The sequence below is a fragment of the Anolis sagrei genome, chromosome 3 (assembly GCF_037176765.1).
Source record: "Anolis sagrei isolate rAnoSag1 chromosome 3, rAnoSag1.mat, whole genome shotgun sequence".
NCBI lineage: Eukaryota > Metazoa > Chordata > Lepidosauria > Squamata > Dactyloidae > Anolis > Anolis sagrei.
Window position 1 is genome coordinate 54,194,327 of NC_090023.1, and position 72,089 is coordinate 54,266,415.

A 72,089-nucleotide genomic window follows, 5' to 3' on the forward strand; every position below is an offset into this window, starting at 1 on the left:
AGGAAATGGCCCTGTCTGGTCTTCTTCTACAGTGGTGGAGCAAACATCAAAACAGACCTCTCTCACACCTCCATCCAATGTACTCGTGTCATCTTAGACTTTTATGTCTCTCAAAACATGGAGCAGTTCCATTGACCTCTTCTGTCTCCACATCTATAACTGTTCTGCTTTGGTTTTTTTTCTTGTTTTGCTATGTAAAAAAGAAGACAATAAAAGCATGAAATGTCCACTTGTTCAATAAAGTGTTTTCTTCACTCTCAGTACTCACCCACTACAAGCTCTTGTTTGGAGAGTTGGATGTAATAGTCCTCTTCATTCCTAATGCATCTTCCTTGTGTTAGCTCTGTATGTCGGTAAGGTGTATGGCTACTAATGTTTTCATGTATTCTTGTATTATCACCTTTTAACCAGCATTTCGGCCTTTTGTTTTGCTTGTGTTTTATTTTTCTAGCGGATAGAGGAACCAAAGCACTATAGCAGATGCCATTTTAGATACCTTATAGACAGATGGAGGAGAAAAAGAAGTCTATGGCAATAATGCTTTATTATGTTGACCAACCTGACATAGTTGGCATAGCTTTTGTATGGGAGGCAAAAAAATCCTGTTTCCATAGCAGTCAGATTATTGTATACTTCTCATTATTTCATTGTTCCTTTTTCGGTGGCTCTATAAAATTAGCCTTAATGCCCACAATATGTTTTTATCTGGCCAGTTTTTGACATTTAGCACATTTGGTTGATTCTATATACATGTATCCATCTTTGCTCTTCTAATCCATTTAGCATTGCCAGAAGAGGATGATCCCAGGCAGTTCTCAAATCTTGGGGTCTATGATGTCTATGATTTAGGGGAAACTTCCTGTATAGTCACAGGTTAACAGGCTTTGGTGATGTCACAGGGATCACCTGTGGCAACCCTTTGTGATAACATAAAGCACAATACATTAACCATCAATCACATTTCCACAAAAAGTTGTTGTTTTTAAAATCAATAATGTTGGAGGAAAACAAAGGTTCATTTTTCAAGGATATCTCCATGAAATCCCATCCCCATACCCTGGAGTGATTTTTTTAAAGATCCTCATAACCAGAATATTTTCCACAACAACATTATAGAGAGCTGCCCTGGGATAAGCAACTCTGATGTAGCTGGGAGTTGCACTAAATATTGCACAGTCCCTTGTCATTTGCAATTTAAGAAAATGGTTTTGGTGTGGTGTGTTCTTTGTGGGCTTATCAAATTGGGCATTGGGTTTTCATTCCATTAATTGACCCCATTTAGAAGACCTATAAAGGGTGAATTCCTCCACCACCCCATATTCCCCTCATACAGTGTTCTGAAGGCTATTATTATTATTATTATTATTATTATTATTATTAAACTTTATTTGTACCCCACTAGCATCTCCCGAAGGACTTGATGCGGCTTACATAGGCCAAGGCCTCAAAACACAACACAACAATACAACACCTAAAGCAAATTAAAAACAGTTAAGCAATATTAAATAACAAGCAATAAACAATACATCAAGACACTATAAAACTGGGCCGGGCCAGAGTGATGGGTACAAGATTAAAAGTGCTGATGTGGCAGGAGGTATGTAGGATTATAAGGTAAGTGCAGTGTGCAGCGATCTTAGTTCTACTAAAGTGCTACTGGGACTTGGTATTGGAGATTCCTAATCTGGGAAGGCACATCGGAACAGCCAGGTCTTCAAGTTCTTTCTAAAGACTGCCAATGTAGGGGCCTGTCTAAGATCTTTTGGGAGGGTGTTCCAGAGTCGGGGGGGGGGGCACCACGGAAAAGGCCCTGCCTCGAGTCCCCACCAAGCGCGCCTGCGACGCAGGCGGAATCACGAGCAGGGCCTCTCCGGATGATCGGAGTGAACATGTGGGTTCATAGACGGAGATGCGGTCACGCAGGTAGGATGGTCCCAAACCGTTTAGGGCTTTAGGTGACTCAGAGAGAGATGACTATGAGACTATATCCTTCCCACGGTTTGCCTGCACCTTTTCCAACCCTCCATTTAATATAACAAGACAGGTATGTCAGGTGACTGGTGCTCAAAGAAAATGGAAAACTGTGGCAGACACCTTTCCTCTTAGAACTTGCTGCATAGTTTTTCTTCCTGATCCCAGTGCAACATGAATACAATCAGCTTCCCAAGTAACTCTACATGTTGTTTCGTAGCAGGTATTAGATAACAACTTCCTCAACCTGGTACTCTGCAGATATTTTGGTCAGCAGTTCCTGTCATTACCAGTTAGCATAGGCTGATGAAGATGATAATGAGAGTTTGAATACAAAATAACTTTAATTTGACAGACGTTTGGGAAAATTATTAATTTTTTATCTCCAGTCATGACTCAGTTCTTTGGGTTTGAAGAGGGTATTATCATAGAAGAAGAGAAAGCAAATGACATAATGGTTGAATGTTTAATTGTGTGAATGGTTATTGGTATTAATTTACTGAAATATAGTCTCTGTGTTTTCATACCATTATGAAAGACATTTCCTTCCAAAGCCTGAGCTTGTACAGGTCTGCAATCATTTTCAATGCAAACATTTTTGCTTGGGTTGGACTACATTTATTGCAGAGTAAGTGGCCATTTGTTATTTATTCCAAATTGATGATGGCCACACTCTGAGGCAGCATATTCCACTATTGTGCAATTCTTACCATCAGGATGTTCTTCCTAATACTGGTATTCAGATGGAATATCCTTTCTTCCCATTGGAAGCCATTGCATCATGAGCCACAGTAGCATCTCTAGAACGGAAGCTTAGTTTTTAACTGCAAATGCCAAAGAAGAAAATGGATAAAATAGAATTGAGAGGAAATGACATGGGATATTTATACAGATACGTTCATACCCTTTGCATTTCTTGCAGAGGGACTTTGTATTGCCTTTCTCTTAGGGTGAGAAAGCATGATTTGGCCAAGGTGGGTCTCCATGGCTGAGCAAGATTGCAGACCTAGGTGACTTGGAATGCTATACCAACTCTCAACCCACTACTAAATTGGTCCTCTCAATCACTGGTTAAACTCTCTGAAGCTAGTATTTGCATTTCTAAGGACGCTTTTCTTGAATTGCAAATAGATCCAGACAGATGACTTTTGATCCTAATCAGATGTAAACTTGTTATGTATTTCTTCCCCTTTTTAATCTATTCCCTTCCTTCCTTGGTATTTGGAGTAAAAAATGTAATACTTTATGAAGAAATCTGTAAGTTTGATTAAAACCTCCTACTTGGTGACTTAGAGGATTGTGCAACAATTGGTTTGCCGCATTCATATCCTTTCAGAGACCAAAGCACCTCTTTTAATAGTGTCTACAGAAAATAGTCTTCTGATGCAGTCTCTCTGCATTGGTTCCACTTACCAGGAACTCAAGGACTGTTCTCATTTCTCCATTAATGTACTCCCTTGGTTACACTTCAAACTAATGGAAATAAGAAAACAGAGATTGTTTTAAGCATAGTTTTGGAAAACAAATATAAAGGTCCCAGTCATTTCTCACAAAATGTGTTTGGATTCACACCACTGGAAAGACAAAGGTGTCTAAAAGTGAACTTTGCAGACCTGTTTATCTTAGACTGTCAATAAAATTAATTTTATTTCTCAGAGTTCTTTCCATGTCTGAAATGTATTTCATTTGTTGTAGAAAAGTTGCAGGCAAACTTCTGCAGGCAGAAGGCAGGCCAACCATACAGAAAGGTCACTTCTTCTGGTCACTGTCCATTTCACCTAGTACCAGCTTCTTATTATGGGACTGTCTAGGTCAATGGTTCTCAAACTGTGTGTCCCCGGATGTTTTGACCTTCAATCCCTAGAAATCCTAACAGCTAGTAAACTGGCTGGGATTTCTGGGTGTTGTAGGTCAATACAACACATGGGGACCCACAGGTTGAGAACCACTGGTCTAGGTGATAACTTCAGCAGGTATCTTTGTGAGGGACATATCCTTCATAGAGCAGTTTTCACTCCTCTCTATTACAACCCATTTGCTGGAACTTTTCTTTCTGGGGCCAGTCTCCATGGCAGATAGAACAATGATATCTCCTAGTTTAGAGGTGTCCTGTTCAAGTTCAGTGGGAAGATAAAGAACCATAAGAAAAGATAACATGGGCCTGAGATTGCCCCAGACTCAAGCATAGAGAAGGGCATGGATGGGAAATTAGTTCCTCTTGTAGCCAACCTCCTCTACTCTTTAGACCAGAACTTTCCAAACTGTGTGTTACAACACATTCATGTGTCAGCTGTAGTGTGCAGGTTTGTCATATGAACTAGTGAGAAACCTCTGAGTATGTGAAATAAACAATAAATCATATATTTAAAAATATAAAGAAAAAGGTATGGGATATGTTGCATCCCCATACATTTTGTTACTACAATTTATAAATATGTCAACATATAAGGGTTTGGTTTAACCTCTGCTTTGCTTGTAATACTGAATTACTGTGTTGCAAAATGATGAATGCCTAAAAAGTATGTAGTCAACATAAACTGTTTGGAAAACTCTGTTTTAGATCTCCCAGGCACAGGATCCTTCCTGAAACAACAGATTCTCCAGTGAGAATGAGAAAACCTGCCAGCCAGCTTTCTCATAGTGCTCTCTCCAAGGTACTGATTGCTTCACCTGCTTAGCATGGGCAAAGGAAAGATGCCGCTCTGCTATTAATTTGACTTTTTGCTCAGTGAAATGAGGTGGACCCTGGGAGAAGCATGGAGCTTGGAAGGAAGATGACAAGCTAGTTCAGAACCCCTTCTGACTGGTATTCATACTAAGTTCTAATATTAGGTTTTAATATTCTACTAAGTTTTAATATTCATAAAACATAATTTTTGAAAGTATGTATTTGCTTTGCCATTTTAGAAGCAATAAGTACACCTGTGGGAAAAGGTTTAAAGATGTATTGCCAATTTACACAGAAAACAAATATGTCAAGATACAGAAAAAAAACTGCTCAGAAAGTCCTACATTTTCTGTTCAGCTACTGGTAGCCCCAGTATGGAAGCAGACAGACCTTCTTATTATCCCACAAAAACATACCATCTCTGTATCCAAAGTCTATGTTAAACCTCACTGAGCATAGCCCAAGGAGATTATTTATGCATGCAAAGCCCATTATTCTATGTGTGATTTTACATTTCTGATCTAATTAGTGCACGAGGTGTACAGAAAAGTCATCAATCAAAGTTGTGTTTAAGAGCGTGTTCTCAATTATTATCAGCTGTCCCTGGACATCTCCCCAGGTGCAGATATTTATACCAACTGAAGCCTTCCCATACAGCATTCCCTTTTGTTTTTTGGGAAGATGACGTGGCCACTTTGCAATAAAAAACAATAGATGACAGTAGCATAGAGTATGTGCCAGTGCAGCAAAGTTATGCCCCACTGCAGTTACATATCCCAAGTCAGTTTGAATGGAGTGTTCATTAGAAAGACTGAACATCTCTTTTCAGGATGTTTGAAATCCAAAATACTCCAAAATCTAAAATTCTCCATATGGGTGGCTCAGGTCGTATTGTTTTCTGATGGCTCAATATGCACAAGCTTTGTTTCATGCACAAAATTGTTTACAATGTTGCATAAAATTACCCCCAGACTATATGTATAAGAGGTATATGAAGCTTTAAAAACCATGTTTAGAGCATCTCCAAGATATATGTATGTCATGTCCCATGAAGACCCTCACTGTTTACTCCTAGTTAAGCCCCTTTTAGTTAGTGGGATACATATTTTAGGTGCAGTTTCTGGGGGAGGGGGGGTCAGTCTAGAGAGCCTCTTTGTATTTCCTGCCCTTTAAGGATCCCCTCAGAGGTAGAACCCCTGGCAAGGCACTTTTGTTTCTTGGAAGAATCAGTCTTTTGTGACTGGAAGATGAAGAGAGAGGAAGGCTGGAAAGTTTACAAAATATCACATCCAGTCAGAGCTGTATGAGCTGTATTCAAGTCCAGTTTGAGCTGTATTCAAGTCTGGTTGGAGCTCTATTCAACTCCAGTCAGTTAAATACTGAGACCATCTTAGAGACAGTAGAACACCATAAAAGAAAGAGACAATAAGAAGAAATAAAGATTCAAAAGCCTCCATTCAGCTAGAATTGTGTCTCTCTCAACGACTTTACCTCCCCTCATAAAGACTTTGTAGTGAAACTCAGGAGAAGAGAAAGCCCAAAATTCTTGTAAATTAATACATTCTTGTTTGATTCAACTATATCGTCTCCAATCTGTTCCCTGTGCAGTCAGTTCACCTTCCAAGAAGTTAAGATAGCATGGGGGCAGAACATATACATATATAAAAATACTGCTGTTCCAAAATACTTCTTGTCTCAAGCAGTTTGGAATAACTGAATAATATTCAACCTGTATTGAATAGTAGAGTGATAGAGAGGAATCTAAGGAGAAATGTCATGTGGTCTGAAGGTGATTTTTCTATGAAGAATTCTAAACAGATGAGAAAGAACTAAGGTATTCCAGAAGTAGGCAATATTTTTTCAAACAGAAAACAAAAACTCATAGATCCATGTTAGTGTGCTCAAAGAAGGCTACTGAAATCAAAATATTTTAAGTTAGTTTGACTAATTAGACCCATTGATTTGAATGTCCACTCATGAAAATGTCGAAGATCTGCTATACATTTCATAGTGGAAACATATATAAGCAGGTTTATGACAGGTTCAAGTTCCACAGCTGACTGGAACTGTAGCAACGACCTCCAGTCAATAAATCCATCAGCCACTTTATTGATGCCCTGACCTGTCTTAAGCTGGGAGTCAAGGATACCAGCATTAGTTGACCCACCATTTACCAGATTAAAACTAAAAGTTGTATATCCTTGAAATAATGGTTAGCCACACCAAGTAGTAAACTTAATACAACCTTTGAGAAACACAATATCTTTCACAACATTTCAATATTGGTATAGTACTGCGACAGTTTTTAGCCATTGAGCTAAATTCTAAATGGTCAATGGTCAAGGACCAACTAAGCCAGCACTGAAACCAAGCAACCACCAGTTACAGTGTTTAAAAATTATTTAGGGTAGCTTTCACTCCGCTCTATCTTTGTGCATGCAATGTAGCTGTGTTCCTAAACTAAAGAATATTTGGATCTGGTTTAACTTGGCTCCTCCTTCATTCAACCCTCCTCTGTTTCTTCTGCCAGAAAATCATAGGAAACCATAGTTGTACTGGCAAAAAAAAACACCAAAAAGTGTTGACAGATCTCTGAGACCACCTGGCAGAAGAAAAGTATTCCAGCATTTCCAATAGCAGCAGTAGTTTGCATGTAATCCTAAATGCCTATAATCAACACATCTTTCTGTCAGGATTGTATTATACATTTTTATTCAGGGATACATGAATCAGTATTAATAATGGATTGAATATAGGAAGCAAAAGGAAGCAAGGAAATAAAAAATATTTCATCTGCACAATAGTGTGAATCATGTTATTATCCATAAATATTGAAAGTACTCTATGAAGGAATGACCTGAGAGGAAGCAGAATGAAATTTTTCTTGGACACAATTGAACTTGAGACAGTAGTGACACATGGAAGCAGAATTAATTATTGGAGATGCTGGATGTGACACAGTTGTGATGCAGACATTTATCAGTGAAGGACATTGGCATGTTGTGCATATGGAAAGTCAAGGGGTAAAATTAAGTTGCTCTATAACAGTGTGCAAAGATCAGGTGAAAGGGAGTGGGTACATATGCTTTGGAGTCTTCAGTAGAGAGTAAAATATTCTCACTATTGGGGAAAAAATGAATATGTTTTTATACAACAGTGTTAATCTGGCCCAGTTTACCTGTCCAAATGTATCTCCCTCTACGAACCACCAAGGACCTTAAGATCATCTGGGAGGCTCTGCTCTCAGTCCCACCAACATCGCAATCACGGTTGGTGGGGATGAGAGACAGGGCCTTCTCCATGGTGGCCCCTCGGCTGTGGAATTCCCTCCCTAATGAGGTCAGATCTGCCCCCTCCCTACTTACTTTCCAGAAGAAACTTAAACCCTGGCTATGGGATCAAGTGTTTGCAGAATAGACTGATTTACTGGTGAAGACAAGACTTGATTTGACCTCAGTGAATTGATTTGGGACAACGATTTTAACTTGGCAAACTTTTTAATGTAGATTTAGAATTGTTTAATATATTTTATGCTAGGTTTTATTGTGTCAGAACTGAATGGTGGCCTGTTGGAAGCCGTCCTGAGTCCCTCTTCGGAGGTTGAGAAGGACAGGGTAGAAATGTTCTAAATAAATAAATAAATACACAGATAGGAAGACAGGGAGACCACCATGGAAAGTAGCCAAGTGGGACAGAAGTTATCAACAGTATCAAAGATGGCAGTGTAGTTAGGACATCTTCAGCTTGGCAATGAGAACAATGTTGGTAGTTCTGCTGAGGGATATTTCAGTGGAGAGACCCAGAACCACACTGTATTGCATCAAGAGGCAAAAACTGCAGTCTGTTGGACTAAGCAAGCACACACTGTTTAAGTTTAGGGAGAACAGAAAGAAAGGAAGATGGATTCAGAGTACAGCTTGAGTGAGACATTTTTGAAATTCTGGAGTTCAATAGATACTATCTTAATAACAAAACTAATTCTAAATGTGTGAAAAAAGAATCCAAGCAAACAGAAAATACTTTCTGCATAGCACAGGTTTTATTTCTGACTGAATAGCAAAATATGAGAGACCATATGCTTTGCTGAAAACACTTTAATCACTAGCTTTATGGCTGTAATAAATAAAAAGATCTATGTACCACAACAATTTTGTAATATGGGAGCTGTTCTCCTTCACAGAACAGAATGTCACCACCACGGATGCATGTAGATGGATGGAAAGGTGCCTTGCTTTTCTTCAAATCATTTAACTTCAAGTCCAAGTTAATAAAATAGTTCTCCTTCAAAGTAATTGATCTGAGAGGCATTACATAACCTTATCTGAAACATACAAAGATATGTAGCAGAAACAAAATTGCAAAAGAAAGACATTTTATGAAGAATACATTAGGCTGAATCTACTTAGTCATGCCTAGTGTAGGACCAGTGAAACCATTACTAACAAGCCTAAATGATTCCATTGGGTCTATGCCAACTATGACTAACCCTGGAACTTATTTATCACATTTTAAAAAATCTTATAAAGGGTTTCTTCAATTTCTGTCTATGCAATTATGACATTAATAATGTCAAAACAAGAATAAATATCTCTAAACTTTGGATGGCAGTGGGTAAAACACTACATTTTGAAGAGGGTACCAAATTTCAATTTCACTTTTTTGTGTCAGGAACAACTTGGGAAACTTCTGATGTGAGAGAATTGGCCATCTGCAAGGACATTGCCCAGAGGATGCCTGGATGTTTTACCATACTGTGGGAGGCGTCTCTCATGTCCCTGCATGGAAAGCTGGAGCTGACAGATAGGAGCTCACCCCAGTTCCTGGATTCGAACCGCCAACTTTTCAATCAGCAGTCCTGCTGGCACAAGAGTTTAACCCATTGTGCCACTGAGGGTTCCAGTGAACTTCTGAACTTATGAAATTTCACAAGTTTCAGATTTTGAGAACAAGGCTTATTTAAATGATGTTTCTTTCAGAGTTCCAATTCTGTTAAATTCAGTGAAGAAAATATGATTTTTTTTAAAAAAATTGCTGCAGTTTAAAGGAAATCATTGACTATTGTTTCTTCTTCATGTTATTCCAGGAATGCATTTGCTGAGCATGTCTCTAGCCCAGTCAAAGTCAAAGAAGGTTCTTAGAATGCCCCATATGAAGCATTACATTAATAGGCATGAATAAAATGAATTTAACACATGTTTCCTCTAATGATCATGGACAAGATCAAGCCCTGTATTACACTTGGGAAATAATATGAAAGGCTTCTTCACATTCTAGCCAGAGGCATATGCCATCTGCACTCAACCTTAACAGTTTTCTTATGCAAACAACCAATATTGTATCATAATCACTCAGATCAGCCAAGATCATGGAAGGACATCAGGCCTCATCCAGTCTTTTGAACCCTCGGGTACATATGGTTTTCATTATTATTTTATTTAGGGCATCAAAATCTCCACCTTTCAGCCACAAAGGCTCCCAGAGTAGCTTACAAACTGTTAATTTGACAAGTGCCTGCCCTCGGGCTTACAATCAAAAAGATGTGGAGCATAAGGAAAGAGAAAGGCAGTGGGAGAGGGAATTAAATCCAGCAGATGCTGGCTGTTCTTCTCTCCCTTGGAGGCCAGAGGAATAGCAATTGGTATGGAGGAAAAGGCTTTCATTAGCAACTGGAATCAACATAAGATGGTACTGTGCTTGGCTATCATTCTCTCAGAAACCACAGCAATGTCAGTTGGTATGTAGGGAGCCACTAAAACCAAGACACAAGGATGCTATTCTCTCCCTCAGAAGACAGAGTAATGGCAGTTAGTTTGCACGGTGGCATAGATGGCCTGTAGAGATGAAATTACACTGGCAACAAAGCTCCGCATAGTTAAAGCAGTGGTATTCCCTGTAGTAATCTGTGGATGCAAGAGCTGGACTATAAGAAAGGCTGAGCCAAGGAAGACAGATAATTTTTCCTCCAAAACTGGTTTTGGAGGAAAATTCTGAGAGTGCCTTGGACTGCAAGAAGATCAAACCACTTTATACTCCAGGAAATAATGCCTGACTGCTCACTGGAGGGAAGGATATTAGAGGCAAAGATGACATTCTTTGGCCACATAATCAGAAGACGGGAAAGCTTGGAGAAGATAATGATGCTGGGGGAAATGGAAGGAAAAAGGAAGAGGGGCCAACCAAGGACAAGATGGATGGACTGGCTTGATCTTGAAGGAGCTGGGGGTGGCAATGGCCAACAGGGAGCTCTGGCATGGGCTGCTCCATGAGGTCACAAAGAGTCAGAAGCAACCAAATGAATAAACAACAACAAAGGGATGAAATGGTTGGACCCAGGGTGTCCACTTGTTCCATCCTTCTTCCCAGATTTATTAATACACAGGCTATGAAGAAGGGCATTATTCTCTCTTTGTATTGTGATGGCTGGACCAAGGTCACCCATTGGATTTCCATGGCTGAGAAGAAGTTCAGACCATGATATATGAGGTTTCAATGAAATTGCTGCATTAGACTCACTTCTCACCAATACTATTATTTATCCATGTAATTTTATTATGTTGGTGTTATGTTTTGCTTGTAAGCTGATTTACTACGGTTATTTCCTGTAAAGAACAGAAATCTGTTATGCTTACAGAATTGTAAAGATCAAAATACAAATACACTGCAGACAGTGTGACTAGGGTGCACTGATATCTTTCATTACAGTCTTAGTTACATACTGTTTGTTTAGACCAGTGGTTCTCAACCTGTGGGTTCCCAGGTGTTTTAGCCTACAACTCCCAGAAATCCCAGCCAGTTTGCCAGCTGTTATGATTTCTGGGAATTGAAGACCAAAACATCTGGGGACCTACAGGTTGAGAACCACTGGTTTAGACTATAGCTCCCTATCCATGGGAAGTATGTTCCAAGACCCCTTGTGATGCCTGAAACTAATAATGAACCATAATTTTGACTATACTTGGGCAGGAAGCATGTTGCAGAATTACACTAGAGAACTTAGAAAGGCCCTCAAACACTTTTGGCAAACACAGGTGTGTGAATCCATAGATATCATATTTTAAAAATTGGAATTGATGATGCTAGACATTCAAGGGAGGAAGAAAAGGATGGCCACAACCTCTGAGATATTTTAGAGGTTGTGAGGTCTGTTGTAAACTAGGTAAGTGGGGTTTATATATTGTGGAATGATGGTGGGAGAAAGAACTCTTCCCTGCTTCAGGCAAGTATGAATGTTGCAATTGACCACCTTGATTAGCACTGAATGGCCTTGCAGCTTCCTGCCTGAGGGAATCCTTTGTTGGGAGGTATTAGCTGGCCCTGATTGTTTCCTGTATGGAAACAGGAAACTTTATTTATTTATTTATTTATTTATTTACAGTATTTCTATCCCGCCTTTCTCAGCCTGAAGGTGACTCAAGGTGGCTTATAGCCTGGCTGTAGGCCATTCAATGCTAATCAATGAAGCTGCAGGGCCATTCAATGCTAATCAAGGTGGCCAATTGCAACATTTACACCTGCCTCATACAGACAAGGTTCTTTCTCCCGCCCTGGACATATATAAACCTCAGTTACCTAGTTTCCAACAGACCTCACATGAATGCCTGCCATAAATATGGGCGAAACATCAGGTGAGAATGCTTTAGGAGCATGGCCACACAGCCCAAAAAACTCACAGCAAGCCAGTGCTTCCAGCCATGAAAGCCTTTGACAACATATATTGTTGTAGTTTTGGAAGGTCTTAAGCAGTCTTTGCCAAAGAGTTCTGGTTTCTCATCAAACAGCCTGGCTCTTGCAAGGGAGTGAACCCACAGTTCCTTTGACCTAGCATTTCCACAGACAGGCTTCTGTGTTTGCAGCCAAGAGGTTATGGCACAAGACAGCTAAGGATTGCCTGTATGGGAGAAATGGGGGAGATCATCATAAAGTTGCCCCACTGTGAAAGGAGGGGGGGTCCTTTTTGCCCTCGTGGAGAATCTATCTCACTGTAGAATCAATGCAGTTTGAACCCATGTTAACTGCAATGGCTCAATTCTGTGGGATCTTGGGTGTTTGGCGAGGAGCCAGTGCACTTTTTCAAAGAAGGCTAAAGAACTTGGAAAAACTACAACTTCTGGAATTCCATAGCAATTGAATTCAACTGCATTAATTCCACAGTAAAGATGCAGCCTGAGTATATTCAATCTGAAATTACAACCACACTGCAGAATGAACCCCAAATTTGATTCCACTGTAATTGCCTTGGCTTAATGCTACGGAGGCTGTTCTTTCCTGGGGTGAATCTGCACTATGGAGTTAACACCCAGTGCTATAGAATCCTGGAGTTGTAGTTTTGTGAGGCATTCTTCGCTAGAAAAGGCTACAGTCCTTAAAAAAAAAAAAAAAAAAAAAAAAACAGCTCCTATAATTCCAAAGCATTGAGCCATGGCAATTGAATTCAACTGCATTCATTCTGAAGAGTCAACCTAAGTATAGTTGGTTTGAAGGTGCATCTACAACAGGCATGGGCAAACTCCGGCCCTCCAGGTGTTTTGGACTATTAGGAATTGTGGGAGTTGAAGTCCAAAACACCTGGAAGGCTGAAGTTTGCCCATGTTTGATCTACAGTATAGAATGAATTGAGTTTGATGCCACTTGAACTGCCTTGGTTCAATGCTATGGAATCCTAGGAATTGGAAAACTACAGCACCCCTGATTCTATAGCACTGAGCCAGGTAGTCCAAGTGGTATCCAACTATTGTCAGGGGAACTTTTACCCTTTGCTTTACTATATTATTACATTGTACTCTATTATTATACCACAATATATATAATACACTACCAATATATTATACTATTAGTATTATATAATATACTAGCTGTCCCCTGCCACGCATTGCTGTGGTCCAGTCTGTGTATATGTATTTTATGTGTGTATATTTGTGTATATGTGTATATATGTGGTTTTGTGCATGTGTTGAAATGTAATTTGGGGGTGGGTTTTTTTTGGCTTTTTAAGTCTCTTCTGCTGTGTTTTTCAGTATTTCTATAAGTGATGGTCACTTGTTGGTCTGTTACGTGTCTTGTGTCCAAATTTGGTGTCAATTCGCCAAGTGGTTTTTGAGTAATGTTAATCCCACAAATGAACATTTTTTATTTATATAGATTGTACTATATCATGGAGCCTCCAATGGTGCAGCGGGTTAAACTGCTGAGCTGTGGAACTTGCTACCAAAAGGTTGGCGGAATGAATTTGGGGAGTGGGGTGAGCTCCCACTGTTAGCACCAGCTTCTCCAACTAGCAGTTCAAACATATGCAAATCAATAGGTACCACCTTGGCAGGAAGGTAATGCTGCTCCATGTAGCCATGCTGACCATATGACCTTGGAAGAGTCTATGGACAATGCCAGCTCTTCAGCTTAGAAAGGGAGATTAACACCCCCCACCCCAGAGTCGGCCACAACTAGACTTAATGTCAGTGGAAACCTTTACCCTTTACCTTCCGAACATTTCGTAAAAAAGTTAAAACCTGGCTTTTTGAGCAAGGATTTGCAAATGCACTGTAACAGGCAAATATAGATCTATGGAACGACTGGATGACGTGAATTGGAAAATGATGTTAGTCAGGAGACGCTGAGGATTTATGTTTTTATTGGTTTTGTATGGTTTTTATATTATTTGCTAAATGTTTTAAAATTGTATTTATGTTGTTGGGGGCATCGAATTGTGCAACTCTAAACTGCCTTGAGTCGTCTTCAGGCTGAGAGAGGTGGAATATTTATACGGTAAATAAATAAATACTGTAAAATACTCTTTACTTTACTATAGTATTACATTGCATTATATGATTATACCATATATATATACACACACACACACACACCTCCAGTATAGTATTATATAATATACCAATTGTATTATATCAAAAGTATATATAATATACAAGAGTTTTTGCATATATCTATTTCCTATATCTTTTATGATAGAACCAATTAGGAAGTGACATTTATAACCTAGGAACGAAAACCATGTTACAAAGGGCCCTTCCACACAGCCCTATATCCCAGAATATAAAGGCAGAAAACCCCACATTATCCGCTTTGAACTGGAATATAGGCCAGTGTGGATGCAGATAACCCAGTTCAAAGCAAATAATTGTGAGATTTTCAGCCTTGATATTCTGGGATATAGGGCTGTGTGGAAGGGCCCTATGGGCCTTTCCACACAGCCCAATCTGCCAGAATGTCAAGGCATAAAATCCCACAATATCTGTTTTAAACTGGGTTATCTGAGTTCACGCTCAGATAATGTGAGATTTTCTGCCTTGATATTCTGGGATATAGGGCTGTGGACAGTTGCTGCCTCCTGCAGAATTCTGGGTTTTGTAGTTTAGGGGGGAGCCTTTAACAGCCTCACTAAACTACAAACCCCAGAATTCTGCAGGAGGCAGGAACTGGATTTAGAGTGGATTCATTCTCCTAATGCCACGACCCCTTAATGCATTTCCTTATGTTGTGGCGAGCCCCAACCATAACATTATTTCTGTTGCTACACCATAACTGTAATTTCGCTACTGTTATGAATCATAATGTTAATATCTGATATGCAGGATGTATTTTCATTCACTGGACCAAATTTGACACAAATATCCAATATGCCCAAATTTGAATATTGGTGGGGTTGGGGGAGGGGGATTGATTTTGCCATATTGGAGTTGTAGTTGCTGGGATTTATAGTTAACCTACAATCAAAGAGCATTCTGAACACCAAGGATGGACTTGAACTAATCTTGGCACACAGAACTCCCATGACCACCAGAAAATACTGGAAGGGTTAGGTGGCCACTGACCTTGAGTTTTGGAGTTGTAGTTCACCTACATCCAGAGAGCATTGTGGACTCAAACAATGATGGATATGGACCAAACTAGGCACAAATCCTCATTATGCCCAAATGTGAATACTGGTGCAGTTTGGGGAAAATAGACCTTGACATTTGGGAGTTGCAGTTTCTGGGATTTATAGTTCACCTATAATCAAAGAGCACTCTGAAAATAACCAACAACAGAATTGAGCCAAACTTCCCTCACAGAACCCTCATAAACAACAGAAAATACTGTGTTTTCTGATGATTTTTAACACCCGCTCGCGACCCCCCCAGGAGTCCCGACTCCCAGGTTGAGAAACACTGCTCTTGTGGGATGAAGTGGATACCACGTCATCCCACTAGAGCAGTGTTTCTCAATCTGTGGATCCCCAGATGTTCTGGTCTTCAACTCCCAGAAATCCTAACAGCTGGCAAGCAGGCTGGAATTTCTGGGAGTTGTAGGCCAAAACACCTGGGGACCCACATGTTTAACAACCACTGCGCTAGAGAATGAATCTACTTCAAGAGCCCTAACCTGCACTACCCTGGATTCCTCTGCCTTGAGCCCAAGTGCTGTCCAAATGCCGTGTAGAATGAAGGCGCCCCCCTCCCGGACACGCCTTTCCTCCTGCGCCAATGGCCTTCCGACCGGCACAAACTTTGGACCAATCGGGCGGCGAGGGGGCGTGGTTTCCCAACTTGGGCCGCGGCGGCTGTGCGTGCATTGGCAGAGCGCGGAGGCCCCTCGCTGGGCGCGAATGGGAATCAGGGCGGCGGAGGCGGCGAGCGGCTCTCCCTGGCGCTGCCGCCCCTGAATGCCGCCGCCGCCGCCGCCGCCTCCGGGCTCCTCTATATATGAAGGCGATGAAGGCGCCTCCGCCACGTGGCCCAGAAGCCCCAGGCTGGGAGGAGGAGGAAGAAGAGGAGGAGGAGGAGGACGAAGAGAGGAAGAAGAAGAGGAAGGCGGCGGCGGCCGGGAGAAGGCGCGAGTGCGGGCAGTGAGCTCCCGCCGATGGCCATGAGCTGCTCGGGCGTGGCGAGGCACCTCCCGCCGGTCCAAGAAGAGGCGGCGGCGGCGGCGGCTTCAATCGCGCCCGGTCAACAGGTAAGCCGGATTCTCGGGATCCTCGTCTACACTGCCGGTTTAACGCGGTTTTAAACCGGTATGGGAGAAAAGGGTTTCTCTGAGCAGGCGATCTCAGAGAACGACACAAAAGTTGTTATTCGAAAGGGAAAGCATGGTACTAAAGTGCCCGTCATCCCATCGCATTGCTTCCCCCCCCCCCCCCAGGAGCGACTTGAGAAACTGCAAGTCGCTTCTGGTGTGAGAGAATTGGCCATCTGCAAGGTCGTTGCCCAGGGGACGCCCGGGTGTTTTGATGTTTTACCATCCTTGTGCGAGGCTTCTCTCGTGTCCCCGTGCGGAGAGCTGGAGCTGACACAGGGAGCTCAACTGGGCTCTCCTCGGATTCAAATCTCCGACCTGTCGGTCTTCAGTCCTGCCATCACAACCCACTGCCTTATATCTACATCTCTGTGTTGATTAGGATGATGGGAGTTGTCTCTAGAGAATGCCGAGTGGAAGAAGTCTAGTCCAAAGTCTATGAAGTCTTGTCGAAGGCTTTCATGGCCAGAAGGACTGGGTTGGTGTGAGTTTTCTGGGCTGCATGGCTATATTCCAGAAACATTCTCTCTTGACGTTTTGCCTGCATCAATGGCAGGCATCCTCAGAGGTTGTGAAGTTGTGTGAATGTTTCAATTCGCCACCTTGATTAGAATTTAATGGCCTTGAAGTGTCAAGGTCTGGCTTTTTGCTTTTTTTTGCGAGTCAGGAGCGACGAGAAACTGCAAGTCATTTCTGGTGTGAGAAAATTGGCCATCTACTAGGACGTCACCCAGGGAACGCTCTGATGTGTTTGATGTTTTACCATCCTTGTGGGAGGCTTCTCTCATGTCCCCGCATGGTGAGCCGGAGCTGACAGGGAGCTCATCCGCGCTCTCCCCAGATTCAAACCTGCAACCTGTTGATCTTCAGTCCTGCTAGCACAGGGGTTTAACTAACTGCACCACCAGGGGCTTTTTGCTGCCTGGGGGCAAAAAATTCAAGAAACCACCCCCCTCTAAAATCATAACAGTAAATAAATAACAACACTCAGAAACAGGGAATCCCAGATAAGAAATAATCAAGACCAGCTCATCACCTCCCAGCAAAGGATTCCCCCAGGCAGGAAGCAGCCAGACATTGAAACTTCTACGCCATTAAATGCTAACCAAGGTGGCTAATTGAAACATTCACACCTACCTTAAAGAGACAGGAGTTCTCTCTCCCCCCCCCCCCCCCCCAGGACAGTCTACAGGTATATAAACCTCACTTGCCTAGTTTCGAACAGACCTCACAACCTCTGAGGATGCCTGCCATGGATGCAGGTGAAACGTCAGGAGAGAATGCTTCTGGAACATGGCCATATATGAAGTCTGTGGAGATGCCCAGTAGGAAAAAGCAGACCAGGGTGATCATCAGCCACGAGTTCTGTGTGTTTGTGTTCCTGGTGCATGAATGTTTGAGTGAGTATAGCAGAGTCTTGAGTGTTGAATAGTACAGGTTTTGGGGTCGGGAGCTATATCTGGCCAGAAGAGGAAGGGGCAAAGGAGATCACTGGCCTCCAGGCTCTTTTATGCAGAAGGTTTCAAACTGGCCATCATTTAGGTTGTAGAACTGCTAAGTCCAAGCATTTCTAAGTGCATCTACATCAGGTGGGTGCGCAATGTATTGCGGAGTATTAGCACTCTGTCCTGGCTTGTTTTTGTTTTTTTCTGTATCAGGAGCGACTTGAGAAACTGCAAGTCGCTTCTGGTGTGAGAGAATTGGCCTCCTGCAAGGGCGTTGCCCAGGGGATGCCGGGATGTTTTGATGTTTTACCATCCTTGTGGGAGGCTTCTCTCATGTCTCTGCGTGGGGAGCTGGAGCTGACAAAGGGAGCTCATCCATGCTCTTCTGCCAGCACAAGGGTTTAACCCATTGCACCACTGTGGGCTATGCTCCATCCTGTGAGTACAGGGAATGCATGTGTGAACCAAGCTGAAGCTGGCAGACAGCGTGTGCTTAATATGTAGATGTACTTGCTGCTCTTCCAGCATCCAGTACCCTTTTAATTTGGGTAAGCATTGAGCAAAATGCAATGAAACTCTCTGACTGTTTGCATGCCCTTTCACACTGGCCTCAAGTAGTCAAGACTTCTTTCTCCCATCCTGGACATTATACCACAGCTTTATAAACCCCACTTGCCTAGGTTGTAAGTTTTTGGGGCTGTTTGGCCATGTTCCAGAAGCATGCTGATTCCAGCCATGAAAACCTTCAACAACCCACTTGCCTAGTTTACAACAGACCCCTCAACGTATTGTCAAAAGTTTTCATTGCCAAAATCACTGGGCTGCTGTATGTTTTCTGGGCTGTATGGCAGAATGCCTGCTATAGATGTGTGTGAAGCGTCAGGAGAGAATGCTTCTGGTACATGGCCATACAGCCCGGAAAACTCACAGCAACCCAGAGTTAAAGTTCCTTGCCAAAGTGCTAATAATAGCATTGAGCCAGCAAGGTGAAAGTGATGTCAAACTGCACCTGATACGACAGTGTAAGTTCCCTTTTTGTGTTAAAGTTTAATAAGCTTTGCTGGACAGCCACTGTGGCGTTATGGCTTGAAGTGGAGACCTACAGGATGACCTTGGGCCAGTCACACTCTCTCAGCCCTTGAGAATGCCAGGTCATATGACCCACAGTCTCTGTATTTTGGGGAAAGTTAGGAAGCTCCTCAGTTACCAACACGCCTCTGTTTGGCTGGTTACATCAGCCTCGGAGGGGGAAAAGGAAGGGAGACAGCCTGGCCATGGAAAGCAACTTTAGTCAAGAGGTGAAAGACAGAGTTCAGTGGCATCGCTGACCTTTTCAGACCCTCAAAACACAGAAGAACTCAAGAGAAGACAGGTTTTTGGGGCCAGGTTGCATCCAAGCCCTTCCTTGGATGTAACTTGCACATCTTGTTCCCCTATGAATTTGGGTGTGGGGTGGAGTCCCTTGCTGTTGTAAAGCTTGAAGCAACAATTCTGTGCCTTTGTGTTAACACAGGTATGGACAAACTTGGCCCCTCCCTCGAGGTGTTTTGGACTTCAACTCCCATCATTCCTGACAGCCTCAGCTCCTTTCCTTTCCCCCCTCAACTGCTTAAACTGTGTGTTTTAAGCAGCTGAGGGGGAAAAGGAAAGGGCCTGAGGCTGTGAAGAATGGTGGGAGTTGAAGTCCAAAACACCTCGAGGGAGGTCCGAAATTTGCCCATGCCGATGTTATCGGTTGCTCATTGACTGTTTTGTATTTGTTATGTTAGAAATTGAAATACTGCTGCCTAATCCTAGTGTATATAGAGCAGAATCGTTATTTCCTGCCAAACTCACCCCTTGAGTGGACACAAGTCTCTCTGATTTCGCTTAAACTTCCAAATAAGTAATTTTTTGTAGAACAGGATCAACACAATCCTTTATTTGGAAGGCAAATCTTGCTGGTTTTTTAACAAGCTTGTTCTTATTACAGTTGCTGGAAGTAAATTCCAGCAAAATCTTCCAATCCGATGTATTTTAAATTGTGGTATGGAGATGCTCATGTTCGAGGAAATAGGCATGTGTGGCCACTCCTTAAATTGTTGTATTCCTCTCTTAAATGCATCACCAAGAATTCCTTTTTTGTTAATTTACAGCAAATAGCTCAGGGCCCATCCACATAGCCATATAATTCAGAATATTAAGACAGAAAATCCCACAAATACTTGCTTTGAACGGGCTTATCTGAGACCCCTTCCACACAGCTGAATAAAATCCCACATTTTCTGCTTTGAACTGGATTATATGGCTGTTGGACTCGGATAACCCAGTTCAAAGCAGATATTGTGGGATTTTTGATTTTGTTATTCTGGGTTATATGGCTGTGTGGAAGGGCCCTGAGTCCAAACTGCCACATATTCCTGTTCAAAGCAGATATTGTTGGATTTTATTCAGCTGTGTGGAAGGGGCCTGAGTCAACCTGCTAAAAAAACCCCCAAAATCCCAACAGAAGAGTTTTGGGGTACTTCATTGTGGTTTATTCTTCTGGACGTTCGCTATACAAAGTGTTAACTGCACAGGCTTTTTGATGGATATAATGAAGTGAGACATGGTACACAAACTTTGCCATCATGTTAGTTTTTCAGATGTCACAAAACTTTTTTTTTTTGGTATTTTTTTGGTTGGGAGCAATGTTTTTTTTTAGGTGAATGGTGTTATTTCAAGAGCAAAATTGAAGACTTTATGGTGTGTTAGTACCCAGCATTTTTACATCTTTGATATATTATTAACATACATTGCAAAATGCACTTATTTATTAAGTCCCATTTAACAAAAGATATATAAATTGGAACTATACAGCCTATCTCTTTGTGTGTGTGAGAGTGTGTGTACCCTCAAGCAGCCCATCAGTTTGTGATAACCCCATGAATTTCATAGTGATTTCTTATTTCTTATTATTTTCTGTATTTCTACCCCGCTCTATCTCAGAGCAGATTCCAGTTTTGGCAAATATTCAATGCCACATTAAACATAAAAGCATACAAATACACAATACATTAAACTATAAAATCAAATAAAGCATATAAATACGATTAAAAAACTGTTAAAAATTGCACCTAATCCTGTAATCATAACTCAAGCTGCTTTGTTTATATCGACTCCATGGATGTGCATTGCACTGTGGTTGTGCTACTCTTCAAAGGCAAGGAATACTTAGAAGAGGTCAGTTCCTTTGTCTAAAATAGGGCATTTCTTGGTGGGCTTCCATCCATGTACTAACTAGAGCTTATCATGCTTATTCTTCAAGAGCCGATGGGATCTGGTGTCTTTGGTGCAGTGCGTCTCAGCCTGGGGGTCGGCACCCCTGGGGGGGGGGGTCACAAGGAGAGGTGTTAGAGGGGTCCCCAAAGACCATTCAGAAAACACAATATTTTCTCAGTCATGTGGTTTCTGTGTGGGAAGTTTGTCCCAATTCTATCGTTGGTGAGGTTCAGAATGTTCTTTGATTGTAGGTGAACTATAAATCCCAGTAACTACAACTCCCAAATGTCAAGGTCTATTTCCCCCAAACTCCACCCATAGTTGCATTTGGGCATATTGAGTATTCATGCCAAGTTTGGTCCAGATCCATCATTGTTTGCGTCCATAGTGTTCTCTGGATGTAGGTGAACTACAACTCCAAAACTCAAGGTCAGTACCCACCAAACCCTTCCAGTATTTTCTGTTGATCATGGGAGTTGTGTGTGTCAAGTTTGGTTCAATTCCATCATTGGTGGAGTTCAGAATGCTCTTTGATTGTAGGTTAATTATAAATCCAGCAACGACAACTCCCAAATTACAAAATCGTATCGGGTATTTGTGCCAAATTTTGTCTTGTGAATGAAAAAACATCCTGCATTTCAGATATTTACATTACAATTCATAACAGTAGCCAAATTACAGATATGAAATAGCAACGAAAATAATTTTATGGTTCGGAGTCATCACAACATGAAGAACTCTAGTAAGGGTTCACGGCATTAGGGAGGTTAAGAACCACTGCTTTATGATATTTAGTCAGTCTGTCTCTTTACTGCGCATTTTTTAGATTGCAACGTCGCTTAAAAGAATTTTTACATGCTCAAAGATGCTGAAATAAGACAGTACAGAAAAACAAATTAACACACCCCATACTCAAAATCTTCTACAAATCCCATAAGGCCTGTTTTACCCTCTGACTTAAGAATCTGATGTAAGAGAGTAAATCAGGAAATTCTTATCAGGCTGACAGCATTTTTAGACTATGTTGTGCGTGGGTGAAGTGGGACTAATATTGACTTGGCCCTGGTGGAGTCAACTGAGAATAAATTTTTTTGTTGTTGCTGCATTCCATAAGGTTTTATCATTATTATTCACAAAAATTGTTTTCTCCCTACATGGGAAGTGATCCTTAAGACCAGTTTGCCTGGGAGACACAAATAAGGGCTAACGTACAAAGATCCCTACTTGAAGTTTATTTCCTCTTATTTATTGCCAAGATAGTTCCAGGAATACTTGGCTAAACTTTGTCAGGTTCATAATACGAAGATGGCAGGAGCATGTAATACTTTGGCTTTCCCCCACAATTAATTCTGTTGAAGTTGACTTTGAAATCTAGGCCTTCACAACTTTATGTGAAGTTCAACAATGTATTTGTTCCATATTAACAAGAAGTATCTTCCATAAACAAGCTTTAATACAAAGAAACAGATGCTTTCGTGTTTCATGGTATTTGGCAATTTAATATTACATTGGAAACATGAGGGTTTATTCTTAAACATTTCCATTCTACTTTTTCTTTAGATTATAGGGGATCACAGAGTGCTGTATATAAGGTTTTGGTAATTTTTTGCAGTGCTTGGCTAAGATATTAATTTTGGGGACCATATTATTTTCTCTGGTATGTTATAAAATAAAATAAAAAGATTGGCTTCCAAGTAATCTGGGGTAGGAATGAGTTGTATTGTTTTTGGGTTCTTCCCCAAAGTATAATGCATTGGAGATGGTGAAAAACCACAAAAACTTTCCTGTTTCACGGTAAGAGATAAAGCATTATGCATGTTGAAAGCATCAAGATATTTTGTTAGTAAAATAAGAGTTGAGATTGTGGCTCATGCTGTGCTTAAATGTTAACTTTTGTTAATTTATTTTAAATTATTTTTCAAATAACTTTATTAAAAATGAAAAAGGTAGCAAATTCTTAAATCTTCAGGATAGATCAGCGACATGAGATTACAGCAATTATTCTTGAGGTACTATACCAGCATCATCTCCAGTTACTGTATGTATTACCATATATACCCGAATATAAGCCAAGTTTTTCAGCCCTTTTTTAGACTGAAAAAGCCCCCCTCAGCTTATACTTGAGTCAAACTTATTTATTATTTTACTCTATTATTATTATTATTATTATTATTACATTTATTATTTTGCTCTATTATTACATTTATTTTTCTCTATTACATTTATTGTTTTACTCTCATTATTATTATTGGAAGGATATGTAAACACATTTATATAGAAGAAGGTTAGAATAATGGTTTAATCAGAGTTGGACAGTCTTATCTTAAATTACAGTTTTATGTAAATATTAAAAAAAAACATTCAACCTACGGATGCTTCAATTAATGTAGTTTTATTGATATCTATTTATTTTGAAATTCACCAGTAGCTGCTGCATTTCCCACCCTTGGCTTATATTCAAGTCAATCCGTTTTTCCAGTTTTTTTGTGGTAAAATTAGGTGCCTCAGCTTATATTTGGGTCCACTTATACTCAAGTATATATGGTATTTCATACTTGTATGAACGTGCCTTATAAGACTATCAACATCATCATCTTATCTAATAAAATTGTCTGATTTATAAGCGCTAAATTTAGATTAATTTAAGCGAGGTAAGGAGTAGAGCTGAGCAGCATAATACATTTTATTTTTTTCTAATGTATTTGACCACATTTTTGTGTATTTATAACATTGAAAATGAAATGCTCCCTGCAATTTCAGGGCTGGTATATGACCCGAAGTAGCCAGAAAAGAAAAAAAAAAAGGTTCCCCTGACACTGTGGAGACCAGAATCCACTGACTGTGGCAATATGAAAACAACCAAATTAACTAAATTTATATATTACACATACACATATAAAAAAAAACAGGACTGCCACATTCACATTAAGTAGAAACAACTGGTCTTCTCTTGAAATATAAAACACAGTCTTCATGTGAGTAAATGTCCTGTTCTTTATTCCATATAAGTAGACTCCAGTAGTCACATGAATTGACTCCAACCTACGACCGGTTTCGACTCGCAAGAGCCTTTGTCAGGTGGTTGGGTCTACAAACAACGCATATCATGAATACACACATAGAATTGAACAATTTGTTATATCAAGTTTGTAAGAACTTATACAGACACTCTACTTACTCAAATTATCACAAAAAGCTCAACTTTTGAGGTGAGCAATTCACCTAGTGTCTTCTGGAGGGGTGGATCCTAAGGGGACATAGATAGTGGCTAAAGGTAATATTACATTGCAACATGAATTATAAACTATAGAGAAATACAATATCTATGAAACAAAAATAATATAACACTTACAGCTAGTCTTTGTTGAGCAATATACCCTGCAAGAAGTTTTATTCTGTGGCGAGTATAGGATCAAAATAACTCAACCCATTACTGATATAGCAAGTACATTGGTCAGGTGATAGTGACATCGTTAGCACTTAAGAATACATTGACCCGAAGTACCCAGGAGTAGGTAAATCTCAGTTTTGTACTGGCTTAAATTTGTTGGCTAAATCAAGTCTTTTCTTCATTCATTTTTGCCATATTTTTCTATTTGTTGCATTATGTGCCCCAAATCTGCAATTGTTTAGTATTAGCAATCTTAATACAATTTAGCATTATAAATGTATTACATTTTTTTCTTCTCGTTCCACTATAAACCCAATAAAACAGTTACATATTTTAGATTTATCAAGCATAGCACTGTCTGATATTTGCAAGGCCCTCAGCTAGACACTGAATAATCTGCATGCACCTTCAGCATCTTGTTTCTTTGCTGGGGATGTTCCATGTGCCTTCTGAGCTGTTAGGCATATCCAAAATCGTCATGGTGCTGTAAGTGAGGCATTCTGATCTGAGGTTCTGGGTTCCTGGAAAGCCACTAAGAGGTCCAGGAGAACTAGTACGGACACACTCCCCCTATCTAGCTCTCTTCGTAGATTATCCACCAAGGCAATCAACACCATCACTGTCCCTTAGCCAGGCCTGAAACCAGATTGAGATGGATCCAGATAATCAATTTCATCCAATAACCCTTAGAGTTGTGAGGCCACCACCTTCTCCAGAACCCTGCTCCAAAAGGGGAGAATGGATACTGGCCTATAATTACTTTCTGACTGTGAGATCTGTTCAGCAGTGGAACTCTCTGCCCGGACTGTGGTGGAGGCTCCTTCTTTGGAAGCTTTTAAACAGAGGATGGATGGTCATCTGTCAGGGGTGATTTGAATGCGATATTCCTGCCTCTTGACAGGGGCTTGGACTGGATGGCCCATGAGGTCTCTTCCAACTCTTTGATTCTATGATTCTATGAATTGCTTGGGATCCAGTGCCGTTTCCCCCCACAAAGTTCTACTGCCTCCCTACATTTAATGCAGTTTCAAACTGGTATTGAAGAAAATGTTTATGCTCTGCAGATGAATACATAAGAAATCCTGGAACCAGTCTGAGGCCTGCATGGTGATTACACAAACGTCAGGGTATTGATGCATGTTGGGGGCTTAATTTCACACACTTTTGAGGTACTGTGTTGTCTAGCCACCAGAGATCAAACTGCATAAAATGATCAATACAGATGGGGCCTATGTCAATGTCATAGGATTTTGAGAAAGAGAAGAAAAATCAGTCCCTTCCTTGCCTCTTCAAACAACTGATTTAAATTTTACAGTTGACTGTGCCAACCATTTGTTTAAGTGATACATGGAAGCAGATCTTTGTAGATGTAAGATATAGAGGCAAATGTTCCTTCCCTTTGGAACTTTCAATCAAAGTAAAATAAAAAGTAATTCAAGTTTTATTTACAAATATGATCAGCTACAAAAGGACCAGAATGTCAACATTTGAAGTCAGTGGAGTACAAACTGCACTGCCAGGAATATTTTGGGGACGTTGGAATACATGTTTGGCTGTGTAATGCCTTATAAGCCTGCGACAGACTAACACACACCCCTCAAAAATTGGCTTATATAAATCCTAGTATAAACAATTTCATTTGACATTTTCATTTTTTGTCTTTTGGCTCTATCTAGTTTGTTCTGCCTTCAGTGTTATCAAAATATGTTGGAGGAAGAATTCAAATTCATTTTCAATTCATTATAATTTAATCATGAATATTGCTCCAAGCTCATGTTTTCTATAATGGTTTACAAAACTTTGGTATCTTTACCCAACCAAAATGAAACACTCGAGTCTTATTTGTTTCATTTGAAGGATTTTAGCCCATGCATAATTTTTCTCATTGATTTTAATATGAATGTGAAGAGCAAAGAGAGTACTATGTAAGGTTTTTATGGAGGGCATGCGTACTTGTAGATAGTGTTTGTTCATGTCGTGAAGTTGTTTCTGGCCTATGGCAATCCTAAGGTGAACCTATTCCTGGGTTTTATTGGCAAAAAAAGATTCAGAAGAGGTTTGCCCTTGTTTCTCTCTGTGGCTAAGAGGTGTGACTTGCCTAAGGTTACCCAATGAGTTTCTAAGGTCAAGTGGGGATTTGAACCCTGGTCTCCAGAGTCATAGTCCAATCCTGCCAAATTACATTGACTCGCAGTACCTCTCTGTATGTATTCCACATTCTTATAAAGTATAATATATTAGCCATTGACATTAATATTGCATAAACTGAAACAACCAACCCTATTGTTTATAGCAGTGGTATACATTTTCCTTATTATGTTTTGAAGCAAATGTATTTTTTCTGAGTCCCATCATTAAGTGGAAGGCAGGATGCATATCATCATCATCATTATCACATTCCTATCCCTCCATTACCTGCCAGCCATTAATTGTTGACTGGTGTACCCTTTTCATCCTCACTCACATTTATTTGGTGGGTGGTTTGAAAGAAACGATTGATTTAAAATTCTCAGAGGCAATATAAATGACTGGATTTTACCAGGCACAATTTTTCCATGTCTAACTTTTTCTTTCCTTTTCTTTTTAAAACAGAGTATCTATATATATAAAAATCCTACTGGCGTCCAACGGGGAAGCAAAACTCTAAAACCCCTCCACAAAACTCTACCAAAATTGCCATGCCCCAAGGACAACCCACTAGGTACAAACTAATCCACTCAGAAATCCAAACCGCACAACAACAACCACAAAAAACGGCAAAACAACTGAGCATGCGCACTGGCGCAAACTCCCCGGCGCGCGCACACGCGCGCGCGCGCGCGCCCCCTCACCCCCCTCGGCGCGGCACACACACACGCGCGTTCCTAATATGTTAGGAATTGTGGGAGTTGAAGTCCTAAACACCTGGAGGCCCAAGTTTGCCCAGGCCTGCTCTAGGGGCCTGAGCATGGATTCCCCCACCCCTCCTCCTCCTCCTCAGGCCTTCCAGACTAGGCCTCAAGGCAGCCTCTCTCCTCTCTCACCGAGGGGCGGGATGCCTCCCAGCTGGCACACGCGGGCCCGGCTCCCTCCTTCGGTGCAGCAGTTGCCCAGGATGCTGAGGGCCAGGTCGAGGGTGCGGCGGGGCCTGGGGGCACCGGCCAGGACCCTCAGCAGCGGCGCCAGCCCCCCGCACTCCCGAAAGCGGGCGAGGCCTCCGGCCTCCTTGATGTGCTGCGTCCGGAGAGCCAGCAAAGCCTCGCCCAGGCCCGGCTCGGCGCCCTTGTGCAGCTGGGACAGGCAGGAGCCTAAGGAGCCGCTCCCAGGCCCCTTCCCGGTCCCTGGGCCTTTCGAAGGCGGAGCCGCCATCTTGGCGAAAAAGAGGCCCTTCTTCTCCAACTCAGCAGCGGCCGGGACTACACTTCCCGAAGACCGTCGCGGGCCGCCATCTTGGCGCGGTGCATGCTGGTCCCTGTAGTTTCTTCCCCACCTATTCTCCATTAGTTATACCAAACATCAAGGAGGAAAAGGACTCGCGTCCCATAGTGCCGCGCGTGCACACACACACACACACACACGCTCTGTGCATAATGAGTACCTTAAAAACAAAAGAACCAATGAACGAAATCACACCAAATTTGGCAAGAAAACGTCTCACAACATAAGGAGTACGGCCATCACACAAAAAATATGATTTTGTCATTTGGGAGTTGTAGTTGCTGGGATTCTGAACTCAATCAACAATGGAATTGAACCCAAACTTGGCACACAGAACTCCCTTCACCAACAGAAAATACTGGAAGGGTTTGGTGGGCATTGATCTTGAGTTTGGGAGTTGTAGTCCACCTACATCCAGAGAGCACTGTGGACTCAAACAATGATGGATCTGCACTGAACTTGGCACAAGCGCTCAAATATGAATGCAGATGGAGTTTGGGGGAAATAGCCCTTGCCATTTGGGAGTTGTAGTCACTGGGATTCACAGTTCACCTACAATCAAGGAGCATTCTGAACCCCATGAATGACAGAATAGGGGGCAAAATTCCCACACAGACCCCCATGACCAACAGAAAATACTTAAGGCCATCCAATCCAACTCCCTTCACCAGGGCAAGAAAACATAATCAAAGCCCTCCTGACAAAGAGCCATCCAGCCATAGATATAAATAGATATGATTTACACACAGAGAGAGATAGTATTATAGATTTGAAAGAGACCCCTGAAGAACGACAGTTATATCTTGCCTGTCCCAGAGTAGGCAAACCAGACTCTCTCCACATCAACACTGACAAGGAAACAGCAGGAAATACTGTTTACCCACAAGCAGAAAGACATGACATAGATTAGAAACCAACACTTTCTCATTACTTTATTTTCCAGATCAACAGACTGGGCCACAGCAACGCGTGGCAGGGGACAGCTAGTACTATATAGACAGTCCTGAGTTACAAACATCTGACTTACAAATGACTCATAGTTTCAAACGGGGCAACAAGAAGTGAAAGAAATCTACCCTTAGGAAGGGAAATTATTCCTGGAAGAATAATAGGGAAAAGGTGTCTCAGCTGAAGCTTTTTCACCAATCCTTATTTCCAGCACAAGCCATTTTTTTCAAAATCCAATGATCACAGGAACAGAAAGTGAGGGAAAATCTTCATTATGCTGTATACCAAAGAAATGTATCCCAACAATACAGCATGTGCTTTGTAGATGACATTTTACAGATTTTTTTCTCCAACACCTTAAGTTAAAGAAGACTTTGTAGCAAAGATGGAAATTACTTCTGTCTCAGGACAGTTCCAGATAGCACTTTAATCTGAGTGCAATTGGGTTTTGATCACAGTAGCTAATTGTGGTTTGCTTTAAGAACATGGCAAACATAGGAATTATATCCGTGTACTTAGTGGTAGATGAAGATCATCAGGGAAGCATTGGATTGAAGAATTAGTCAGATTTATTCTGTGCCTGCTATCTCTGCCAGGTGACCTTGGTCCTTGTTTCTGCATACTGAAGTAATGTTGAATGCTACTGTTACAGGGCATACCTTGGTGCTGTTTTTTGTCCCCATCTTAACTCCACTATTATCTTTGCAGTATTATTAGTTGTGCTATGAAAATGTCAGTTGCTAACATTGGCAAAATAACCCAGGTCAACAGAGTGGCTTTCCCAAATTCTTCAGAATTAAAATTTAAATGCACAAAGACTGTTTCATTAATTCATTAATTTCTAAATCATTTTTATGAACATTCTTTTATATCAAGGTACTTTGAATGAGAGTTATAACATTTGAAGCAAACATTTGTTTTAAAACTAAACTCTTTCCGGGCTCAATGCTACGAGATTGTTGATTCTGTAGTTTGGTGAGGCCTCAGCACTCTGGTGAAGGTGTCTAAAGACCTTGTAAAACTACAGCTGCCATGATTCCATGGCTTTGAGCCATGGCAGTTTATATCATATTACCTTACAAAGTGATTTATTTCATTTCTATGAGTTGGCATTTAAAGGGATTTGTTTGGTTTCTATAGGTTGAAAATAATATATTGATTATTATCTTGCTGGTGAAACATTCTTAAGGCTTGGATGGACCAAGGTCTGATAATGATATTTAAGTGTTTACAACTTCACTTTGTTGTGTTATAAAGGTTCAAATAGTTGTTAACTATTGGGAAATATAGTATATCAGATATGTAACAGGCTCTTTTTGTTTTCATAATTGAAATAACTTGTTGTTTGAAGTAGCCACTTATAAGTATATCTTATAAGCATATCCATGAGGCCACAAGGAGTCAGAAGCAACTGAATGAATAAACAACAGGATAAAAAAGAAAATTATTTGATTTTTTCCTTTTACCCTGAGATATGCTTATAAGTGGCTACTGCAAACAACAAGTTATTTCAATTCTGAAAACAAAAAAGCCTGATTGTGGAGCATTATTTGGTTAATTTTAGAAAACCAAAACTGATTAGTTTTTCTAAAATTAACCAAATAATGTTCCACAATCATGCTTGGGATGAGAAAGAAACAAGACTGAAATGCAAATGCTAACTCTGAAAAGAGCATTCCTGCACAGAGCACCAGCTCAGGATATAAGTTTTAATTTCCTGAATTCCTCTCTCCTGTCTACAAATATTAACAGACTTCCAGGCAACAGCATCTGGATTCCAGCAATGTGGTTCAATGTTGCCTCCAGTCCTGTCCTTCACCTGTGAATTTTATTTGCCTGCTATTGGGAAAGGACTATAAAATGCTGAGATGAAAATACAAGTTTAAAATGACAAAGCATAAGTGTTAGCGTGGAACAAAGTGAATGTTAAAGAACGGAGATTCGAATGGAAGACAATGAAGACCACAACACTGTTTTCCTCTTCCTTCCTTGTTTTCTTTCTTTTAAAAAACCCTTTCAATGTTGTTTAAAACATGTTGAAAACAGCAGCCTTTAAAATGAGATACAAGTTTCTAGGATTGTGGTTATTTAGTTGTCTAGGAGGCACTTGTTTTTATGACCCTGTAAAAGAAGAAAGATGCACATTCTATATGTAGTTGAAGTAGTTTTGACACAAGGTTGTTGGAAGAAAAATATCATGTGATACAAGCAGTGGAGTGTTCAGATTTCTTCAGATACATTCAGAATATGCTTTTACAGACTGCATGAATAGCATGAATGTGCAGAACATTGTGTGAATTGTACAGAACATCTAAGACTTTTAATTCCCATTTGTTGTATGGCATTTGTTTTCTTATTGTATATGCTTATTGTATGAAGGAATTATTCACTGTTACTCAGAGGACGTTTGCCTTTGCATAATTGCCACACATCAAGAGCTTGGTGTTTGAATCATGAGTGCTACAATCTCCAAGAATAAGTTTTCCAAGTGCTGTACAGGCTGTAGCTGATTGTAGTAGAGATTGGACTTGTCTTAAAAATGTATCTATACAGCCTAGCCATCCCTTCATATGCATTTATCTCTACTTTTGAACATGGAAGTGTCAGAAAATAGTGGTTGCAGCACAGTCATTCTCTTTTTGTGTGCAAGAGCCATCTTACTGTGCTTTTCATTATCCTTTCGCCATCCTTCTACTACACACATCTCGCCCACCATGTCATTTTATGTGTACCACGAGGCTTTCAGTGCCAGAGCAACACAAATGACTCCTTGAAGGCAACCGCAAGGCTGATGTCACCTTTGGTGAAAACAGGTTTGACATCCCTGTTCTACGACAAGGATGGGGCTGGGCAGGGAGTCCTTTTGGTGGTCTTGGGCAACTTAGTTGGAGTCTAGCCTTCTCCAAACCAGTTTATATGGTTTGAATCCAGCCTTGGTGCTCACATAAAAAAAAGAAGATAAAAAGATACTATTGGCATGCATCACACACTGTCACTGGATAAATTCCTGCAATCCAGGGAAAAAGAATGGCATCAGGCTGGTTATCCCAAGCAATCTAATTGAAGAGTGTGGCTTCCCAACAATTCTTTGATTTGCTTTCATCGAGGCCAGAATCATGAAGACATCTAAGAGGAGTCCAGTCTCTCCCACAGTCAGCTACAGCCTGTGCAGCATTTGGACTTTTTGTTTTTGTATTGTAGTACTCAGAATAAAAAAAAACCAAGATTATGGCAACAAGAATGATTGACAACTGGAAAATAGAGGGAGAAAATGTGGAGGCCGTGACAGACTTTGTATTTCTAGGTGCAAAGATTACTGCAGATGCAGATTGTGGCCAGGAAATCAGAAGAGCAATGTCCAATCTCAATAAAATAGTAAAGAGCAGAGACATCACACTGGCAACAAAGACCCGCCTAGTCAAAGCCATGGTATTCCCTGTAGTAACCTACGGATGTGAGAGCTGGACCTTAGGGAAGGCTGAGTGAAGGAAGATAGATGCTTTTGAACTGTGGTGTTGGAGGAAAGTTCTGAGAGTGCCTTGGACTGCGAGAAGATCCAACCAGTCCATCCTCCAGGAAATAAAGCCCGACTGCTCATTGGAGGGAAGGATACTAGAGACAAAGTTGAAGTACTTTGGCCACATCATGAGGAGACAGCAAAGCCTAGAGAAGACAATTATGCTGGGGAAAGTAGAAGGTTAAAGGAAGAGGGGCCGACCAAGGGCAAGATGGTTGGATGGCATCCTTGAAGTGACTGGACTGACCTTGAAGGAGCTGGGGGTGGTGACAGCTGACAGGGAGCTCTGGCGTGGTCTGATCCATGAGGTCATGAAGCGTCGGAGACGACTGAACGAATGAACAACAACAACAACTCAGAACTCAACAAATTCAAATTCTTGATCTGTGACAGTTGTGTAAGCAACACTGTACAATTCCTCCATACAATAACTATGTACAACAAGAAAACTAATTTTTATGACAAAGGGGAATTAATAATGTTAGATGTTCTGCACAATTTCCATTCCCTTTTCCCCATGTTGTGTACAAAGCTGTACCCACCCACAGCTATAGGGTGGGGAACCCAGGCTCTCAGAAAAAAAAAATGGTACAGTGGAATGTTTGAAACATGCATTCCACATAATATTGTTCTTTACGTTGATTTATTTTGACATTTTGGATTGGTTTGGGAGAGAGGAAACAGAGAAGAGACATGCAGTGGCTTCCACCCAACATTGCTTTGTAATCGTTTCCCTTTTTTTCTCTTATGAATTCTAAAAGGGTTTGTTTTTTCACATAAAAGTCATCACAGTTAATCACCTTTTGTATGTAACATTTTTTATATAAATTAATGAAATGTTTTTTTATGCAACGTTTTCTCGAATGAGAGAAGGACACAGATTTTTGTTCTGTACCTTTATGTTGGGAAATAGGTCTTACAAAAAGTTTCATTCTGACACTCATGTTTGTGTGGATGTTACAAGAAAAAGTAAAACTGGTGTGAGACACTGAAGAGGGCCTGAAATAGAATCATAATACAATACCCATACACGTGGGATCAGTACAAGCAGTTTTATCTACCTGCATCCAACAAAATATACCTATTTCAGGAATTTTCTAGGTTTTCCAGGTGATTCTATGGATCTGCTAGAGTTAGAGCGGTTAGCTACAACAAAACTCTATGGTGACTACTGGCAGGTTGTTTATTTCAGTAGGGTTTGTCCCTCCTGAAGATATATGGGTTATATTTTATAAAGCTGGAATATTTTATAACACATATTGCTCAGGGGTTTAAGGCCTTAGTCATAACAACAGTGATAACAAGACTTTGACTCATTGAATCAAGGTTACATAAATGTTGATTCACTCTTCAATTAATCTACACTACCTTGGGGTGCAGCTACGTTAGAATTGATGAACTTTCATACCACTTTAATTGTCATGACTTCATAATATTTATTATTAATTATTATTATTATTATTATTATTATTACTTGCTTCTCCCCATGGCTCAAGGCAGGTTACTGCATCACTAAAAACACATCCTTCTACTACACACGTGTTTAACGTAAGTCCCATGGGCTGGATCTAAAAACATTCTATAAAATATACGTATTAAAATATATTTCTGTAAAATACATACTAAAAGAACAAGAATAAGGGTTAAACACAAGACACAATTTTAAAATTCCTGATTAAAATTGGCTGGGTAGGCCTGTTTTAATCATGACAGGTCTTCAAATGTGCTTTAAATTCTGGAAGGATATTCATAAAACAATACAACAAGTTTTGAAAATAAGATTTAAGTACAAACCAGAATACTTTTTAATAGGTATGTTTGACTTTGTTTTAGATCAAAACCAAAACAAACTTTTGACTTACATGATGACAGCAGCAAGACTGACGTATGCAAAATTATGGAAACAAGAAATCACTCCAACCAGAACACTATGAGTACTAAGATTATTAGATATAATGAATATGGACATATTGACATATCAAATCTCATGTCACTCCCCAAATCCCAAAAAGAAAACTGACTGGACCCCCCTGAAATGTTTTTTGAAAAATGAAAATCTGGAAATAATAGTAGAAGAAGCTATTATATGAAACACACGGAACAATTGAATTCAAACTTTAAAAGGACTAGCACTATATAAATAACTCCTTTTTACCTTTACCTTAGATCATAATTCTTTGAGGCAAAGAAAGGAAGTACCAAATTCCACTCTTGCTCTATTTTAGGAATTTTTTTTTCTTTTTTCCTTTCCTTTCCTTTTTTTTAGAAATTAGTTTTATTTCTTTATTTCTCATTTATTTCCCACTTTTCTATACTCATTAAATGTTCCCCCTCTTTTATTGTATCACTAAAGATTTTTCTTCAGAATAAAAATTATAATTAAAAAATAAATAATAAATGTGTTTTAAATTCTGACAGCTCATTTAGTTGTCAGATCTCTTCCGGAAGGTTGTTCCACAGTTTTGGGGCAGCCAATAAAAAGGACCTCTGGGTGACGGTCACCAGTTGGGTTCTGGAAGGCTGGAGTACCTGCCCCCTAAAGGACCTAAGTGTTCGGGGTGGATTGTATGGGAGAAGGCGATCCTGTAGGTAACCTGGATCCAAACCACATAGGGCTTTAAAGGTAAAAACCAATACTTTGTACTTTGCCTGGAAACTATTTGGCAGCCAGTGAAGTGACTTTAGTGTGGGTGTAATATAATAATAATAATAATAATAATAATAATAATAATAATACTTTATTTATACTCTGCTACCATCTCCCGAAGGACTCGGTGCAGCTTACAAGAGGCCGAGCCCAAATACATCAGTAACAACAGCAATACAGACAATAAATAAACTCATAAACAAAGCAATAAACAGTAACAATAACACCATATGTTCACTCTTAGATGTTAATATGTTCACTCTTAGATGTTCCTGTAGCCAGTGTAATTTGTCCCAGGTACCCTGAGACACAAGAGGAATGAATGTTTGCTTCCGTTATCCACAATTAATTCATTGCCTTTTTTTTTTGTCTTTCTGTTTTCTTTCTCATAACAGAGTAAAATAATTGTGTACCACAAGATGCAGGACTCTCTGGAAGTGACACTTCCCACTAAGCAAGAGGAGGAAGAGAAAGATCAGCCTACCGAGATGGAGTACATTAACTCTCGCTGCGTCCTTTTCACTTACTTTCAGGGAGACATTGGATCAGAAGTGGATGAACACTTCTCGAGAGCTTTAAACCAAGCCAGCAGCTTCAGTCAGGAGACTACTATTTCAAAAAGTAAAACAGGGCTAAACCCGCTATGGCGAGGTAAGGTTTAGAAGTAACAGTGTAGTTTACATCACAGTTTATTTTGTGCAGTTGCTTCTGTGGCTATGTAAGATGTGTATTTATTTGTGCCTAAGGTCACGTTCAAGTAGATATTCTCATTCTATTACCTGGAAGACATAGCTGTACAAAGAGTTGCGTAACCAATGCTTGACCCATCCAGTTTGAAGGCCCCAATCAAAATTTAGAAAATGCTAGTCAGTTTGAGCATCCCTTATCTGGAATTCTGAAATGCAAAATACTTCCAAACCAAAAATTGACCCCATGGATGGCTGAGCTAGGGACACCTTTGCTTTGTCTTAATTCAGTGTACTCAAGGTTTGTTTCATGCATAAAATTATTGAAAATATTGTGTATAAAATTACTGTCTGGATGTGTATAAAGTATTTGGGTTTAGACTTGGGTCTATTTGCATATGAAAAAAACAGGTATTTTGGAAAATAAAATTCAAAACACTTCTGGTCCCAAGCATGCATAGCCTTTAATCTTTTAAAGCAACCTGAACTTATATATCTATTTTGAACTGAAAAGTTTGTAAACATACCATGGAACATTTAAAATATATACTATATTGTGGAATTTGAAAAAAACCTAACACATGCTGCTTACGGCCAGATGTTATGTGAGCTGTATGACTCTCTCACTCCCTTCCTTCGTTTCTAGTGTGGTCACTATTTATCCTTGCCAATTTATAGGTTTAGTAATTTGTTTGCAGTAGTTGTGCACCTTTTACTACTGAGCCAGTTGGGTCTTTGGACTATAATAAAGATTTGATTGATAGTATTCTTGCCTTTGATGTATCTTCAAGAACACCTAACTCAAAATTGTTCCTCAATTGGTATACAGAATGATTCCTTCCATATCATCAAACAAATTCCTACAGATATCTCCTCTTTAGGAATGTTCTAGAAGTTAGCACAGAGTTGTTTGGAAGGATGTAATAAATTTCTAGAGATGATGCATTAGTCGGAATTTTCTAGGCCCTTCAGGTTGGCTCTGTGGTAACTCTCAGTAGGAGCCATTCATTTCAATAGGTTTCATGGATTTCCATGGTAAAGTTGGGAATGTTTTCTCCACAGGCATGAGAGCCATACTGTTATGTGAAAATGTCAGGCACAATTTGGAGTTGAGGTGGCAGGTGATAGAAGAGGTAAAGAAGCATATAAACTGAAACATATAAACAAGTAGATTAATTGAAGGGGATTGGAAGGAAAGCCCTTTGCAAACAACCATCAGGATCAGGCGTCTTAATTTTGAGGCAACAAATGTATTTTCTGAAAGGTAAAACTGCACATTCTTCACTTGATGAAACCACTCTCAAAAATCTGTCTAGCCAAAGATCAGTCATAAAGCCCATGCTCTTTTAATCATTCTAACAATGCGGTTTGTTATTTAGCATGGATTTTCAGAAACAAACCTTACCTTGGGTTTTTTTTCTTTTCAAAGAGAATTCAGCAATAGCAAGCCATAGGAGTGGCTTTCCAGCTTCATTTTGGACCAGTTCTTATCAGACTCCTCCATGTTTAAGTGGAGTCCATCACGATTTCCAAGTTACTGCACCAGGCACCTTCTCAACAGCAGACCCCAGTGGCTGGCCATCACATGCCCTGCATCAGACTGCTCCACCTCCTCCACCTAGCATGTCAGAATCTTGGCATTATCCATTAGCATCTCAGGTGAGCCCTTCCTATGGGCACATGCACGATGTGTACGTGCACCACCACCATCCACATATGCATCACCACCATCACCGCCCGGCTTCGCACCTTGATCCACGATACAGACCTTTGCTGATGCCATCAGTTTGTGCAGCCAGAATTCCTTCACCACAGTGTGACACAACAAAGACAGACCCTTCTGCAGTTACCAGTGCTACCTCAGCATGGGCAGGAGCCTTTCATGGAACAGTCGACATTGTGCCAAGTTTTGGGTTTGACACAGGTGAGCACTGATTTTGGGGTAGATGGGTTGTTGTTAAATAGCTTTGATGCACAAAAGATCTTCATGAGGCATAGTTATAAACAGCCCTGCGAAGGCCTTGCAAACTGAGGTTCATGGCTTTCTTTATTAAATCTATCTATGTGAATTTTGTGGTAGGTTAAATTATTTCAGTAAGCATCTTATAACTGAGGACTTATGCAGCAGATGCCCTAATTGTGTCACCAGATTTGCAAATCTGAATCCCTGGCATGGCTAGATGAGGCTGAAGTTGCATAAATATTAAGATCTGCAAAGAGAAGTTAAAAGATGTAGGTGTTCATTGTCATAGAAATAAACATACAGTACATACAACTTATTTAATACAGACGAGCAACTCCAGGATTTAACATTTTATCTTTTCATGATTTTAAAAAAAACCCCTAATCGTAAACATCTTTTCTTATATAGAGTACATTGGAATTGGATTTTTTAAATGTTGTAGACTTCAGTTTCCAGACTTATAAGTAGGTTTCTCTGAAATCAGAGGAATACAGGGTTCTTGCTTGTTCTTTCAAACATCTGCAATGAATCTGGTTTGTTAATCAGTCCTCTTCAGGAATAAGATGTTCTGAATTCAATCATTGTAGACCCAAGGGAGCAAAAATGCTTTTAAAAATCCAATCCAAATGCTATATACACAATTCTCCTTAGAGCAAGCAATCCTAGAATTCTGTAGAAGTGTGCTTTCAAATAAAGTATTCCAAATATATTAAATAATTCTAAGATGGAGAGATAACTGCTGAAATGAGAAAATTATTCCATTCCTTCCCGTGAGTCACTTATGCTTGTATACAGAAACATTGTAATGTGTAATGTTAAGGAAGACTGGCATCTGATCTTGACAATGTTGTAGATTCCCCATTAGGTCAACAGCATTCTAAACATACATTTGATTACATAGAAAGTAGTATGTTTCCTGCCCCTGGTCAGCAGAACTAGAGATAGGGTCAAGTTGGTGTTTGGCAAGAGAATTGGTTTTTGATTTTTTTTTGGTCAACTTTCCGTTTGTGTATCTGAATCAACAAAAATGGTCTTACCAAAATGAAAAAGAATGCCTGTCTAGCCAGTAAAAAACAGAAGTCTGTTTTTGCATGATGAGTACTCCACAACTTCATTTTCCATCTGGTGTATCCAATTCTCATTCTATATGATACAATAGGGCCTTGTTTAGAACCAATGTCTTGAAACATAATCTTGTATCTACCTTGTTTATGTATGTAACTGATTGCAACTGAGATAATCTGCCTGTTTTAAGACAGAGCTAGGGAAGCCTGGCCCTCCAGATATTGTTAAAAGAGTATAACTCCCATGATATCTATCTAGGGTATGAATGTCAATGACAGAGCAACTTTTCTTTAGCAATGAAAAAACTGAAAGTAGCCCATTTCTGATCCAGTCGATTATTGCTACCTTGGATGCACATACTGGATTGAGCTCCTCAGATTTATAGTAGCCTCCTGCAATCTGGAAATCTCCAGGTGTGTTTGATTGCCATTCCCACTGAGATTATAGGAAGGTATAGAGCACCATGTCTTAAGGGCATCTGATCAGAGGGAAGTGATAGCTTCACTTGCTGTAAAAAGGTATGATTGGTGTTCTGGAGAAAGTGCTGCTAGATAGATCTTTTGCAGACTTAGATTTAGCAAGATTTCCAAAGTGTATCATCCTCTGCATGAAAAAACAGATGCATGATTAGAGGATCCAGCTAGTTGAGCAGCCTCTTTTTCAGAAACATTACCCAGATGCATTTCTGAAGTTTATAATCAGAGTATAAATTTGTTCCCCAACAATTAGTATTCAGAGGCATTTATTCTTTAACTATTTAGTTTATTGCTTGTCATTTATCTATGATGTATGGTGTATGTCTTACCATATTCCCCAGGTATTGAAGTCATACATGTATACATATAAATATAAAGAGGGGCCACTTATACTTACACATGCAGGGACAAACTTGTTTCTTAAGTTGCAGTAATGGTACAAATACTATCACAATATGTACAAACTCTAGTATCTTAATAGACCAACCTCCATTCCTCATCAAACCCTCATCAGGTTATTACAAACTTATATGCAACTCAGCTACCACACCCCAATTACAGTGACACCTGTATAGAATAGCTGGTTGGTACATCATTCAGAATATTCTGGGTCTTGGTTTTGCATTTTACAGATCATGTGATAAACACAGGTGTTGTGCTTTTGAATTATGGTTTATGATGTATCCAAAACTGAAGAGTGATAGGATGATTCTTTGAAACCCAGAAAACTGCATGGAGTGTCGTTACCTTCCCGCTGAAGTGGTACCTATTGATCTACTCACATTTGCATCTTTTCGAACTACTAGGTTGGCAAAAGTTGGGGTTCATAGTGGGAGCTCACCCCACTACGTGGTTTTGAAATGCCAACCTTTCAGTAAGCAAGTTCAGCAGCTCAGTAGTTTAACCCACTGCACCACCTGGGCTATATCATCTATATTTTTCTGGATTAAAAAAGTTGCTACTGATTCTTCTCCAAAGTCGGCTGTGTGTGAAGAAGTGGTACAATCTTAGCAAAACATAAATATGGACTGATGAGCATAGGAGCACATTCCAATCTTAAGCAAAGACTATTTTAACAAAAGATAAACCCTCCCTCACAAATTTTGTTTACAGTTACCTATTAATACAAAGTACAACTACGGAGATTTCAGGAGATGCCAAATAATGGCAGAATGACTGGAGTAGCATCTACTTTAAGATAAAATATTTGTTCATCAGAAGCCTAGCACAGCATGTGACACAGAGAATAACAACAAAATTAAGATTAACAGCTATATAATGGACATTTTTTTCAGAAAAAAATAATTGGCAAAATTAAATATAATTAACAAATTAAAAAGTACTTCCCTTGGAAAATTCTGTCTATGTGCCTTTTCTGATCTCTTTCTCTATCTCATTTGTGTACTATTTGCTGTATACCAGCAGGCTTACTTCCCATACTCTTATTTTACACTATGCACCTGCTATACCAGGAAATTTAGAAAAATAGCATATCTGGAACCTTTAAAAGTCTTTACAATTTTTATTGTCATTAATAATGTTTGCAGCTGTGCAAATTATAATAGAGTAATTTAATTTCGTGTTCTCAGTTCCCAGTACGCTAGAAGCAATTTTTTTTCTCTATGGGATTTTCCTTTTGGCAAGGTATATTTATCAGGAAATTTTGTCTTTCTGTGAAACTTATTCTTGTTGAAGGCATCCAATATGGTAGGAATTTTAAGATATCTTGTTGTTTAGCCAATCCTACTATCTATTCAACAGTATGGAGAACATCTTGCAGAATTCATTGTTCCCAAATAATTGAAAGTAGCTGGATGATACTTCAATTTAAGCAAGTTCTTTGGTCTGTGTGTGTATGCATTTGCCTACAATGTTCAAAGCTTCTGTCCTTCTCTTCCTCCACCATGGACTCGAATCTCAACTAAAGCTAAGTCAATCGAGTCTGCTTCTCTCTCTCTCAGGTCCACTGCAGTCGCCTAACAATAGTGCCTGACTGCCTGCAAAGCTAAACTGAACCCAGTGTGGAACTCTTTTCTCTTTCCCTGCCTAATCGCAGATACTCAGGAATTTGAAGAGCAATGGCCCTGGCTCTGCCTTGTTATTTCTCCCCCACTCCCCCAGCCCTGATTGCCTGACAAAATATTTGACTTTGTCTCTCGGTAGTGCTTGGTTGCTCTGTGAATTAAAACTGCATCACAGAGTTATGATTTTTATGTAACCTACGCAAAATACCAGGTGAAAGTTTTGATTCTTAATTTCTTGACATGGGCAACACTCGCACATCGAAATATTGCATTGCATGTATGGATCTAATGAATTAAATCCAACTTATGACACGCAATCAACATTTTTCACACCCCTAATATTTTAAAAAGAAAATCAGGCTTGCTTAGTTGCAAAATTAGAGTAAAAGAAACTGGAGTACAGTGAAATTTAGAGTACGACTTCACAGAAAATAGTGCGAGTAGCATTTCATAGAATCATAGAGTTGGAAGAGACAACATTTCATTATAAATTTATAGTTGATCAGTTGTCTATGTATCTTTACATATCTTCGGGCAGTAGAAGTAAATGTATGCAGCATTCAGGAAGACAATGACTGGAACGGCGATTTGACAAATGAGACTGTTTTATTGTTTTAATTAATGTTTTATTGCTTATGGATGTATGGTTTTAATTTGATTTATGTTTAATTGTAGTGTATAATTGTAATTGTTTGTACTGGCATTGAATTTTGCCATTACTTATGTGTAAACTGCTTTGAGTCCCCCTCGGGGTGAGAAAAGTGGTATAGAAATACTGTAAATAAATAAATAAATAAATTTAGCAATATATGCTACTGGTTTGGTGAATCTGAAAACATTCATCTATTTCTATATAATAATCCAGTTTAAAGGTGGTTGAAGGCTACAATGCACACATTGGATGCTGAAAGTTGTGGTTCATTGATCTGTTGTATTTCATAATGGCTAATTATATGCTTGTGTGTCTTGCAATTTCCATTTTCCTTCTTTTCTTGTTGGTGGGAAAATAATGGACTTTGAGAATGTCCATCTTCTATAGTGTTCCAGTATTTTGTTTTGTTCAAGTGCAAAACAAGAAAGAAAGAAAAAGGAAATCATGAAACACTTGCTTTTAAAATTAGAAAGGATGAAATGGGGATTTTTTTTGTTCACATTGGATTAGGTCAGGGAAAGAGCTTGTATGATGTATTTCTAGGTGTTCAGACACGAAGCCTGAATTCAAGATTACACACAGTAGACGAAAGCACTAGTAACATACTTCTTTTGCTTCTTTCCAGTTGCACAAGTGGTACCGTAGTATATTTCTTTTCCACATAGTGCAATTTTGCCTCAAAATATGTAAGTTATTTTGAAATAGGGTGAACACTATCCTTGGGGGACTGTCAGAGAGCATTTAATTGACAGTGTTCTATAGAGAGATGTAATGTTTCAGACTTTATTTTTTACATATACAGTTCCCCCATGTATTATGCATATTTGTGTTACGCAGTTTTAGTTATACACAAAGATCTACTTTGGGGGAATAGATTAATAGCATTTCAATGCATTTCAATGAAAAAATCACTTTGAGATAATAATAGCTTTATTTATATCCTACCACCATTTCCCAACAGGCACTTGGAGTGGCTTATAAGCAGTGGAATATACAGATACAGTAAAACACCATAAAACACATAACATTTCTTTCTGTTCTTTAAGGCTGTGCTGCTTTCTGTCCCTCTCTACTCTTTAACCCCAGAAAAGGGATGGGTCTTCAAGGGTGATGGAAGAAGGACAAGGAGTGGTCAGCAATTTTAGTCCTCTTACGGCCATGTTGCATTTGTATGTGCTGTTTTCTATCCCCATCTCAGCCTCACCACTCTTGGAGCTGCTTCCTCAGTGCTAGACCCACTGATGGGGGCTTTATGGGTCTCTCAGCTTCTTCTGTGCTGCTACCATTAACTAAGGAGGTTTGCACCTCACCCTTCTGCCATTTATCTAGCTGGAGCGACCCTCCTTTAACCCTTAAAAAATAAACAGGAGAATACTAAATGACTTGCTCTTGAGAGCAGAAACTCAACCAACCAATCTCGCCAGCATGTCAACCCAACTCTTTAGGTTTTAATCTGTTTAATTGTTTGTGATTATGGTCATTGGTCATTGGATTTTCAGGAGAGAAGTACTTTCTCTTCTTTTTAATATTATTTTATAATGTTGGATAAACTTTCCATCTTTATCTTGTGTTGATTTGTTCTTCCTATTATGTTGGCAAAATCTATAATTTTAAAAAGGTGTTGCCCAAAAATATACACAGTATTGCGGGCATATACAGTTGTGTGTGGGTTTTTTTCATTGTAATCGTTATAATTTTTCTTGTGTCTTCTTTTCCAAACAGGCATCCAACATCAGGACAAAAGTAAGGAAACATCTTGGTTCTGAATTATCGGTGGCTTTTACGAGAAATCCAGAATTCTCACCTTCATGAAAGGGATACTGTGGTCTTTGTCAGAGTTGCACCAGACATACTGCCGAGCATAGAGATGATAAACCAACCAGCTGTGATTTCATACTTAAGCCTTTATCTTTGGAAGGCCATTTCGAAATCCCAGAATGTTGAAAAGAAAGAAGAGAAAGCTAAATACTTCTTGTAGTATATCATTGTCATCTGAGCCTGTGGCAGCATCCCAGCAACATGATGTCTTTTGACTCCTTCTAACAGTGTTTTGCTTGGTTGTGTGTTGTGTGCACCAAGACACAGCCTTGATTGTCAGGAGGGACCTAGCCTTGACCAGCAGGCATCCTTCAGGAATACAGTTTTTGTAGCTCTTTTGTGCATTTATTTTTGTAGTAATACAGAAAGTTTGCATAAGCATCGGTGGGCTATTTTAGACCAATGTAATATTTTTAAAATTTAAAGTTTAAAATTGTTCTGTTCTGTTTAAAGAACTTGCTTGCAGAGATGCACTGCCAAAAACTTTTTAAATGCATAGTTTATAGATGTCCGATGTGCTTGTATGAGATTTTGTTGTTATTTGCTAAAATACTTGGCCATTCTGAAATGGTTCATATAACAAGATCTTGAATGTACTTTGCCTTTTGCTTATGTAATTATTCAAATGCAAAATAGTTTTTATGGCAGAGCTCTATCACTGAATTTTTCAAAAAATTACTTTGCTGCTGTTGAAGACAATTTTGAGTTAAGAGAGATGATGAGAAAATATCTGAAATAGCAAGGCTCCATTTCGTGTTTGAAAATGAAAATAATAAGCACAGAGTTAGGATATATGTACACTGTATATAATTATTATTTAACACACTTTTACACCACTTCAATTGCGATGGCTCAATGCTGTGAAATCATGGGAGTTGTAGTTTTACAAGGTGCTTAGCCTTCTCTGCCAAAATACTGATGCCTCATCAAACTACAATTACTAAGATCCTGTGGCATTGAGCCATGACAATTAAAAGTGATGTCAAACTGCATTAATTTTTACAGCACACATGCACCCTGAGTTTTATCTTTTAAACTGGTTTCAGTTTAAAATTGGCTGGGAGCTTTATGAGATCTATGGTTCCTAAAGAAATGCATTCAAGCTCTGTGGCAGCTGCCCTCCCTTAAATGTCCTGTTTTCTGACTCTGTGATACTTCCTTTTTCTTTTCACCAACTCCCATCTGTAACTCCTAGAACATCTAGTTGGGCTTTCAAAGGACCTCAAATGATGTCCAGTGGAGTTTGAAAGATTCATACACTGATTTGAATGTAGAGAAAATCATTGGGTTCATCAATAAGGCTTGTATAATGGAATATAAAGCCTATAAGATGCAGCACAGAATTTGTAAGCGCAGTTATGAGCACATCACAGCAAGTTGTTGCTGCTGCACCGTTTTGGGGATAGCACCTCATAGATCTTACACTACAGTCATACAGATGTCTACTTATATATATACAGCTCTATAAACAGACTGCATGTTGGTTTACAGCCTGGCTCTTCTCCTGTAAGCTGCTACTGTTATGGAAAGTCATAGGGAAGTCATTTATTGGAAGTCAACGAGGCTAATTAGAACTGAATGAATTTCAGTTAGAAACAAATGAAAAGGAAATCTATGGTTGGAACAGATTCTGCAGTTATCCATAGGAGAACTTACCACTAATGGTAGTTGTATTGACAATGAGGCCTCCTTTCTGTGAAAACTTTGTATATTGAAAAAAAACAGTGCTATTAAATACTGGAATATAATTATTCATTTTTCATTGTCACTATTTTTGCTGTAGTTGATGGAGTACTTTCTCTCTTGTTTCACATTATAATTAAATTAAGCAAAGCCAGAATACTTTGTACTTCCTCTATCCAAGACATAGATTGGTTCTAAATTCTTAAATTATTCACCAATATGTGGTCTAAAACAAAACATCGAAAGGCTTAAAGCTCATACTACTAAACTTGAAAGGGTACAGCTTGAATTGATATGTAAGATAATAAACTTTAAAATGCCTATTTATGCCTAGGTGCGGCCGTCTAATTCTAAAACATATTGTTCCTATACAAGGATTCCTTTCTGAACTGTTATGAGAAACAAGAAACAGCTCTCTTCTCTCTTTGTAGCTGGGAGCTCACTGTGGCGCAATGGAGTAAATCCTTGTGTTGGCAGGACTGCTAATCTAAATGTCGACGGTTTGAATCTGGGGAGCCGGTTGAGCTCCCATCTGTCAGCTCCAGCTTCCCAAGCAGGGACTTAAGAGAAGCATCCCACAGGATGATAAAACATCTGGGCATCTCCTGGGCAACATCCTTGCAGACCGACAATTATCTCACACCAGAAGTCACTCCTGACACGAAAAAAATACTGAAGTAGTTTCCAGGGTGCATTTTCCTGTTTCAGGGGAGGGAGGCCTTTTGTTAGTCTGTAGACTCCTCTGGGTCAGGCATGTAGCCGGGGGGGGGGGGGGGGGGGGGGGGCTCGGGGGGCTTCAGCCCCCCCCGAAATTTTCATGGTGGTTTGCGAAAAGGCCTTACTGGTGCATTATTTAAACTGTTATGTTTATTCCTATCATGATCCGATCACCATGCTCAATATATCCCATATGCATGGGGAAGGTTTGCTAGGCTAGACCCTCTTTCACTCAGACTCAGCCCCCCCCCGAAACTCAGCCCCCCCCGAAACCCCCCCCCAAAAATTTTAGCCCCCCCCCCCCCCGAAACGAAATCCTGGCTACGGGCCTGCTCTGGGTCATAAATATCATTAAGTTCCACTCAATTCAGTAATATAAGTAAAATATATGAATCTTCACCATCATCCATCTTTTGCTTTTTGTTTAGTAGATCCACACTTCATTTCTGTCACATAACCCTATCAGAATCCACGATTTAAGACACACGGTTTTTATGACATAACAAGAAAACAGCATCTTATCCTGTCAAATTCAACCCAACTGTTTGTGAATATTTCAAAACCTCTTTGATTGCATTACAGAGTTATAGACATAGTGGGAAAAGCAGGCTATTTTGTTTCATTATCATAAATCTTTAGGCTTTGGGCTACATTGGAGATTGGTCAAACTCTGCTGGAGATATACATGAATGTAAGTGTTTCTTATGCACAGAATTATCTATTTTGCAAGTATTCATCCCTCTGTGGTGTCCAATGTCCTCACCCAATTTACTGTAAAGCCCCAAATATGACTTTCCCGGCCATTCTGTGCCTCATAGCAAACTGGCACAGAAGCATTTAGCTACCTCTCATATAATAAATTCATGACATCAGCACTTTGGTCCTTAGGAAGTCTCAGTCCAATGATAATCTATTTTATCTTAATAGGTAAAGTATGGAAAATTGTGGTAGTTATTGGCTTACCGTAGTATTTTTCCAGATGTGGATATTTATGCCACATTGAGGGGATGTCACATTGAGGCCATTGTATGAGTGCACACTGTATAAGCTTCTGCAGTGGAGATTTTCCTTCTTAACCGCAGCACTCTTTTAGCAACACTTTCCCCAAATCTGTTTTGGATGTTCCTCCAAAAATCTGGATTAGATTTGGGGTTGGAAAATTCCTATCATCCTTTATGACTGGCTAAAGTTAATGAGATGTATGGTTCATCATCATCTAAAGTACTACATTTCCCACTTCTTTCTTCAAGTGCATGCAAGCAACATAGTTGGATAGGCTACCTTTGATTACTAACCAGAATGAATGACAGCCTGGAAATTTTGCAAAACCGCTTATCTGAAAAGACCCTAGAAAAGCCTGGGTTTGATTTTGCTGAAAATGTTAAAATATTGGATTTGACTAAGCCTGGGAAGAAAATCATTGAAAGATCACAAGAAAAACAATCACAAAAGCACTGATCTATTTTTCTTAAATATGTATTTTAACAGCTTCCTTTATAGCTTGTTCCTGTAGTCTTTTATCACATCACATCAAGAAACATCTGTCAAGACATCGCTTTTCTCTTGGATGTAGATGAAGGTCATTACAGAACCCCCTTCTAACTATAGGCTGATTCAATATCAGCCCACTGGAATTACTGATCAGTTACAAATTCTGTAATAGTTTAAAAGATACAATGTACTATTTATATAAGCATTGTAATGAACAAACCAAACATCCTCTCCAAGTACTTTAGGTGATATGCCTTAACAAAGAGTTTTGGAAGTATGCTGCAGAATATGTAACCTTCATTTCAGAAGCAATTTTCTTTTTCACTTGTTATATGAATTTCTTCCAAAATACAAAATATTAGCATATGAAAAAATACAGTACAATGTCAATGTCAATATTAGCATATGAAAAAATACAATGTCAACGGTTGTCAGACACTTCCAATGCAATATAGACAGAGGAAATCCTATATAAGTACATACTGGAAATTTGTAAATGTCAGCATAAGACAGAAGCTCACTGCACATTAAGAGCTTAGCCATCTCAGCTTATACTTTGCTTCTGCCTGTTCCCAAAAGGAAAACAATGCTCATCCTAGCAAACATTTTATATCTCTGTCTATCTATCTATCTATCTATCTATCTATCTATCTATCTATCTATCTATCTATCTATCTATCTAGCTATCATCTATCTCAGGTTTTAAATGGCACAGCAACACAAGCCAACCTTTCCTGGTTCATAAAATCAAGTAGAAGTGTGTTATCTGACTGGGTAAGTGGAAAAGTGAATAATTCACTCTGTTTAGTCAGGTTCCTAGCCTGCCTAAGAGAGGTGGTGGTGGGACCATTAGTGGAATTATTTGTGACTCAGCAACATGTGGGTAAGACCAAGGGTGTGCCAGTCAATCCAAAAGCAGGGTCAGGGTAGCAATTAATAATGGGAAATAAGTCACAAAAATGTTTTTAAGCACAAGAAGTTTAGGCATTTATTTTAAGAAAGACTGAGGGTGGGGTGGGGGCCTGAACCCTCCCATCAAGTCTATATGACCAAAGTGAAGTTATAGTACCTTGGCCTTAGTGTGAGATTGCATGAATCGTTTAAAGATTTTGACATTTGAACAGGCTCATAGAAGGAGAAACAGTATTTCAGATAGTCTGGACATAAGCTTAAAATATCATAACCAACACTTTGAATTACATTCAGAAATTGACAAAGGCAGTAAAATCATTGCAATATGGGAGTTTTATGTTCCTTGTAATCAGCATGTCAACAGTCTGTCCACAGAATTTTAGGCTAGATACAATTTTTGAATAGTTTTCAAGGGCAATGTGTGTTACAGTAATCAAAACAGGATGTCATCAAGGCCTTTGACATCATAGCCAGATCAGACATCTCAAGCATTGGACACAGCTGGTGCACTACTTTTGGCCATGCAAACACAATCTTGGCTATTGCCAAACCTGAACATCGAGGTTGAGATCTGACTTCAGGAGTATCCAAGCTATGATTTGAAACTAATTCACAATCAAAGTAATATACAGTCAGGAAAAGAGAAAACAGAAAAAAGAAGAAAAAGCTATGTTAAAACGAACTAAAACACTGAATACTATCCAAAATAAATGCCTGGAAATGGGCTGAATAAGGTAAAATAAATTGAAACTGAATCCAGACAAGACAAAGTTGTTTGCCATCAAAAGTCCAACTTAGGGATGGAGGTCAAACAGTTCTGGACAGGGTTACACTCTCCATGAAAGACTGTGTTTGCAGTTTGGGAGTGCTCCTGGAAACATCTCCTGAAATATCAGCCTAGGTAGCTGCAATGCTCATGAGTGCCTACTACCAGCTCTGGCTGACACACCATCTGCATCCCTCCCTAGAAACTGAAGACTTAAAGATGGTAGTGCATGTGTTGGTAACCTCAAGGTTGGACTTCTGCAATGCGCTGTACATTGGGTTACCTCTGAACCAAGTCTGGAAACTGCAATTAGTTCAAAACAGGCATCAGATTGGTTTCAGAAACATCTAGGAGTGAGCGTATTACACCCATATTAAAGTCATTCTACCAGGAGATGTTGATTCGTTTCTGGGCAAAGTACAAAGTGTTGGTTTTGACCTTTAAAACCCTACATGGTTTGGGTCCAGGTTAGCTACAGGATTGCCTTCTCCTGTATGAACTGCTCCACACACTTAGGTCCTCTGGGGGTCATCTGCTCCAGCCTACCAGAACCTCACTGGCAACCATCACTTAGAGAACATTGGTTGTCTCAAGTCTGTGGAATGACTTGCTAGAAGCTAAATGAGCTATCAGAATTTAAAATGCAATTGAATACCCATCTCTTTCTGTAGTCTTACCCAGTGCTCAAACCACTAAGCCATGCAGGCTCCTATACACATAAATACCATATATACGGGTATGAACTAAAAGTAAACAACAGGCATTGTTCAGGATCCTGAGAAGATGCAACTAATCAGTTTCAATGTATATTTATTAGAGGAGTTTACCAACAGGACTATTTAAATAGTCTAACATACCTTATAGTATATTCCACAGTGGTTTTGAAGATCAGAATCAGGTTTTTTTCTTTGTTTGTACAATTTTTAATAAACATGTTGTCCAAAATCCAAGTCCCTTTTAGGAACATTGTAAAAGTCAATCCATCTCCAAAGTATCCATACTTGAATTACCTGTTCTTTTATCCAGTTGAGAAAGTTGTACCCTTTTGATATAGATACTTTGCATTAGAATTCAGCTCAGTTTTAAGTTCCAGTTATCTGATCATCTTATTTTATTGCTACTAATTATGAGTGAAGGATGTGCTTTGGCTGTACTATGGCTTGCTTGGGACCCACATTAACTATTTAGGGTAATAAACTGTAGGCCTCATGCAATGTACTTGTTTTTACATTGATGCATAGTGTAAGTGGCAAAGAGTAAGTTCTGGGATTTGGCTCTCAATTCATGAAGTATTGTTTGCACTATCAGAGTAGTATCTGAATCTCAGGAATGTTCATCCAATGTTGCATATAAAGGGGATCCTGTCTTAAGAAGGCCACAAGACTGGACAGCTGGCACTAGTATTTTACCCATGTACCCTATGTTGGGTATGCCTTTTTCTTTCCCCTTCCTTCCTTTTTTAAAAATTATTTTCTTTCGCAAATGATTATTGAATTTGCAAACCTTTAAGAGTGACTTACACAAAAATGTTACATGTTAAAATTGCACCATTTGGCTTTGGCAGCTCACAGATTCTGATAAGCATTCCATGTTGTCCTTGGTTCCCAAAAGTCTGAAAAATATGGACAAATCTCAAATGTGATCTTGTTTTTATTTGGACAGGGCTGTTAACTGGGTGGGGATCAAGACATCTGGTAAAAATTCTTCTAAATCGAATTGTGTATTCTTCTGGGGAAATTCTGGTTGTGTGTTTTGGGGGAGGGGGCCAAATGGGAGTTGGATGAGAGAAAACCACTTTGTGAATTCTAAATTGTTCAACACACCATATGAATGAAATAATCAATAGTTTATAAACCCTACAGCTGCATCTCAGAAAGCCTGATAATTGCTCTGATAATGGGCACATGGATCCATGAAATTCAAGGGAATTTGCATACACTCAGCCAAATGCTGGACTGAACCCAATATCTGTACATCTGCAACTAGTTTTATTATTGTTTTGTGCTAGCAGGGAAAAACTGAGTCAACCTTCTGTTGCTTTTCAAACCATGCTTTGTGAATGTTTCTTGGTACTATTCCATTACACATGTAGGCATTTGGCTCCTGCAATACATGAAGACCACTCCTTATTTTCTCTTTCACCTGCAGACATTCTAGACCCACAACCCCAAAAGCTAAACAATGATATAAAGGCTTTTATGTGCAAAAATGTGAAATCCATTGTCCTCAGAAAAGAGAAATAGTTAGTTATCTCTTTCTGGATGAAGACACAAAAGACAAGAAAAATAAATCTTCAGGCTGCATTTCTGCTTCTACTGAAAATTTCTTCTCTTTCCTCCTCATCTTCCCTTTCTATTTATATATTGATTTTCTGGACAAAAACAAAATGCTAATACATATAAATATAATGAATTAAATCTGTACATAATTCTCAATTATTATGATACCAGTAAGAGAGAAAAAGCTGTATGCAAAATATGAGGAAAATATTGATTTCATCAGGGGAAATGAGAAATAAAATGAATGATATAGGACTGTAGACTGGAGTCAGGCTGTTAGTTAAATTTAATTCAAGAAAAGTCAAGTACACTTGGGGGTCAGATGCAACTGGGTGTATGGAAGTAGAATTACCTGTCGCTTTCTCCTTTTAACTTAACTATAGTTGCTTCACTAAACATACCAGTATTTGTATATCTCTTTTGCCATTCCCAGTGTTAGCTGGGATAACTATGAGGCCCATCTTCTAGCACTATCGCTTGAGTCATTTCAATGTACCATCACCAAAGCATTTTGAGGTAAAAAGCACTCCTGTTTTCTTTGACGTGTATTGTTTTGATGATTTATAGAGTGGTCTATAAATAAATAAATAATAATAAAAACAAAAAAACCCAAAGTATGGATTGTTGATGTTGCAATCCCAGGTGACAGCAGGATTGAAGAGAAACAACTGGAAAAGCTGACACGATATGAGGATTTAAAGATCAAACTGCAAAGACTCTGTCACAAGCCAGTCACGGTGGTCCCAGTAGTGATTGGCACACTGGGTACAGTGCCTAAAGACCTTGGCCTGCACTTAAACACAATCAGCACTGACAAAATTACCATCTGCCAACTGCAGAAGGCCACCTTACTGGGATCTGCACGCATTATTTGCCGATACATAACACATCCATAGACACTTGGGATGTGTTTGACGTGTAATCCAATACAACAGGCGGCAGAGTGATCTTGTCTGCTGTGGACTCATCTTATTCACAGTGCTATAAATGTGTAGTGTGAAAAGGCCTCTGAAGATAAACATTGCAAAGTTCTACTTCCTTGTCCTTTTGTCCATCTTGCTTTTTGATTTCTGACTTTTATGTCTATGTCCACTGAAAAACAAAAAAGTGCACAAATCTCAACAGAGCAACATTACTCTTTCAGGAGAAGAGGTAAGATGGCACAAGGGCCAGTAAAACCTGCTGTTATAAATGCTTTGTCACTTACAGAGAGGCTTCTTTGGTTCAAAAGCTTTTTTTCACTGTGTCTGTGTTAACAAGAGTGCTTCACTTGTTTATGTGGCCAGTGTGTTGGTTTTTGCCCTTGTCTTTACTGGAAGCAGGGCTAAATGGACAACATTTTAAACAGGGTTTTTAAAAATCACCCAGGGAATACGTATCCACAGAGGTCTGTGTTGCCAGACATAGTAGTGATGGATTTTAAAATAAACACCGGGATGTTTGGAACTATTTGGTGTATGCAAATATGTAAAACATGCAAAACAAGGCTAACAGCTGTGGAGTGTTCTCTCAGACCACATGAGGAAAGTTTGTGCAATCCTCCACTGTTTTTCCTGCAAAGAAGAAAAAATACAGTTCCCCTGATAGTCGACATCAACTTTGCAGAAAGAACTGGATGGAGTATGTGGAGGCAGTATATAGAATTTGGAGTAATAAAACAGTGCAAAACCAATACAGAAAACATTTTTGTTCTTCTAGAGAAATTCTCAATTACTACTCAATGCTAACTACAGAAACATTGGGAGAAAATATTAAAATTGCAAAAGTTGCTCATGAACTAGTCTACATTCTAAATGCTCTCTCTTTAATCCATACAAGGACTTTTTATGTTTTATTAAAAACAGTTTGCCTGCTTGATAGTGTTGTTCAATGCAAGCTTTTTGCCCATTCTAAGGCTTTCCTTGATTTTTGGTGATAGAACAGGCAACCATGACCTCCAAAATGTTTTTAGCTATAACTCTTAGTATCTCTTGCCCATCACTATGCTAGTAATGGATGCTGGAGGATGCAGTTTGATATCTGGATGATGTAGAATTCATCTACACTGTAGAATTAATTCATTTTAACACAGTTTCCACCGGCATGATGTCAATGATATGGAATCTTGGTATTTGTAATTTGGTGAGGCACCAGCATTCTTTAGCAGAGTAGGCTAAAGATTTTGACATTCCCATGATTCCATAGCACTGAGTAATGCAGTTACAGTGGTGTCAAACTGCTTTAGGTTACCCTCTCAGGATACATTCTGGACCTGGCCACTGTGGCCAAATATAACCAGAAATCCAAAGCATCTATTCAACATCTGATAATATTCTATACACACCCAGACATTCATGCACATGAACACACATAACTCATGGCAGATTGCCATCCTGATCTGTTACGTCCTGTGGGGCATCAGAAATACTCTTTCTTTAAAATCATTATACACCAACTGTTATTACTGAATTTCCATAACCTTTCACAAGATGGTAAAAAACTTTTACAACCACTTCTAAATTGTTTTCCCTTTAATGTTCCATGGTTCTCCATCAGTTCTCTCCCATTCTTGTGCCAAGCCCATTTACTTACCATGCATCTACAAGTGATTGATACGGGGTATTTAAATTTCTTTATTTTCTATTTGTAGCAGCTTATGCAGGTGCAGCCAAATATCAAGCGTGACAAGTTTTTACACAAAACTTTTACAAAGTAGAATTTTGAATTTTTAAAATAGAGAACTTAAAATCTACACAAAAAATGGTAAAAATCGAGCACAAGTATAAGGACTGAAACTTAACCCGGGTGAAAAAGGAGAGTCTCACCTTCCTTTGAAGTGCATTTATCCTGCTACAGAAGAGTCAGTCCAAAAGAAAAAAAATGAAGATGTAAGCCTTTTTTGTGTGTGCTAGTTTTAAATTATGCACTCTGTAAATACTTAAGGACCAATGTTTTATAAAGTTACACATACAGCAACGGATGTCCATTGGGCTCAAATGTGTGTGGGTCATTTGTACTGTCCAACTGGATTGTTGCTTAAAACAAGTCAGGTAGAAATTTGAAGAGAAAAAAGGCATCAGAAATACTTCTAATAATCTGGATTAGACTTCAATTTGGCACCCTTCGGATGTGCTGATTGACAATTCCCATCATTCAATCAGCACAGATATGATGGGACATCATCTGAAAGATTCTCAGTTGGGGGGAAAGCCTGCCTAAAGTGGAGGAAAAGCTGTTCTAACTTTTAAAAAATGCTGCTGTCTCATGATTTCCATGAAGCCAAAAGTATTTGCATTCATGATTGCAAAATCTATTCTCCTGAACAGGCCTTTGGAATATCATTGTAAATATTTTTGACAGAAATATACACATCTACCAATACTTATATGTAGTTTTTCTTCACTCTCAACCATGTTTCATTGATGGTGAGCAAAAGAGAATTATATGAGAAATGGTTTAGAAGTTACAATCAGTGCCAAATCCACACACTTTTGAGTTTTCTCTCTACTATTGATGGACAGTATGAAGAAATCGAAAAGAAAAATGCAAGCAGGGAAGTGCTCCCTGGCTTCAGTATGTTCCATAATTACTCAAACTCTTCTGAAAACCACAAACAACTAATTTTCTTTATAAGAAATAGAAGTGCTACAATTTGACCACAGCAGGGGGAAACCCATCCCCCTTCCATAAAATGACTGGCTATCATATGCAATAGATCAAGTTTAAACCATCTGCAGATAGATGGAAAGGAAGAGGAGAATTATTGTTGTTCTTGCCTAAAACTTCTGCAGCTGTCAGGGTGTGTATGAGACAGGCCCGATGACTGGAAACAACGGTTGGATCGCATTGCGGTGTCTGAGTGTAAGAGCCACAAAAGAATGCCATGTGGCAAGCTTTTATTTGGTGGGGATGTGGCCAAATGAGGTGGAAAAAAACTGGAAAATATTGCAAAACTTTTTAGTGTGCCCCCCAAGGATATTTCATGCAGAATGTAAAACCACATGAAACTAGTAACAAAAACATGGGACAGTTAAAAAAACGGAAACCAGATTTGTTGCTGTTGTTAACTGCTATCAAATTAACTTCAACTTGGAGTGATCCTTATAAACAAGAGACCTCCTAGTCACAGTGTCATCAATATTCCCTTTCAGGTCTTGCAGACTTAGTGCTGTGACTTCCTTGATTGACCCTGTTCACCTAGAAAGCAACCTTCCTCTTTTTATCCGGCGACCTTCAACCCTACCAGGTATTATTGCCTTTTCTAGTGAAATGTTTTCTCATTGTATGTTCAAAATACAGCACCTTAATCACCTTGGTTTTCAAGTAGAGTGCAGACTTATTTATTTATTTATTTCAAGCATTTATATCCCATCCTTCTCACACACACCCCCCCGGGGGGGGGGGGGGCACAGGATGGCTTACAGATGGCAACCATTAGATGCCAAACATAGTACTAAACAATTAACACTAACCAACAATTAAACAATTAAAACAATTATAAATACACCAAAACTTAGAAAAATATTAAAATCTCCAGTTTAAAATCATGATCCAGGATCAGTCCATTGCTGGTTGCATAAGTCTATCACATTCAGAGGCTGGATGGCCATATGTCAGGGGTGATTTGAATGCAATATTCCTGCTTCTTGGCAGGGGGTTGGACTGGATGGCCCATGAGGTCTCTTCCAACTCTTTGATTCTATGATTCTATGATTCCAATGCTGTATTTATTGTTTGAAGGCTTGACGCCAAAGCCAGGTCTTTGGAATACCAGGAGGGAAGGGTCAGATCTGATATCATTTGGGAGGGAGTTCCACAGCCGAGGAACTACCACTGAGAAGACCCTGTCTCTTGTCCCCACCAGTCGCACTTTGAAGGTGGTGGGATCAAGAGCAGGGTCTCCCCGGATTATCTTAAGGTTCTAGACAGTTAGTCGAAGGAGATACATTGGGACAGGTAAATTTTGCAAGGACAGTTTAGGGCTTTATAGGCTAAATCCAGCACTTTGGATTATGCTCGGAAGTAAATTGGCAGCCAGTGGGGCTGGCATAGCAGGGGAGTTGTATGCTCCCTGTAGCCTGCTCCAGTGAGCAATCTGGCTGCCATTCATTGGACCAGTTGAAGTTTCTTGGCAGTCTTCAGAGGCAACCCCACATAGAGTGTGTTGCAGTACTCTAAACAGGATGCAACAAGAGAGTAGACTACCATGGCCAAGTCAGACTTCCCAAAGTACGGGCACAGCTGGCGCACAAATTTTAATTGTACAAAAGCTCCCCTAGCCACCGCTAAGATCTGGGATTGCAGGCTCAGCAATGAATCCAAGATCACTCCCAAGCTGCGAACCTTTGACTTCAGGGGGAGTGTAACCCCATCCAAAACAGGTTGTAACCCTATACCATGTTAGGCCTTATGACTGACCAGGTGTACCTCTGTCTTGTGTGGATTCAATTTCAATTTGGTTCAGAACCTGAACAGCCCCCTTAGTAGCAGGAGGGAAGGAGTGACAGAGTTGAACATCATCTGCCTACAGATGACTTCATTGTCTCTAGAAGTCACTTATTTGTGACTTTCTAGAATTGCAGCAGAAGTCTTTACCAGCCCTATCTAGTGATGCCAGGGATGGAACCGGGGACCTTCTGACCACAAACATGTGCTCTCTACCACTGAGCTATAGACCTTCTAATAAGCTAGAAATCATTTAGCTGTGACCTATCAACTGCATACAGCACATTAAGCCAAATTTTCTGCCTCAAGCTCCATCCATTTTTTTCAAATGGCTTAAAACCACTGCCAAATCTCTCCAAATCTTATGCCTTCTCCAGCACTGCAAAACTCGCTGACCCTCTCCCATGTTTTACAAGTCAGTCAAAAACAAAATTAGAAATGACATGACATTAATTCAACTGATGGCATGCCTCTCCAGCTGGCTACAACTGCCCTCCACTGTTATTACCTACTACACCCAGTCATGTTCTTTTCTTCTTTCATATGGACAGTATCACTCAATAATCACTACATAATTTGTTATTAGGTACTGAAGATTTTAACTGAAATAATTTGCTGAGGTTCCATTCATTTCAAAGCTGTTCAGCCAATTTATGCAAGTTTTGGACTGAGCTTTAAGGCATTATCAACATGAAGTTAATGGCTACATATTATATTTATGAATGGCTTGCACATGCATTAACCCTGGTATAAAATTACAAATCCCAAAGCAGCATATTGGGACCAGTTGCCAAAAGAATCATTCATTTACCTGCCCTAAGGAAACAAATTATAATTTCCCTGGGATGTAGCTGCCAGTAAAGCTGGAATTAAGGGCAAGAACTAGTCAATATTCAACTACCCTGCAGATATTTAATTTTTCTAGTTTCTTTCTTTTTTTCTAGAGTCTAATTAGTTGCCTATTGGGAAACATGAACTCTGGGCTGTCAAAACAAAACTTTTTTTAGAGCCACATTCCAATATAATTAGATGGCTGATTAGGCCAGCAAACATAGCCACAGCTGTTGGAAGCCTAACATATTAAGCTTCACTGGCTAGTCTTTTGACAATTATTAAGACATACGATAATGCTATAGTGTTTTCTCTTATGCTGGAAAGTGAGATACTTCAGTTCAGATGCCAAGAGTATTAAGACAAGTAGAGAAAATTAAACAAACATTTTGACTGTTTGGTTTGTTGTACCATTTTGGTTTCATTTCCCTCTCTCTTTCCTTGATTACCACTTCCATTCCCCAAATTTCTAGGTTGATGTGTGCAGCCTAAAAATAAAGCTATTGGACTTGTGTTGGAGATCACATTGATGTTATGTTTTATCCCCTTCCTAGACAGATCATAGTAAAATACCAGAGATTGAAGGGCAGTTGTCTAGCTTTACTCAAAGAGACATGGTGTTAACCACAGAAGTAGTGCTTAGATACTTGTGTTTCTTGACTAAAGAGCAACTATGAACTTAGAGTTTTCAGATTAGGTTTAGATCAGAACTATCCCAGATTCAGAGATTTCAGCAACAAAACATAGGGATTACTCCTTGCAGTGTTATAGAGGACAGATGCTGGGGCTATCATTAAGCATGACACTTTAACTATCCACAGTTGTTAGACTATTTTAGCATAGACAAGAATAAAGGAATCCAATAGTGCTTTTAAAACTAACTTGAAAGAATAAATTTCTAGCACGAGCTTTTGTAACCACAATTTATTTTATTAGGTGGAATATTAACTGTGTCCAAAAAAGCTTCTGCTAGAAATGTCTTCTTCCAAGTTACTCTTAATGATCCTATTTATTTATTTATTAACAATATTTATATCCTGCCTTTCTCAACCCGAAGGCTACTCAAGGCAGCTTACAAGTTGGCAGCAATTCAATGTCAAACATAAAATACAGTTTAAAAACATTTAGCACATAATATGAAACCATACAAAAACTATTAAAAACATATAATCATCAGCATCTTCTTATTAAACTCATTTTCCAATTGCATCGTCTAAACTGTTCCGTAGTTCCATTTTTACCTATTACGCTGCATTTGCAATGCATCATAGAATATTATATTTAATTAGAAAAACACTTCTAACAAATAAGTAATAAACACACTCACATGCCTATCAAGTCAGCACTTTCCATCTCATCACTTTCACCCAGAATCGTGGAGAAGACGATTCAGTACTTGAGGTTTAGCAAACCTGTCTATGTAAGATGAAGTGATGCAGCCTGGGGAAACAAGAAATATTGAAACTAGGCTTAAAGACCTTACTGCAGAATGCATGTAGTGTGTGTTTGGAGCTCCCTAGCCATAAACAGAAGTGTTTGCCATTGCATAACATCTTCTGCAGTGAGTTTGGAATTGTGACGTATGATTGTGAGCATGTTGGGGGTGTCACTTTGAACTGCTTCACCTTTCAGCAGCCATCAATACCATTGACCACGGTATCCTTCTGGGATGCCTTGCAGAAATGAGGCTTGGGGGCACTGTCTTGCAGTGACTCTAGTCTTTCCTGGAGGACTGTGACGGTCTGGATGGGGGCGAACAAATTGAAATTGAATCCAGACAAGACAGAGGTACTCCTGGTCAGTCGCAAGGCCGAACAGGGTATAGGGTTACAGCCTGTGTTGGATGGGGTCGCACTCCCCCTGAAGACACAGGTTCTCAGTTTGGGTGTGATCCTGGACTCATCGCTGAGCCTGGAACCCCAGGTTTCGGCGGTGACCAGGGGAGCATTCGCACAGTTAAAACTCATGCGCCAACTGCGCCCGTACCTTGGGAAGTCTGACTTGGCCACGGTAGTCCACGCTATGGTTACATCCCGTTTAGACTACTGCAACGCTCTCTACGTGGGGTTGCCTTTGAAGACGGCTTGGAAGCTCCAATTAGTCCAACGGTCGGCAGCCATGATACTAACTGGAGCGGAGCGCAGGGAGCACACAACTCCTCTGCTGCACCAGCTCCACTGGCTGCCGATTTGCTACCGGGCTCAATTCAAAGTGCTGGCGTTGGCCTTTAAAGCCCTAAACGGTTCTGGCCCAACCTACCTATCCGAACGTATCTCGGCCTATCAGCCCACCAGGACCCTAAGATCTTCTGGGGAGGCCTTGCTCTCTATCCCGCCTGCTTCACAGGTGCGGCTGGCGGGGACGAGAGACAGGGCCTTTTCTGTGGTGGCCCCTCGGCTCTGGAACGCCCTTCCCATGGAGGTAAGATCAGCCTCCTCGCTGATGGTATTCCGAAGAAGACTAAAAACTTGGATGTTCAAGCAGGCATTTGGCTAATTCGGTGCAATGAATGTGCTGATTACGGATTGGTAATATGGATGATGCAATTGGACCACGATTTTAGTTAGGAGATGTATTGGATTGTGATTTCGTGTAATATTGTGTATTATGTTTTTTATGGTTTTAATTGTATACTGTGCACTGTATATATTGTTGTAAACCGCGTTGAGTCGCCAATTAGGCTGAGAAACGGCGGTATACAAGGACAGTAAATAAATAAATAAATAAATAAATACCCAGAAGGTGTTGTTGGAGGACACCTGCTCGGCCCCACAACCTTTGTCTTGTGGGGTCTCGCAGGGCTTAATACTGTCCCCCATGTAGTTTAACATCTACATGAAGCCATTGGGAGAGATAATCCGGAGTTTTAATCCATGACTTTCTGGCAAGGAAACTAGTCCAATGTGGGCTAGGCAAAACTACGGTGAGGTGGATCTGTAATTGGTTAAATGGACGAACCCAGAGGGTGCTCACTAATGCTTCCTCTTCATCTTGGAAAGAAGTGGCGAGCGGAGTGCCGCAGGGTTCCGTCCTGGGCCCGGTCCTGTTCAACATCTTTATTAATGACTTAGATGAAGGGTCAGAAGGCATGATCATCAAGTTTGCAGACGACACCAAATTGGGAGGGATAGCCAATACTCCAGAGGACAGGAGCAGGATTCAAAACGATCTTGACAGATTAGAGAGATGGGCCATGGAGAGATGTGTTCATTATAAAGTGTTATTTATAATGTGTTTAAACTGTATTTATAATGTTTATTATAGAGTGTTTAATGTACTGTGTTGAATCTGTATTTATGTATTACATTTATTGCCATGGCCTAGCTGTGAGGGATAGGTTGCCATGGTGACAAGACAAGGCAGCAGAGGAGGTGGGCGGAGCTTAAGGAGAAAAAGGTTTGAAAAGTGGCAGTTAAGCTTCAGTCCGGTGGATGAGACCCGGAGAAGAGCAGAGCCAGTTAAGGGCTCTGGGAAATAGCAGAGTCAAGAAAGGACTCTGGGGAAAGTAGTTTAGTCCGGTGGATGAGACCCGGGGAAGAGGTTCAGAGTGTTGTGAAGCTGTGAGAATTCAGTAGTTCTTTGAATTTGTGAATATTTCTTTAGCAAGAGAGCTGAAGGTGTTACCTTGTTAGATTGCTTAGGTTAAAAGACTCTAACAGAGGGGGTTTTAAGGATTGCCAGTAAGGAAAGACTGGTGATCAGTGGTTTGTTCCGAGTATAGGGCAAACAGTGTGGATATTCACAATAGGGAACTCTGAAGTAGTATAAGCACTTCACTAAAGAAGGAGTTTGTAGAATTGTAACATCAGAAGCATGTATCTCAAACCAGCCATTTTGTAACATCAAGCCTTGTGCCAAGTTCAAATTCTCAAAACTGCAACAATTACGTTCTGTTAACAATAAAACTTGTTCTCTTTGTATTTCAAACCTGCCTCCTCCATTGCTTTTATGCTTGGTGCATTCCACACTACCAAAGTCACCTCACAACACAACTAAAGATAAACAGAGACATAAACCAGCGTCTCTAAACATATCGGTGGCAGCTTAATTGATATCTAAAAGAAGGTTCCTCACAGAATATTGGTGGCATTAAAGAAGATTAATACTTCCTCACATAATTTTGGTGGCATCTAGTGGGATTAGCGCTTCTTCACATAATTTTTGGTGGCAGACGACGGGATTCGTGTAACAACTAATCGAGTGCCTTAAGTTTAATTTTAAAATAAGTTGTGAGGTAAAAGTTGTTGAAAACATGGCTACCAGGCGGCAGAGAAAGCTGGCTGAAGAAAGAGAGGGAGACCAAGGAGAAAGTTCGGGCTCTGAGATAGAGACAGAGCCAGTGCCTATGTCGGAAATGGCTTATAAATACAAACTGGAAATGGAGGAAAAACGATTAGAGATGAGACGGTTAGAACTGGAGATGGAGGCAAAACAAAGAGAGAGAGAACTAGAGATGGAGGAAAAACAAAGAGAGAGAGAACAGGAGTTAGAATTAAAGAGAATGGAGTTTGAGCTAGAAAAACAAAGATTGGCTTTGTCTCAAACACCCAGTGAGGTCCAGGAAGGGAGATCTGGGGTGGATACCCCAGATTTGACAAAGAAATTCCCAAAATTTACCAAAGGAGATGACCCAGAGAAATTCCTTATATCTTTTGAGAGATGTTGTCGAGATTTTGGGTTGGCTAAAGACAAATGGATGATATACCTAAGGCCTCAGATAAATGAGAAGCTTTTACAGATTTATGGACAGATGCCGGAGGAGTCTTGTAGAGACTATGATCTGTTTAAGAAACAGGTTCAACAGGAATATAGATTGACTCCTGAATATTATAGATTTAAGTTCAGGACGTTGAAGAAAGATAAAACACAAAGTTTTGCTCAGGTGGCCTCTAGATTGTCTCAACTGTTCGATAGTTGGATAAAGACGTCTGAGGTAGAAGACTATCATCAGCTGAGGGAACTTTTGAAATTGGAACAATTTTTCCAATTAGTTCCTTATGAAATTCGTTGGGTGATTCAAGATCGCAAGCCATCCACGATTGTAGAGGCAGCTGGTATGGCAGATCAAATAACAACTTTGAAAGAAGGATTTAAAAGGGAAGATCTGCCAGGGGACAAAAGAACAAACAGGCAGCCATTTTATTCACAACAAAAGCGCCCACAGCAAGAAAAGGGTGCTGACTTAGAAGACACCATCTGTAGGAGGCAGAGTGTAATAAGACCAACTGCTCCTGAGGTAAAACGACGGTGCTTTCAATGTGGAGCATTGGATCATATAAAATATCAATGTCCCCTGTTAAAGAAGGAGAAAACAACCCTCTTTGTGAATAAAATGAAAAAAACACCAAAGGCAGAACCGGTTACTGTTGCAAAGGAGAGTTCAAGCTCAGAGCCTCAAGAGAAACAATGTCTGTTTATCCTGTCAGGCAGCCCATCTAAGGACTACTTAGAAACCATTTCTATTGATCACAAAGACAGGAAAGGACTCAGAGATACAGGTTCCGAAGTATGCATAGCGCACCCCGAAATAATACCTCAGAAATTTCAACAGCCAACCTCTGAAATAAAATTAAAAGGTTTAGGTCCCGCGATCCCAACACCCGTGGTGACTTTGCCAATAGAATATAAAGGATGGAAGGGTATGTGGGATTTTGCAGTCAGTCCTGACATACCATATCAATGTTTAATTGGAAATGATTTGGCTGAGGAGATTAAATACTGTAAGATGGCGTGTGGGGAGAAAGAATGTAACAATGAAAGCCCTGAACAAAAAGCCATGTGTTTTGCCATACAACAAGATGGGGATGAGAGTCCAGAAACCAGCGCTACAGTGGCTGAGCTTGTTAAGAAGACGGGAGGAGTTGAGGAGATTCGGCAGGAACAGAGAGCCGATGGATCTCTGAAGCCTCTATTTGCTTTAGCTCAAAACCCCACAGTGTTGACAGAAGAACAGCCCTCCGAGTTTATACTGAAGAATGGTGTCCTATATAGAGAACCCAAAAGTGTAAACTCGACAGAAAGATCAGTGACATGTAGTCAAATTGTAGTGCCTCAAGGTTTTAGAGAACAGCTGATGAGGGTGGCACACGAAAACCCTCAAGGTGGACATTTGGGCATAAGAAAAACCACGAGAAGGATCACTAAAAACTTTTATTGGCCTGGCATGTTCCAGAGGATCAAAGAGTTTTGCCAATCCTGTGACATCTGCCAGAGATTGAGCACTGGAAGGGATAAAGTTAAAGCTCCATTGATCCCTATGCCAATAATTGGAGAACCATTTTACAGAGTAGGCATTGACATTGTAGGTCCTCTCTGTAAACCAAGCAGACGTGGTTACCGTTACATTTTAACCATGATTGACTACGCCACAAGATATCCAGAGGCTGTAGCTCTGACTAACATCGAAACAACTACAATTGCAAATGCCCTGCTGTCCATTTGGGGAAGAACTGGATATCCCAGAGAACTGGTCTCGGACTTGGGAACCCAGTTTACTTCCAAGCTTATGTCGAAATTGATGGAGTTATGTGGAATTAGACACCTGACTTCCACAGCATATCATCCGCAGACAAATGGACTGGTTGAGAATATGAACAAGACTTTAGTCAAAATGATAAAGTCTTACAGTCAGGAAAGGCCTTATGACTGGGACGTCAAGTTACAACAACTGCTGTTTGCCTACAGGACCGTCCCTCATGACAGCACCGGCTACAGTCCATTTAAATTGCTGTATGGAAGGAAAGCTCGTGGTCCGTTAGATCTGTTAAGAGAATATTGGGAAGAAAGTCCGGCGAAGGATCCTGTTTCAGTGACAGAGTATTTAAGAGATCTTCAAGCAACAATGCAGCTGGCTAGAGACATTGCTCAAGAACATTTGCTTGCGGCTCAGCAGAAACAGAAAGACTATTATGACTCTACTGCTAAACCAAAGGTCTTCGACATCGGAGATGAGGTTTTATTTTTATCTCCCAACAAGACCAACAAGCTTCAATTGGATTGGTCTGGACCATGGAAGTTCATCAGAAGACACAACCACATAAACTATGATATTTTTGATGAACAATCCAATGTAGAGAGAAGAGTCCATGTAAATATGTTGAAGCCTTATGTTGTAAGATCTGCAAATGTATGTTTTGTTGTTTCAGAAGAGGAATCCGGTCCCTTTTCTTTTTGGGAGGGTGATCGTGAACAGAACAAAAATTTAGATCGGATAGATATGAACAGAGAATTGTCCCAACCACGGAGAAGAGAGGTTGTGGAAGTTTTAAGTAAAAATTGGCATTCTGATAAATGTAATATGTCAACAAATGAAAATGGATAGATAATGTGAAAGATATGGATAACAAATTGTTGGAATGGAGTTTGTGTTTATAGGATTTTATATTTGAAACATGTTTAATTTCAAATGTTTCAGGTAAACGAAATTTAGTTGCGGACGCCTTATTTATGATTCCATAGGTTAAAGGTTTGTATATATGTGTAATTGAAATGTATTTAACCCTAATATGTTTCCCTTTCAGAATTGATGTATATGTATATATTGTTAAATAATATGTGAGATTATTTTTGCTATTCTAGGATTAAGAAATATACAAAAATAATATTTCTGGGGGGGAAGGTGGAGAGATGTGTTCATTATAAAGTGTTATTTATAATGTGTTTAAACTGTATTTATAATGTTTATTATAGAGTGTTTAATGTACTGTGTTGAATCTGTATTTATGTATTACATTTATTGCCATGGCCTAGCTGTGAGGGATAGATTGCCATGGTGACAAGACAAGGCAGCAGAGGAGGTGGGCGGAGCTTAAGGAGAAAAAGGTTTGAAAAGTGGCAGTTAAGCTTCAGTCCGGTGGATGAGACCCGGAGAAGAGCAGAGCCAGTTAAGGGCTCTGGGAAATAGCAGAGTCAAGAAAGGACTCTGGGGAAAGTAGTTTAGTCCGGTGGATGAGACCCGGGGAAGAGGTTCAGAGTGTTGTGAAGCTGTGAGAATTCAGTAGTTCTTTGAATTTGTGAATATTTCTTTAGCAAGAGAGCTGAAGGTGTTACCTTGTTAGATTGCTTAGGTTAAAAGAATCTAACAGAGGGGGTTTTAAGGATTGCCAGTAAGGAAAGACTGGTGATCAGTGGTTTGTTCCGAGTATAGGGCAAACAGTGTGGATATTCACAATAGGGAACTCTGAAGTAGTATAAGCACTTCACTAAAGAAGGAGTTTGTAGAATTGTAACATCAGAAGCATGTATCTCAAACCAGCCATTTTGTAACATCAAGCCTTGTGCCAAGTTCAAATTCTCAAAACTGCAACAATTACGTTCTGTTAACAATAAAACTTGTTCTCTTTGTATTTCAAACCTGCCTCCTCCATTGCTTTTATGCTTGGTGCATTCCACACTACCAAAGTCACCTCACAACACAACTAAAGATAAACAGAGACATAAACCAGCGTCTCTAAACATATCGGTGGCAGCTTAATTGATATCTAAAAGAAGGTTCCTCACAGAATATTGGTGGCATTAAAGAAGATTAATACTTCCTCACATAATTTTGGTGGCATCTAGTGGGATTAGCGCTTCTTCACAGGCCAAAACTAACAAAATGAAGTTCAACAGTGACAAATGCAAGATACTCCACTTTGGCAGGAAAAACGAAATGCAAAGATATAGAATGGGGGATGCCTGGCTCGAGAGCAGTACGTGTGAAAAAGAGCTTGGAGTCCTCGTGGACAACAAGTTAAACATGAGCCAACAATATGATGTGGTGGCAAAAAAAGCCAATGGGATTTTGGCCTGCATTAATAGGAGCATAGTGTCTAGATCTAGGGAAGTAATGCTACCCCTCTATTCTGCTCTGGTTAGACCACACCTGGAATATTGTGTCCAATTCTGGTCACCATAATTCAAGAGAGATATTGACAAGCTGGAATGTGTCCAGAGGAGGGTGACTAAAATGATCAAGGGTCTGGAGAACAAGCCGTATGAGGAGCGGCTTAAGGAGCTTGGCATGTTTAGCCTGAAGAAGAGAAGGCTGAGAGGAGATATGATAGCTATGTATAAATATGTGAGAGGAAGCCACAGGGAGGAGGGAGCAAGCTTGTTTTCTGCTTCCTTGGAGACTAGGACGCGGAACAATGGCTTCAAACTACAGGAGAGGAGATTCCATCTGAACATGAGGAAGAACTTCCTGACTGTGAGAGCCGTTCAGCAGTGGAACTCTCTGCCCTGGAGTGTGGTGGAGGCTCCTTCTTTGGAAGCTTTTAAACAGGGGCTGGATGGCCATCTGTCAGGGGTGATTTGAATGCAATATTCCTGCTTCTTGGCAGGGGGTTGGACTGGATGGCCCATGAGGTCTCTTCCAACTCTTTGATTCTATGATCCTATGAGTTCAATGTCATTTGTCACTCCTTTCCACCTGCTACGAAGAAGGTTGTTCAGGCCCTGAACCGGTGCTTGGCACCTGTGATGGTCTGAATGAGGGCGAACAAATTGAAATTGAATCCAGGCAAGACAGAGGTACTCCTGGTTGGTCAAAAGGCTGAACAAGGTATAGGGTTGCAGCCTGTGCTTTAACATTCAAGACACGTTTCCACAGATTCCTAGGATTCGTAGATGAGGTTCTCGAAATTTTCAATTGTAGTTCAAGAAAATGAACAAAACCATTAGTCCTATAGTTCTTATACAATATACCTAAGCTAAGACTGTTGTCATCTTCCAGTTTTGATTCAGGGCTTCTTGCAAGGTTCATCAAAGGCTTCAGAGAGAACAGATAGATTGTTCCAACCATCTTTTGAATCCAACCATCCCTGTCATCATATAAATTCACTGTAATTGTAGGGTTCCCTTATTTGTCTTGGCCTGATCTTGCCAATGTTTGCTACTGTGGCCCAAAATTGCCACAACTTGTCACTGTTAGTAAAGTGAGAGCCTGGGAAGAGGAAAGGGGAGGGTGTGATTAAAAAAACTCCCTGTAAATCATACAGTAGTGTGTTTGGCTGGTGTATTATCTGTGACACATTCCAAAGCATTATGTAATAGCTTGTAAGGAAGCAAGTATGCATAGGGAAACAATGTGACCATTATGTGCTCGGCAGACACTCACAATGGACAGTAGTTTTCCTGAAGAAATAGTGGAACAGAGGCAGATTTTCTAGGAAGAACATACAGGGGATCCTCTCTGAAGTATATGACAGTCATGAACCAAACCTTTTTTGTCCATGTCAGGAGTGACTTGAGAAACTGCAAGTTGCTTCTGGTATTTATTATTTATTTATTTCATGCATTTCTACCCCGCCCTTCTCCCCCTGAAGGGAGTCTCAATTGGCTGTCTGCAAGGACATTGTCCAGGGGACGCCTGGATGTTTTCATGTTTTACCATACTTGTGGGAGGCTTCTCTCATGTCCCCACATGGGAAGCTGGAGCTGGCAGAGGGAGCTTATCTGCGCTCTCCTCGGATTTGAACCTCCAACCTGTTGGTCTTCAGTCCTGCCAGCACAAGGGTTTAACCCATTGTGCCACCAGGGGCTCCTACCAAACATGATTTGCTCCCTTAAGTGTAAATCATCAGTTTTTCAGTTCAAGGATTTTATATTTGTAAACTTAGCTAGTAAATAATGTCCTTAGCCTTTAAAATAAAACACACGCGTGAACTCTTCAAATACTTATAGTATAATTGCCTCATACTGTGTCACAATATTGGCTCATTAGCCTATTTCATTGACATGACTAGTATTGCTCTTCAGGGATCGGGGGCTGGATTCTTTTCTTGTCATATCTTCATGTAGCAAGAACTGAAGCTGGGATATGTAAAATATATACTCTACCACTGGGCTACCAGTCCTTGAATTTTTTGACTATAATTCTTACCTGTCAAAAGTGACTAGTAGCTAGGGCTGATGGGATTTGCAGTTCAGCAAAATCTACAGGGCCTGCTGTCATCTGTCCTCACTACATGGAGGTTCCTCAACAAGAGCTTTGCAGTGAAATCCTATGTACATCTATGCAGAAGTAAGCACCACTCCCCAAAAAACTTCCAAAAGAAGTTAGATCTAGATGGTCACTTCCTATATGTGTATTTGCAATGGTAGGTCTTTGGAGTATAACAGTATAAGAGGCAACTCACCTTTTTTGGTGAGGGGGAGTAAAATGGTGTTCAGGGAAAGCTGGGGGATAAGGGATAAAAAAGCTGCTTTGGAACTTCTATGGGCCTCACTTTACCCATCCCTGATGTAGAGACTTGGTGGTCACTCTCAGGGACACAGCATCAGCAGGTGGTTAGTCTAGAAACTAAGATCCCTTCTGGCATCATGATCCCAAACCTCTCTCAAAGCAGCACTTCAAACAGAAAGTGTACTAGTGGCAAGAATGAACTGTGGATACTTTTGAATGCAGTACAGTAAGATGAAATGTCAACTTTAGAGTACCATGTAAGTTGAGCCATGCTGACCTATACTGCTTGCTTACTTTTTTGTACTTCGGTTTTGAGTAAATTGGTTGAGATTTTAGGTTTCATGTCTCACCTATGCTAGTACTTATGTCATCACAGGCCAAACAAAATATATGTTGAAGGAATGAAATGGGTCACCCCAAGCAGGTGATTTTCTCTTTCTAAAAATAATTTATCAGGCATCGGATGTACAGAACATATTTAAAAGAGTTACAACAAACATTGGAAGTATAATTAGACATGCCAAGGTATCTCATTTGCTGATTCAACCTAAATTCTTTGATATAAAAATGATGTATGCTTCTGGGTGTGCACCTGGCATACACCCAACTCTGTGAGGCAAGTACATAATTTTTATTGTTTTCTGTAACAGTGCACTGCATAAAAAAGATATATTGGGGGGGGGGGGACACCAAGAAATGTAGGAATATACATAATGATATTCCTTAATAAGGGGAAATGTCATGCCTAGTGATATTCAGTAATAAGAATGTACTTCAAGTTACATATTCTTCTAATAAGAAAGGTTATAACTGTATATCCCTTTTATTCTTCCAGGTAAAACCTGCATACAACAGCTTTTGTTTTCCATCTTGCATATATCCAGTTAAACAAAAAGCTATAAGTCAATCAGGTGTGAGACAGGAAGTCTTCATATTAAGATCCGTATTTACTCTATAACCTATGGATACATATGGTCTTCCAGACGTTATTGGATTATGACTCCCAGTAGCCCTAACCATCATAACCAATGATGAGGAATGCTGGGTTCAGTGGTCAAAATACATCTGGAAGTCACCAGGATTTCCAGATGTATTTCTGATGAAATTGAAGAATTTATGGTTAAATTCAGGAATTGTTCCCTTAATATAGACGACGACGACAACAACAACAACAACAACAACACCTTATTTACAGTATATCCCGCTCTATTTCCCCAAGGGGACTCAGAGCGGATTACAACATACACAGAAAGGCAAACATTCAATACCTTTAATACAGTGAATGACATACAAATACGCAGAACAAAGGTAAAGGCTTCCCTTTTCATCTCCGGCTTCTGGAAGCGGTACTCAGCTCTGGTCATGGGGAGGTTCTCTTCTTCCATTTCCAAGCTGAGGAGGCTGTTATCTGTAGACATCTCCTGGTCATGTTGCCAGCATGTCTACATGGGTGCCTTTATTACCTTCCCACCAAAGCAGCACCTATTGGTTTATTCATATTTGCATGTTTTCAAACTGCTAGATTGGCAGGAGCTGGGGATAGCAGTGGGAGCTCACCTTGACCCATGACTTTGAACTGCCAATCTTTAGGTCAGCTGATTCAATAGTTCAATGGTTTAACCAGCTGCACTACCATGGCCCCATAATTTACCAGATTTTGATGTATTTAATATAAAAATATACATATGCAATACCCAATATAGCTTATACAGTAGAGTCTCGCTTATCCAACATAAATGGGCGAGCAGAACATTGGGTAAGTGAAAATGTTAGATAATAAGGAGGAATTTAGGAAAATCTTATTAAATGTCAAATTACATTATGTTCTTACAAATTAAGTACCAAAACATCATGGTTTTACAACAAATCACCATAAAAAGCTGTTCAATTCATGGTAACGTTATGTAGTAATTACTGTATTTACTGCACCAAAACATTTCAATGTAGTGAAACAGTTGTGGATCCAGGTGGGAGGCAGATTGGATAGAATAATACATAATGTTGGATGAATGAAGTTTGGATAAGTGAGACTCTACTGTAGTAAAAATAAATAAATAGAAGAATGAAATACAACAGCTATAGAATCATATATTTTTTCCAGGGCAAAAGAACTGCTCTAATAGACTTCAAATAATTAATTCACCTCAATCTTCTACTCAAAGCACAAATACTGGCTGAAAATTCAGGAAGTAGAAGTGATTCCCACTCATTTTTGGCTTATTTTCTTAAAAACAACTGCAGTGGTATGGTCTATCACAAAAGGCGTGGTGGTAGAAAGTGAAGTCCACTGCAGTTGCTTCTCCTATTGCTACAGGCTTCAATTTTGGATGAGACAATTAGAGGATTATTACCAAGAATCAACAAACTATGTCAGAAAGGTATCAGAGAATCTTGATTCCTTAATAAAAATTCAATGACAGCCCCAGTAATATTAATTTTCAGTAGTTCATCATTGCTTTTTGACACTGGATTTTTTCTGCTGCATCCCAACAATTCCCTTGCTTTGTGGCACTTAGTGAAGGGATACAGGGGTCAAAAAGACATTCACACAACTCCAGTGGCATGGGGTTTTTTTTTACTACAAATGTTGAGTGACAGGAACCACTGAATGTGTTTCTATGTTCTTAGTTTTACCCTCTTTAACTGTTGCTTAGTTAATTGCTCTTTAATTCACAGTAATTATTACATTTTAAAAAGTGCTGTCAGAGCTTTGCTGAAACCTCCTTAGGGCACAGCTAGTGACTGATGGATGCATCTGCTTGAAGCACATGCCTACCACATGATTACAATATTATCAAATGCTTCACTGTATGCAGAAATAAACAATTATTTCTGGTTACACAATAAAAAAAATTCTAATACAATATTGTGAAACATAGCCCTTACCATCT

At 39.8% G+C, this 72,089-nt stretch overlaps 1 protein-coding gene across 2 annotated transcripts; it reads left to right on the forward strand.

Annotated features, from left to right (window-relative positions):
- The first annotated feature begins 16,194 nt into the window (after positions 1-16,194).
- On the forward strand, positions 16,195-45,682 carry VGLL3 (vestigial like family member 3). 2 transcript variants are annotated; one of them, XM_067466677.1, is made up of 5 exons: positions 16,221-16,246; positions 16,552-16,582; positions 35,643-35,898; positions 37,363-37,857; positions 43,836-45,682. In XM_067466677.1, exons 1-5 carry the CDS (start codon positions 16,236-16,238, stop codon positions 43,877-43,879), a joined length of 837 nt encoding a protein of 278 aa, XP_067322778.1. In that variant the 5' UTR covers positions 16,221-16,235; the 3' UTR covers positions 43,880-45,682. The 2 variants fall into 2 exon arrangements, with proteins under 2 accessions (XP_060626528.1, XP_067322778.1); XM_060770545.2 differs by having other exon boundaries at positions 16,195-16,582.
- The last annotated feature ends 26,407 nt before the right edge of the window (positions 45,683-72,089 follow it).

Excerpts from the sequence above, each read along its gene's own strand:
- VGLL3 (XM_060770545.2), top strand. The coding sequence starts at position 16,490 with ATGGCCATGAGCTGCTCGGGCGTGGCGAGGCACCTCCCGCCGGTCCAA. Across the intron at positions 16,583-35,642 it reads CAATCGCGCCCGGTCAACAG|AGTAAAATAATTGTGTACCA; the intron begins GTAAGCCGGATT and ends TTCTCATAACAG. Across the intron at positions 35,899-37,362 it reads GCTAAACCCGCTATGGCGAG|AGAATTCAGCAATAGCAAGC; the intron begins GTAAGGTTTAGA and ends TTCTTTTCAAAG.